Source organism: Ranitomeya imitator, chromosome 4, assembly GCF_032444005.1.
Source record: "Ranitomeya imitator isolate aRanImi1 chromosome 4, aRanImi1.pri, whole genome shotgun sequence".
NCBI classification, from domain to species: domain Eukaryota; kingdom Metazoa; phylum Chordata; class Amphibia; order Anura; family Dendrobatidae; genus Ranitomeya; species Ranitomeya imitator.
In genome coordinates this window covers 157,679,841-157,751,929 of record NC_091285.1, presented here as the reverse complement: position 1 = coordinate 157,751,929, position 72,089 = coordinate 157,679,841, and positions in this window count along the sequence as shown.

The window sequence follows — 72,089 nt, the reverse complement described above, 5'->3', positions numbered from 1 at the left end:
ACACCATCTCTCTACACCCCATACCCAATTTGTAGGCCTAATGCAGTGTAGTTTGCAACAACTACTAAACGAGAGCCTGAAGATCGAAGCTCAGGAAAGGCAACCTGGAGAACACCTTGGAGTGGAACACACCATCTCTCTACACCCCATACCCAATTTGTAGGCCTAATGCAGTGTAGTTTCCAACAACTACTAAATGAGAGCATGAAGATCGAAGCAATGGAGAGGAAACCTGGGGAACACCTTGGAGTGGAACACACCATCTCTCTACACCCCATACCCAATTTGAAGGCCTAATGCAGCGTAGTTTCCAACAACTACTAAACGAGAGCCAGAAGATCGAAGCTCAGGAAAGGCAACCTGGAGAACACCTTGGAGTGGAACACACCATCTCTCTACACCCCATACCCAATTTGTAGGCCTAATGCAGTGTAGTTTCCAACAACTACTAAACGAGAGCCGGAAGATCGAAGCTCAGGAAAGGCAACCTGGAGAACACCTTGGAGTGGAACACACCATCTCTCTACACCCCATACCCAATTTGTAGGCCTAATGCAGTGTAGTTTCCAACAACTACAAAACGAGAGCATGAAGATCGAAGCATTGGCGAGGAAACCTGGGGAACACCTTGGAGTGGAACACACCATCTCTCTACACCCCATACCCAATTTGTAGGCCTAATGCAGTGTAGTTTCCAACAACTACTAAACGAGAGCCAGAAGATCGAAGCAATGGAGAGGAAACCTGGGCAACACCTTGGAGTGTAACACACCGTCTCTCTACACCCCATACCCAATTTGTAGGCCTAATGCAGTGTAGTTTCCAACAACTACTAAACGAGAGCATTAAGATCGCAGCAATGGCGAGGAAATCTGGGGAACACCTTGGAGTGGAACACACCATCTCTCTACACCCCATACCCAATTTGTAGGCCTAATGCAGTGTAGTTTCCAACAACTACTAAACATGATCCGGAAGATCGAAGCTCAGGAAAGGCAACCTGGAGAACACCTTGGAGTGGAACACACCATCTCTCTACACCCCATACCCAATTTGTAGGCCTAATGCAGTGTAGTTTCCAACAACTACAAAACGAGAGCATGAAGATCGAAGCATTGGCGAGGAAACCTGGGGAACACCTTGGAGTGGAACACACCATCTCTCTACATCCCATACCCAATTTGTAGGCCTAATGCAGTGTAGTTTCCAACAACTACTAAACGAGAGCCAGAAGATCGAAGCAATGGAGAGGAAACCTGGGGAACACCTTGGAGTGTAACACACCGTCTCTCTACACCCCATACCCAATTTGTAGGCCTAATGCAGTGTAGTTTCCAACAACTACTAAACGAGAGCATTAAGATCGCAGCAATGGCAAGGAAACCTGGGGAACACCTTGGAGTGGAACACACCATCTCTCTACACCCCATACCCAATTTGTAGGCCTAATGCAGTGTAGTTTCCAACAACTACTAAACGAGAACCGGAAGATCGAAGCTCAGGAAAGGCAACCTGGAGAATACCTTGGAGTGGAACACACCATCTCTCTACACCCCATACCCAATTTGTAGGCCTAATGCAGTGTAGTTTCCAACAACCACTAAACGAGAGCATGAAGATCGAAGCAATGGAGAGGAAACCTGGGGAACACCTTGGAGTGGAACACACCATCTCTCTACACCCCATACCCAATTTGTAGGCCTAATGCAGCGTAGTTTCCAACAACTACTAAACGAGAGCCAGAAGATCGAAGCTCAGGAAAGGCAACCTGGAGAACACCTTGGAGTGGAACACACCATCTCTCTACACCCCATACCCAATTTGTAGGCCTAATGCAGTGTAGTTTCCAACAACTACCAAACGAGAGCATGAAGATCGAAGCATTGGCGAGGAAACCTGGGGAACACCTTGGAGTGGAACACACCATCTCTCTACACCCCATACCCAATTTGTAGGCCTAATGCAGTGTAGTTTCCAACAACTACTAAACGAGAGCCAGAAGATCGAAGCAATGGAGAGGAAACCTGGGGAACACCTTGGAGTGTAACACACTGTCTCTCTACACCCCATACCCAATTTGTAGGCCTAATGCAGTGTAGTTTCCAACAACTACTAAACGAGAGCATTAAGATCGCAGCAATGGCGAGGAAACCTGGGGAACACCTTGGAGTGGAACACACCATCTCTCTACACCCCATACCCAATTTGTAGGCCTAATGCAGTGTAGTTTCCAACAACTACTAAATGAGAGCCGGAAGATCGAAGCTCAGGAAAGGCAACCTGGAGAACACCTTGAAGAGGAACACACCATCTCTCTACACCCCATACCCAATTTGTAGGCCTAATGCAGTGTAGTTTCCAACAACTACTAAACGAGAGCATGAAGATCGAAGCAATGGAGAGGAAACCTGGGGAACACCTTGGAGTGGAACACACCATCTCTCTACACCCCATACCCAATTTGTAGACCTAATGCAGCATAGTTTCCAACAACTACTAAACGAGAGCCAGAAGATCGAAGCTCAGGAAAGGCAACCTGGAGAACACCTTGGATTGGAACACACCATCTCTCTACACCCCATACCCAATTTGTAGGCCTAATGCAGCGTAGTTTCCAACAACTACTAAACGAGAGCATTAAGATCGCAGCAATGGCGAGGAAACCTGGGGAACACCTTGGAGTGGAACACACCATCTCTCTACACCCCATACCCAATTTGTAGGCCTAATGCAGTGTAGTTTCCAACAACTACTAAACGAGAGCCGGAAGATCGAAGCTCAGGAAAGGCAACCTGGAGAACACCTTGGAGTGGAACACACCATCTCTCTACACCCCATACCCAATTTGTAGGCCTAATGCAGTGTAGTTTCCAACAACTTCTAAACGAGAGCATGAAGATCGAAGCAATGGAGAGGAAACCTGGGGAACACCTTGGAGTGGAACACACCATCTCTCTACACCCCATACCCAATTTGTAGGCCTAATGCATCGTAGTTTCCAACAACTACTAAATGAGAGCCAGAAGATCGAAGCTCAGGAAAGGCAACCTGGAGAACACCTTGCAGTGGAACACACCATCTCTCTACACCCCATACCCAATTTGTAGGCCTAATGCAGCGTAGTTTCCAACAACTACTAAACGAGAGCATTAAGATCGCAGCAATGGCGAGGAAACCTGGGGAACACCTTGGAGTGGAACACACCATCTCTCTACACCCCATACCCAATTTGTAGGCCTAATGCAGTGTAGTTTGCAACAACTACTAAACGAGAGCCTGAAGATCGAAGCTCAGGAAAGGCAACCTGGAGAACACCTTGGAGTGGAACACACCATCTCTCTACACCCCATACCCAATTTGTAGGCCTAATGCAGTGTAGTTTCCAACAACTAGTAAACGAGAGCATGAAGATCGAAGCAATGGAGAGGAAACCTGGGGAACACCTTGGAGTGGAACACACCATCTCTCTACACCCCATACCCAATTTGTAGGCCTAATGCAGCGTAGTTTCCAACAACTACTAAACGAGAGCCAGAAGATCGAAGCTCAGGAAAGGCAACCTGGAGAACACCTTGGAGTGGAACACACCATCTCTCTACACCCCATACCCAATTTGTAGGCCTAATGCAGTGTAGTTTCCAACAACTACTAAACGAGAGCCAGAAGATCGAAGCAATGGAGAGGAAACCTGGGCAACACCTTGGAGTGTAACACACCGTCTCTCTACACCCCATACCCAATTTGTAGGCCTAATGCAGTGTAGTTTCCAACAAATACTAAACGAGAGCATTAAGATCGCAGCAATGGCGAGGAAACCTGGGGAACACCTTGGAGTGGAACACACCATCTCTCTACACCCCATACCCAATTTGTAGGCCTAATGCAGTGTAGTTTCCAACAACTACTAAACATGAGCCGGAAGATCGAAGCTCAGGAAAGGCAACCTGGAGAACACCTTGGAGTGGAACACACCATCTCTCTACACCCCATACCCAATTTGTAGGCCTAATGCAGTGTAGTTTCCAACAACTACAAAACGAGGGCATGAAGATCGAAGCATTGGCGAGGAAACCTGGGGGGAACACCTTGGAGCGGAACACACCATCTCTCTACATCCCATACCCAATTTGTAGGCCTAATGCAGTGTAGTTTCCAACAACTACTAAACGAGAGCCAGAAGATCGAAGCAATGGAGAGGAAACCTGGGGAACACCTTGGAGTGTAACACACCGTCTCTCTACACCCCATACCCAATTTGTAGGCCTAATGCAGTGTAGTTTCCAACAACTACTAAACGAGAGCATTAAGATCGCAGCAATGGCAAGGAAACCTGGGGAACACCTTGGAGTGGAACACACCATCTCTCTACACCCCATACCCAATTTGTAGGCCTAATGCAGTGTAGTTTCCAACAACTACTAAACGAGAGCCGGAAGATCGAAGCTCAGGAAAGGCAACCTGGAGAATACCTTGGAGTGGAACACACCATCTCTCTACACCCCATACCCAATTTGTAGGCCTAATGCAGTGTAATTTCCAACAACCACTAAACGAAAGCATGAAGATCGAAGCAATGGAGAGGAAACCTGGGGAACACCTTGGAGTGGAACACACCATCTCTCTACACCCCATACCCAATTTGTAGGCCTAATGCAGCGTAGTTTCCAACAACTACTAAACGAGAGCCAGAAGATCGAAGCTCAGGAAAGGCAACCTGGAGAACACCTTGGAGTGGAACACACCATCTCTCTACACCCCATACCCAATTTGTAGGCCTAATGCAGCGTAGTTTCCAACAACTACTAAACGAGAGCATGAAGATCGAAGCATTGGCGAGGAAACCTGGGGAACACCTTGGAGTGGAACACACCATCTCTCTACACCCCATACCCAATTTGTAGGCCTAATGCAGTGTAGTTTCCAACAACTACTAAACGAGAGCCAGAAGATCGAAGCAATGGAGAGGAAACCTGGGCAACACCTTGGAGTGTAACACACCGTCTCTCTACACCCCATACCCAATTTGTAGGCCTAATGCAGTGTAGTTTCCAACAACTACTAAACGAGAGCATTAAGATCGCAGCAATGGCGAGGAAACCTGGGGAACACCTTGGAGTGGAACACACCATCTCTCTACACCCCATACCCAATTTGTAGGCCTAATGCAGTGTAGTTTCCAACAACTACTAAATGAGAGCCGGAAGATCGAAGCTCAGGAAAGGCAACCTGGAGAACACCTTGAAGTGGAACACACCATCTCTCTACACCCCATACCCAATTTGTAGGCCTAATGCAGTGTAGTTTCCAACAACTACTAAACGAGAGCATGAAGATCGAAGCAATGGAGAGGAAACCTGGGGAACACCTTGGAGTGGAACACACCATCTCTCTACACCCCATACCCAATTTGTAGACCTAATGCAGCATAGTTTCCAACAACTACTAAACGAGAGCTAGAAGATCGAAGCTCAGGAAAGGCAACCTGGAGAACACCTTGGAGTGGAACACACCATCTCTCTACACCCCATACCCAATTTGTAGGCCTAATGCAGCGTAGTTTCCAACAACTACTAAACGAGAGCATTAAGATCGCAGCAATGGCGAGGAAACCTGGGGAACACCTTGGAGTGGAACACACCATCTCTCTACACCCCATACCCAATTTGTAGGCCTAATGCAGTGTAGTTTCCAACAACTACTAATCGAGAGCCGGAAGATCGAAGCTCAGGAAAGGCAACCTGGAGAACACCTTGGAGTGGAACACACCATCTCTCTACACCCCATACCCAATTTGTAGGCCTAATGCAGTGTAGTTTCCAACAACTACTAAACGAGAGCATGAAGATCGAAGCAATGGAGAGGAAACCTGGGGAACACCTTGGAGTGGAACACACCATCTCTCTACACCCCATACCCAATTCGTAGGCCTAATGCATCGTAGTTTCCAACAACTACTAAATGAGAGCCAGAAGATCGAAGCTCAGGAAAGGCAACCTGGAGAACACCTTGGAGTGGAACACACCATCTCTCTACACCCCATACCCAATTTGTAGGCCTAATGCAGTGTAGTTTCCAACAACTACTAAACGAGAGCATGAAGATCGAAGCAATGGAGAGGAAACCTGGGGAACACCTTGGAGTGGAACACACCATCTCTCTACACCCCATACCCAATTTGTAGGCCTAATGCAGCGTAGTTTCCAACAACTACTAAACGAGAGCCAGAAGATCGAAGCTCAGGAAAGGCAACCTGGAGAACACCTTGGAGTGGAACACACCATCTCTCTACACCCCATACCCAATTTGTAGGCCTAATGCAGTGTAGTTTTCTACAACTACTAAACGAGATTCGGAAGACCGAAGCAATGGAGAGGAAACCTGGGGAACACCTTGGAGTGGAACACACCATCTCTCTACACCCCATAGCCAATTTGTAGGCCTAATGCAGCGTAGTTTCCAACAACTACTAAACGAGAGCATGAAGATCGAAGCAATGGAGAGGAAACCTGGGGAACACCTTGGAGTGGAACACACCATCTCTCTACACCCCATACCCAATTTGTAGGCCTAATGCAGTGTAGTTTCCAACAACTACTAAACGAGAGCATTAAGATCGAAGCAATGGCGAGGAAACCTGGGGCACACCTTGGGGAGGCAGACACCGTTAGTAGGCCCTACCAAAGTTGTACCCCCAATGCAGTTTTAAAATTCCTAGAGGCTGAAAACAAGACTATTGACGCTCAGCTTTTTTCAAAGGAACACAGCTGAATTGAGTGGCGCAGACAGACCCAGGTAGTAGGACTTAAACCAAAAATGTGGCTCACTGCAGCTTAAAAAAGTTACAGGGGTACACAAGCAGCAGTGCTCTGGGCAGTGGAGGACAATTTCAATAGTGGACTGCAGACAGACTTTGTACGCCTACTATTAAAAAAAGAATGCTCTATGCAATTAAAAATAGGTTCCAGGGGTCCACGGGCAGCAGTGGTGTGGTCAGTGGACGAGTATTGGAAGGAGGGACCGCAGACAGGCGTAGTAGGCCTAACATAACAAAATTAGGCTGTAGACACTTTAAAATTGGTTCCAGGGGTACACGGGCAGCAGTGGTGTGGTCAGCGGAGGAAAATTGGAATTAGGGACTGCAGACAGACTTTGTAGGCTGTCCCCTGTGGACCATGCATCCAACACATTAACCCAGTGCGCCGTAATGGATACGTAACTTTTTGTGGACATGCCTACTGGTCCATGTGTCTCTTGTCAGTTGCACCTTTCTACTGTTTGATTGCCTGAGTGCTATGACAATGCAGACTTTTTCATGCCGGTGGAGGGCTGGGATGGCTTTTCTCGCAAAAGAAATGTCGACTGGGCAGCTTGAACCGTTGCACAGCGTAGTTCATCTGGGCTTTCTAAATATAAAACAAAGAAAAAAAGGAGGCTACATGCACTTTCAGCTGGGTTCCAGGGGTACACGGCCAGCATTGGTCTGGTCAGTGGAGAACTATTGGAAGGAAGGACCGCAGACAGGCTTCGAAGGCCTAACATAATAACAGATGGCTGTAGGCAATTTTAAATTGGTTCCAGGGGTACACGGGCAGCAGTGGTGTGGTAAGTGGAGGCCTAGTGGAAGGAGTGACCGCAGACAGGCATCGAAGGCCTAACATAATAACACATGGCTGTAGGCAATTTTAAATTGGTTCCAGGGGAACACGGGCAGCAGTGGCCAGGTCAGTGTAGTAGTAGTAGAAAGAACGGACCGCAGACAGGCATCGAAGGCCTAAAATAAAAAAATTGAGCTGGCTGTAGGCAATTTTAAATTGGTTCCAGGGGTACACGGGCAGCAGTGGTGTGGTCAGTGGAGGCCTAGTGGAAGGAGTGACCGCAGACAGGCATCGAAGGCCTAACATAATAACACATGGCTGTAGGCAATTTTAAATTGGTTCCAGGGGAACAAGGGCAGCAGTGGCCTGGTCAGTGTAGTAGTAGTAGAAAGAACGGACCGCAGACAGGCATCGAAGGCCTAAAATAAAAAAATTGGGCTGGCTGTAAGCAATTTTAAATTGGTTCCAGGGGTACACGGGCAGCAGTGGTGTGGTCAGTGGAGGCCTAGAGGAAGGAGTGACCGCAGACAGGCATCGAAGGCCTAACATAATAACACATGGCTGTTGGCAATTTTAAATTGGTTCCATGGGTACACAGGCAGCAGTGGTGTGGTCAGTGGAGGCCTAGTGGAAGGAGTGACCGCAAACAGGCATCGAAGGCCTAACATAATAACACATGGCTGTAGGCAATTTTAAATTGGTTCCAGGGGAACACGGGCAGCAGTGGCCTGGTCAGTGTAGTAGTAGTAGAAAGAACGGACCGCAGACAGGCATCGAAGGCCTAAAATAAAAAAATTGGGCTGGCTGTAGGCAATTTTAAATTGGTTCCAGGGGTACACGGGCAGCAGTGGTGTGGTCAGTGGAGGCCTAGTGGAAGGAGTAACCGCAAACAGGCATCGAAGGCCTAACATAATAACACATGGCTGTAGGCAATTTTAAATTGGTTCCGTGGGTACACGGGCAGCAGTGGTGTGGTCAGTGAAGGCCTAGTGGAAGGAGTGACCGCAAACAGGCATCGAAGGCCTAACATAATAACACATGGCTGTAGGCAATTTTAAATTGGTTCCAGGGGAACACGGGCAGCAGTGGCCTGGTCAGTGTAGTAGTAGTAGAAAGAACGGACCGCAGACAGGCATCGAAGGCCTAAAATAAAAAAAATTGGGCTGGCTGTAGGCAATTTTAAATTGGTTCCAGGGGTACACGGGCAGCAGTGGTGTGGTCAGTGGAGGCCTAGTGGAAGGAGTGACCGCAAACAGGCATCGAAGGCCTAACATAATAACACATGGCTGTAGGCAATTTTAAATTGGTTCCAGGGGAACACGGGCAGCAGTGGCCTGGTCAGTGTAGTAGTAGTAGAAAGAACGGACCGCAGACAGGCTTCGAAGGCCTAACATAATAAAATTGGGCTGGCTGTAGGCAATATTAAATTGGTTCCAGGGGTACACGGGCAGCAGTGGTGTGGTCAGTGGACGCCTAGTGGAAGGAGTGACCGCAGACAGGCATCAAAGGCCTAACATAATAACAGATGGCTGTAGGCAATTTTAAATTGGTTCCAGGGGTACACGGGCAGCAGTGGTGTGGTCAGTGGAGGCTTAGTGGAAGGAGGGACCGCAGACAGGCTTCGAAGGCCTAACATAACAAAATTGGGCTGTTGGCAATTTAAAATTGGTTCCAGGGGTACACGGGCAGCAGTACAATGGTCAGTGGAGGCCTAGTGGAAGGAGGGACCGCAGACAGGCTTCGAAGGCCTAACATAAAAAAATAGGGCTGTTGGCAATTTAAAATTGTTTCCAGTGGTACAAGGGCAGCAGTACAATGGTCAGTGGAGGCCTAGTGGAAGGAGGGACCGCAGACAGGCTTCGAAGGCCTAACATAAAAAAATAGGGCTGTTGGCAATTTAAAATTGGTTCCAGGGGTACACGGGCAGCAGTACAATGGTCAGTGGAGGCCTAGTGGAAGGAGGGACCGCAGACAGGCTTCGAAGGCCTAACATAACAAAAATGTCAATACAATGGTATTGTCAGTGCCAGGCATTGAAGGATGTCAGCGCATAGACTAAACATTGGTGGAGCTGTGAGAGATAATTTTGCAAGTGGTAGAGCACTGTTTGAGCTGGGGGGGAACTGTCTTGTGGCCGGCGGTACAGGCCCAGGGCCCCTCATATTACCACGGTGTGTCTGACGTTGGGTGCGCACCACCACCGCCAGAGACACTTTATTGTACTATGAGGGACCCAGTGGCAGTGCCGTCGACCAAAAGCGGGCACACCCACCTCTTCAGACAAACAGCACTCTCACGGGTGCTGGCGCCAAGTGGCGATACCACGGCCCCGTGTGGGGAGTTTGGCCATTTAGTGAGGTGTAAACATGTCGTATGCTGGACAATCAGGTGCAGAAAATTACGAGATTGGAAAAGTCATTCAGAATAGTCCACAGGCAAGACCTTTTCATAGGAAAGCTAGGTGTCAGCCGGGCAAGGTGGGGCAAAAGATTTTGAAATCCAGTTGTGGTTCATTTTAATGAAGGTTAGATCATCTACATTTTGGGTAGGCAGACGAGTCCTCTTTTCTGTTAGTATTGAACCTGCAGCACTGAATACTCTTTCTGATAGGACACTAGCTGCCGGGCAAGCAAGCTCCTGCAATGCATATTCTGCCAATTCTGGCCAGGTGTCTAATTTGGATGCCCAGTAATCAAATGGGAATGACGGTTGAGGGAGAACGTCGATAAGGGATGAAAAATAGTTTGTAACCATACTGGACAAATGTTGTCTCCTGTCACTTTGAATTGATGCTGCAGTACCTGTCCTGTCTGCGGTCATAGCAAAATCACTCCACAACCTGGTCAGAAAACCCCTCTGGCCAACGCCACTTCTGATTTCTGCCCCTCTAATACCTCTGGTCTGCTGGCCCCTGCAGCTCGTGTGAGAACGATCACGGGCGCTGTGTGCAGGGAATGCCAGAAGCAAACGGTCAACAAGAGTTGATTGTTTGGTTGCTAATATTATTTCCAAGCTGTCATGTGGCATTATATTTTGCAATTTGCCTTTATAGCGAGGATCAAGGAGGCAGGCTAACCAGTAATCGTCATCGTTCATCATTTTAGTAATGCGTGTGTCCCTTTTGAGGATACGTAAGGCATAATCCGCCATGTGGGCCAAAGTTCCAGTTCTCAAATCTGCGGTTGTGCTTGGTTGAGGGGCAGTTTCAGGCAAATCCACGTCACTTGTGTCCCTCCAAAAACCAGAACCCGGCCTTGCCGCGCCAACAATTTCCAGTGGCCCCGGAAAAGCTTCCTCATTAAAAATATAATCATCCCCATCATCCTCCTCGTCCTCCTCCTCCTCTTCGCCCGCTACCTCATCCTGTACACTGCCCTGGCCAGACAATGGCTGACTGTCATCAAGGCTTTCCTCTTCCTCAGCTGCAGACGCCTGATCCTTTATGTGCGTCAAACTTTGCATCAGCAGACGCATTAGGGGGATGCTCATGCTTATTATGGCGTTGTCTGCACTAACCAGCCGTGTGCATTCCTCAAAACACTGAAGGACTTGACACATGTCTTGAATCTTCGACCACTGCACACCTGACAACTCCATGTCTGCCATCCTACTGCCTGCCCGTGTACGTGTATCCTCCCACAAAAACATAACAGCCCGCCTCTGTTCGCACAGTCTCTGAAGCATGTGCAGTGTTGAGTTCCACCTTGTTGCAACGTCTATGATTAGGCGATGCTGGGGAAGGTTCAAAGAACGCTGATAGGTCTGCATACGGCTGGAGTGTACGGGCGAACGGCGGATATGTGAGCAAAGTCCACGCACTTTGAGGAGCAGGTCGGATAACCCCGGATAACTTTTCAGGAAGCACTGCACCACCAGGTTTAAGGTGTGAGCCAGGCAAGGAATGTGTTTCAGTTGGGAAAGGGAGATGGCAGCCATGAAATTCCTTCCGTTATCACTCACTACCTTGCCTGCCTCAAGATCTACAGTGCCCAGCCACGACTGCGTTTCTTTCTGCAAGAACTCGGACAGAACTTCCGCGGTTTGTCTGTTGTCGCCCAAACACTTCATAGCCAATACAGCCTGCTGACGTTTGCCAGTAGCTGCCCCATAATGGGAGACCTGGTGTGCAACAGTGGCAGCTGCGGATGGATTGGTTGTGCGACTGCGGTCTGTGGACGAGCTCTCGCTTCTGCAGGAGGACGAGGAGGAGGAGGAGGGGGTGCGAACGGCTACAGCCAACTGTTTCCTAGACCGTGGGCTAGGCAGAACTGTCCCAAACTTGCTGTCCCCTGTGGACCCTGCATCCACGACATTCACCCAGTGTGCCGTGATGGACACGTAACGTCCCTGGCCATGCCTACTGGTCCATGCATCTGTTGTCAGGTGCACCTTTGTGCTCACAGATTGCCTGAGTGCATGGATGATGCGCTCTTTAACATGCTGGTGGAGGGCTGGGATGGCTTTTCTGGAAAAAAGTGTCGACTGGGTAGCTCGTAGCGTGGTACAGCGTAGTCCATCAGGGCTTTGAAAGCTTCGCTTTCAACTAACCGGTAGGGCATCATCTCTAACAAGATTAGTCTAGCTGTGTGGGCGTTGAAACCCTGTGTACGCGGATGCGAGGCTAAGTACTTCCTTTTTCTAACCATAGTCTCATGTAGGGTGAGCTGGACTGGAGAGCTGGAGATCGTGGAACTAGCGGGGGTGCCGGTGGACATGGCAGACTGAGAGACGGTGGGAGATGGTATTGTTGCCGCCGGTGCCCTAGATGCAGTGTTTCCTACTACGAAACTGGTGATTCCCTGACCCTGACTGCTTTGGCCTGGCAAAGAAACCTGCACAGATACTGCAGGTGGTGCGGAAAATGGTGGCCCTACACTGCCGGAAGGGATGTTGCATTGATGACTAGCTTCATTGGCCGAGGGTGCTACAACCTTAAGGGACGTTTGGTAGTTAGTCCAAGCTTGCAAATGCATGGTGGTTAAATGTCTATGCATGCAACTTGTATTGAGACTTTTCAGATTCTGCCCTCTGCTTAAGGTAGTTGAACATTTTTGACAGATGACTTTGCGCTGATCAATTGGATGTTGTTTAAAAAAATGCCAGACTGCACTCTTTCTAGCATCGGATACCTTTTCAGGCATTGCAGACTGAGCTTTAACCGGATGGCCACGCTGTCCTCCAACAGGTTTTGGCTTTGCCACGCGTTTTGGGCAAGATACGGGCCCGGCAGATGAAACCTGTTGCGATGTTGATGCCTGCTGCGGCCCCTCCTCCTCCGCTTCAGAACTGCTGCCGCCTGCACCCTGTTCCCCCAATGGCTGCCAATCGGGGTCAAGAACTGGGTCATCTATTACCTCTTCTTGTAGCTTGTGTGCAACTTCGTCTGTGTCACCGTGTCGGTCGGCGGTATAGCGTTCGTGATGGGGCAACATAGTCTCATCAGGGTCTGATTCTTGATCATTACCCTGCGAGGGCAATGTTGTGGTCTGAGTCAAAGGACCAGCATAGTAGTCTGGCTGTGGCTGTGCATCAGTGCACTCCATGTCAGATTCAACTTGTAATGGGCATGGACTGTTAACTGCTTCACTTTCTAAGCCAGGGACGGTATGTGTAAAGAGCTCCATGGAGTAACCCGTTGTGTCGCCTGCTGCATTCTTCTCTGTTGTTGTTTTTGCTGAAGAGGACAAGGAAGCGACTTGTCCCTGACCGTGAACATCCACTAACGACGCGCTGCTTTTACATTTACCAGTTTCACGAGAGGAGGCAAAAGAGCTAGAGGCTGAGTCAGCAAGATAAGCCAAAACTTGCTCTTGCTGCTCCGGCTTTAAAAGCGGTTTTCCTACTCCCAGAAAAGGGAGCGTTCGAGGCCTTGTGTAGCCAGACGACGAACCTGGCTCCACAGCTCCAGACTTAGGTGCAATATTTTTTTTCCCACGACCACCTGATGCTCCACCACTACCACTACCCTCATTACCAGCTGACAATGAACGCCCCCGGCCACGACCTCTTCCACCAGACTTCCTCATTGTTTTAAAAACGTAACCAAACTAACGGTATTTGTTGCTGTCACACAACTTACACGGTGAGCTATAACTTCGGTATGATTTAGCTACCCCTTTACAGGTGGGTGAGACCACAACGAAAATCAGGCACAATGTTACACACTCTGTTTTTGGTGGCACCAAATGAGAGAGATGCCACACACGCAGGACTGTCACTGAAGCACAAATGTAAATATTAATCTCCCACTGTTTTTTTTTATTTTTTTTTTTTTTTTTCAGGGAGACTTTAGAAACAAAATAAAATAAAATGATTTTTTCAGGAAGAATTTAGAAACCAAATAACATAAAATGATTTTTCCAATGACAATTTAGAAACCAAATAAAAAAAAAGGCTTTCTATGCCCCACTGAGTGAGAGATGCCACACACAGGAGTCAGGAGTGGCACACAAGCCCAGAGGCCAATATTTTTCTCCCAATGATTGATGTAGTGATTTTTTCAGGTAGATTTTGGAACCCAAATCAAGCAAAAAAAATAATAGGCTTTCTATGGCCCACAATTGGAGAGAGAGAGAGAGATGGCACACCCAGGAGTCAAGACTGGCACACAAGCAGAAAGGGCAATATTAATCTCCCACTGATTTTTTTTTTTTTTCAGGGAGACTTTAGAAAAAAAAAATAATAGAATAAAATGATTTTTTCAGGAAGAATTTAGAAACCAAATAAAATAAAATGATTTCTTCAGGGAGAATTTAGAAAACAAATAAAACAAAAAATAGGCTTTCTATGGCCCACTGAGTGAGAGATGACGCACACAGGAGTCAGGAGTGGCACACAAGCCCAGAGGCCAATATTGTTCTCCCAATGATTGATATAGTGATTTTTTCAGGTAGATTTTGGAACCCAAATCAAGCTAAAAAAATAATAGGCTTTCTATGGCCCACAATTGGAGAGAGAGAGAGAGATGGCACACCCAGGAGTCAAGACTGGCACACAAGCAGAAAGGGCAATATTAATCTCCCACTGATTTGATTTTTTTTTTTTTTCAGGGAGACTTTAGAAAAAAAAAATAATAAAAAAAAATGATTTTTTCAGGAAGAATTTAGAAACCAAATAAAATAAAATGATTTTTTCAGGGAGAATTTAGAAAACAAATAAAACAAAAAATAGGCTTTCTATGGCCCACTGAGTGAGAGATGACGCACACAGGAGTCAGGAGTGGCACACAAGCCCAGAGGCCAATATTTTTCTCTCAATGATTGATGTAGTGATTTTTTCAGGTAGATTTTGGAACCCAAATCAAGCTAAAAAAATAATAGGCTTTCTATGGCCCACAATTGGAGAGAGAGAGAGAGATGGCACACCCAGGAGTCAAGACTGGCACACAAGCAGAAAGGGCAATATTAATCTCCCACTGATTTGATTTTTTTTTTTTTCAGGGAGACTTTAGAAAAAAAAAATAATAAAAAAAAATTATTTTTTCAGGAAGAATTTAGAAACCAAATAAAATAAAATGATTTTTTCAGGGAGAATTTAGAAAACAAATAAAACAAAAAATAGGCTTTCTATGGCCCACTGAGTGAGAGATGACGCACACAGGAGTCAGGAGTGGCACACAAGCCCAGAGGCCAATATTTATCTCCCACTGATAGATTTATTGATTTTTTCAGGTAGAATTTAGAACCCAAATCAACCAAAAAAATAAATAGGCTTTCTATGGCCCACTATTTGTGAGAGAGATGGCACGCTCAGGACTGGCACACAAGCCCAGAGGCCAATATTAATCTCCCACTTTTTTTTTTTTTTTTTCAGGGAAAATTTATAAACCCAATAAAAAAATAATAAATAGGCTTTCTATGGCCCACTATCTGAGAGAGAGAGATGGCACGCTTAGGACTGGCACACAAGCCCACAGGCCAATATTAATCTCCCTTTTTTTTTTCAGGGAGAATTTATAAAACCAAAAAAAAATAAATAAATAGGCTTTCTATGGCCCACTATTTGTGAGAGAGATGGCACGCTTAGGACTGGCACACAAGCCCAAAGGCCAATATTAATCTCCCACTGATTGATTTATTGATTTTTTCAGGTAGAATTTAGAATCCAAATAAAGCAAAAAAAAAAATAGGCTTTCTATGGCCCACTGAGTGAGTGATGATGCACACAGGAGTCAGGAGTGGCACACAAGCCCTGAGGCCAATATTAATCTCCCACTGTTTTTTTTTTCAGGGAGAATTTATAAACCCCCCCCCAAAAAAAAACAGAAAAATAAAAAGGCTTTCTATGGCCCACTATGTGAGAGAGATGGCACACACAGGGATGGCACTCTAGCAGAAATGCCAATCTTACAAGAGGATTTGTGCTTTGAAAAAAGCAGTTGGTTTGCACAGCGGCGTACACACAGCAATGCAGCTATCAGGGAGCCTTCTAGGGCAGCCCAATGAGCTACAGCGCTGAGGAAAAAAAAAAAATTGCAGATTCCACTGTCCCTGCACATTGAAGGTGGTGTTGGACAGTGGAAATCGCTACAGCACAAGCGGTTTGGTGGTTAATGGACCCTGCCTAACGCTATCCCTGCTTCTGACGAAGCGGCAGCAACCTCTCCCTAAGCTCAGATCAGCAGCAGTAACATGGCGGTCGGCGGGAACGCCCCTTTATAGCCCCTGTGATGCCGCAGACTGCAAGCCAATCACTGCAATGCCCTTCTCTAAGATGGTGGGGACCAGGACCTATGTCATCACGCTGCCCACACTCTGCGTTTACCTTCATTGGCTGAGAAATGGCGCTTTTCGCGTCATTGAAACGCGACTTTGGCGCGAAAGTCGCGTACCGCATGGCCGACCCCGCACAGGGGTCGGATCGGGTTTCATGAAACCCGACTTTGCCAAAAGTCGGCGACTTTTGAAAATGAACGACCTGTTTCGCTCAACCCTAATCGCCACCCCAAATGAGGAGTATGTCATCGATGTATCTGCCATATCACTCTACGGATTCCAAAAAGGGAGAGTACATAAATAATAACTCCGTCTGACATCACTAGGTTTGCCAATGAGAGGGAGAATTTAGCCCCCATTTACACTCCACAATGCTGTAAGCAATAAGAACCATCAAATAAAAAATAATTGTGGGACATAAGAAATGAAGTAACTTGAATTATATAATTTTGAAGAGTTGGGCTATGATTACTCTATTTGTTAAGGTAAAAATTTAAAGCCTCTAATGCTATACGTTGTGGAATAGAGGTATACAGGGAAATTACATCACATGTAATCCAAGAAAATGTTGATGACCATTTCATTTTAGAGAAAAAATTAAGAATGCCATTAGAATTTTTAATGCACCCAGGAGAACGTTGTGCTAAAAGTTGCAAAAGGCAATCCAACCAGTCACCCAAAATTTTGTTTGCATCACCAATTCCATTTCTAATGGGTCTCATAGGTGGTGGGTTGGTCGTTTTATGAATTTTGGGCAATGCATGTAAGATTGGGGTGACGGGGATATTTTACAATGAGATACTCAATCGATTTTTTTGGAGAACCCCCAAAGCAAAATCTTCATTAATCAAATCAGGAGTATGTTGTGAGTAATTTAAAGTGGTATCTGATAACAATTTATAGTAAGTAGAACGATCCTCAAACATACCATTGATTTGAGATGGTCTTTATCCATTATGACCACCACACCTCCCTTGTCAGTCATTTTAAATATTATATCTTCCATGAGACACAATTCATATAATGCCGATTTCAGAGACAATTGAAAGTTTGTGTCCTGAATAGTGTTGAGCGATACCGTCCGATACTTGAAAGTATCGGTATCGGATAGTATCGGCCGATACCCGAAAAGTATCGGATATCGCCGATACCAATATCCGATACCAATACAAGTCAATGGGACATCAAGTATCAGAAGGTATCCTGATGGATCCCAGGGTCTGAAGGAGAGGAAACTCTCCTTCAGGCCCTGGGATCCATAGTGAGGTGTAAAATAAAGAATTAAAATAAAAAATATTGTTATATTCACCTCTCCGGCGGCCCCTGGAACATCACCGCGAGGAACCGGCGTCCGGCATGCTACTTTGTTCAAAATGAGCGCCTTTAGGACCTGCGGAATGACGTCGCGGCTTCTGATTGGTCGCGTGGCAGTCGCATGGGCGGCACGCGACCAATCAGAAGCCGCGACGTCATTCCGCAGGTCCTAAAGGCGCTCATTTTGAACAAAGAAGCCTGCCGGACGCCGGTGACTCGCGGTGATGTTCCAGGGGCGGCCGGAGAGGTGAATATAACAATATTTTTTATTTTAATTCTTTATTTTACACCTCCGATACCGATATCCGATACCACAAAAATATCGGATCTCGGTATCGGAATTCCGATACCGCAAGTATCGGCCGATACCCGATACTTGCGGTATCGGAATGCTCAACACTAGTCCTGAATTATTATTGCGGATCACATGATAAAGAGTTTTTAGCTCCCTCTCAACTGTATGCCTGAAATTGTCCATGCAACCTGCACGAGACTGAACTGGGTAAAGGAAAGGATTTTTGGTAGTAAATGCAGGTGCTGTAAAAGTATCATGATTAATTGCATGGTTTTCACCTAACTCCTCTGAATACAATACAGACATTTGTTCATGAAAATTAAAACAATGTTAGTGATTAGGAATAACATTGTTCTCTGGTAATTCATTATTTAAATCATCCAACCAAAAATGTGTCTTGATTGCTAAAGTGCGCACAAAATGATTGATGTCACAAATGGTTTAAAATATGTCCAAATTTTGATCTGGAATAAAGTTAAAACCGTAAGAAAGAAGTCTAATTTGCTCTGGTGTGAATGTTTGTGACGATAAATTTAGCACATTGAGCTCTGGATTTAAAGTTGGAGATTCTTCCGTTGGCGGTTAGTCATACCTTGCGGTTTTCTGATGTTTACGTCCACCTCATCTCATGGGTTTCTTTAAAAAATATTTCTGTCCTTGGAATTAACAAATTGTTTAAATTGTAGTGTGCCCTTATAGAAAGTTAGAAAGTTTCAGAGTCTGAGTCATTAGAAATGTATTCCGAATGATCTTGATCGGAAAAGCTAAAGCTGACATGTTGATTAGATGGTCTATTTTGTTGCCATCTCCTTTCCTTTAGGATGCCTTTAGGTGTAGAAATAAATGATGCCTCTTTGTACCAAGTGTTTACACGACCCATAGAATAGTCGGTGCAATCTCTGTGGAATTTGCGCTTTTTAATTTCAATGATGTTGTCTTGTAGTTTAGAAAAATATTTTTATGAGTCCTCAAATTCCAAAGCAGAGAAGGTGTTTTGCATAGCATAGTCTTTTTTGTCATTTCTATTTCTTTTAAAAATATGACAGCTTAAATTCTTCATATTTGGATATAAGTCGCATGAGATTTATAGAACAGGTGGAAAGGATTTGGTTCCACTGGGAGGTGATTTCCTCATCATAATGTGTGGTTGGGATTTTTTTTAATTCTAAACCCTCTAAGTATCATATCGTTAGAGATATATTTGTTTAGAGTGGTTAGATCCCACCAGATTTTAGTTTCATTATACATTAGTTTTTCCAAAATGTGTTTATTATTGTCCATTAATGAAGTATTAGGCACAGAAGAGTCATAATCATTATCAAACATGCACACAGCTCTCTTTTCTCTACTAGTCGGAGTTGCATTAGTCGTTTTAAAACGTCCAATTTGAACAAAGTATGCACAGCACAAGTCAGTTTTGATGCAGACAAGAATAATAATAATTCACTGGTCAACAGCATTTTTGGTGCCAAAGATATTTCATCGAATTTAGGGTAACTTTGGGGTGCTGATTCTGAATATGTCATCAGTTTTGCCAGATTGGCTCAAGTTTTTGAGATTTTTGGTATCTTATTTATAGCACTTGTTGGTAAATGCGACGCATCATCTCATTAATTTCTTTGGATTAGTACTTGAACTGAGCAGTTCTCAATATAGTTTTGTGTTAGTTAGTGTTCTAAAAGTTTGTTCATAGCTTGATTTTTGCACTAACTTTATGTTGTTGTCTGTTTTCCAGTGAAAAGCATGAACTCATCAAGAAGAAGTTGTCTTAACGATCCAGACTCATTCTGTTACATTTGTGGTGAATACACACTGCCAAAACATAGAAGAAACATAACAGACTTCGTAAAAAAAAGTGTATTTTGCCTATTTTGGGGTTATGCTTGGGGACCAAGACAAGTTTTGGGCACCACACATAGTGTGCAAAGCATGTATCGAATTATTACGAAAATGGAGCAAAGGACAAAGAAAAAGCTTCAAATTTGGTGTTCCAATGGTGTGGAGAGAGCAAAAAAATCATCATGATGACTGTTATTTCTGTGCAGTGCAAGTGCAAGGATTCAATAAGCATAAGAAACGAAAATGGGAGTAACCTAACATGGAATCTGCAAGAAGGCCTGTCCCTCATTGTGAAGATGTGCCTGTACCTGTGTTTACCATGTTACCTGACCTTCCCCCACCTGATGATGATGAAGTGTGTATTCACCACAAATGTAACAGAATGAGTCTGGATCGTTAAGACAACTTCTTCTTGATGAGTTCATGCTTTTCACTGGAAAACAGACAACAACATAAAGTTAGTGCAAAAATCAAGCTATGAACAAACTTTTAGAACACTAATTAACACAAAACTATATTGAGAACTGCTCAGTTCAAGTACTAATCCAAAGAAATTAATGAGATGATGCGTCGCATTTACCAACAAGTGCTATAAATAAGATACCAAAAATCTCAAAAACTTGAGCCAATCTGGCAAAACTGATAGCATATTCAGAATCAGCACCCCAAAAATACCCCAAATTCATTAAAATATTTTGGACACCAGAAAAAAAAATTTTTTTTGTTGACCTGTGTATAATTTTTATTTATATAGCGCCAACATATTCCGCAGCACTTTACAGTTAAGCGGGGACATGTACAGACAATAAATTCAGTACAAGTTAAGACAATTTAAACAGTGATATTAGGGGTGAGGTCCCTGCTCGCAAGCTTACAATCTACAAGGAAATGGGGGGACACAATAGGTGAAAAGTGCTTGTTATTTCAGGTCTGGCAATTATAATAAATAGGGATTTTCATATAAAGTTGCATGATGCGGTCATCAGCCCGTGTGTTTAAGTGCAATAGTCAAGTATCAAGTGCAGTTATCATGTGCATGGAGGGTGTGGAGACAGATGAATAGTAGGGTGCAGATTCACATGCAGATAATATTTGGAAGGAGGGAACAGGACAAAGTTAGTTTACTGAGTAGTTGATGTGGTAGGCTTGTTTGAAGAGATGGGTTTTTAAAGCGCACTTGAATAGGTTGGGGCTAGGTATCAGTCAGATTGTCTGGGGAAGTGCATTCCAGAGAGCTGGCGCAGCACGAGAGAAGTCTTAGAGATGGAGGTGTGAGGTTCGGATTACAGGGGATGTTAGTCTTAGGTCATTTGTAGAATGGAGGGCACGTGTAGGGCGATAGACGGAGATGAGAGTGGAGATAGAAGGCGGTGCAGAACTGTGGAGAGCTTTGTGGGTGAGAGAGAGGAGTTTATACTGGACCCTGTAGCGAATGGGTAGCCAGTGTAATGACTGGCACAAGATGGAGGCATCGGTGAAGCGGCTGGACAGAAATATGACCCTGGCTGCCGCATTCAAGATGGATTGGAGAGGAGAAAGTTTGGAAAGAGGGAGACCGATCAGAAGAGAGTTGCAGTAGTCCAGACGAGAATGAATAAGAGTCTTAGCAGTTTCAAAGGTGAGAAAAGGTCGGATTCTGGAGATGTTTTTAAGATGCAGATGACAGGAGCGAGTGAGTGATCAGATATAGGGAGTCAAGGAAAGTTCGGTGTCGAATATGACCTCAAGACAGCGGGCATGCTGCTTGGGAGTTATGGTTGAACCGTCCAGGGTAATTTCGATGTTGGGTAGAGTGAGGTTAGTGGAAGGGAGAAACACAAGTAGTTCAGTTTTGGAGAGATTTAGTTTCAGATAGAGGGGGGACATGATGTTAGAGACAGCAGACAGACAATCCTTGGTATTTACAATTAGAGTGGGGGTGATGTCAAGGGAAGAGTGGAGCATAGAGAGAAGGATCTGGTGATCCACAGTATCAAATGTGACAGATCCAGGAGAATCAGCAGAGAGCAATGACCTTTGGATTTTGCTGTTATTAGATCATTAGAGAATTTAGTGAGGGCAATTTCAGTGGAGTGTAAAGAGCGGAAACCAGATTGTAAGGGGTCGAGAAAAGAGTTATCTGAGAGCTAGCGGATTAGACGGGAGTGGACCAAGCGTTCCAGGAGTTTAGAGATGAAGGAAAGGTTAGAGACAGGTCTGTAGTTAGCCGTGCAGTTCTGGTCCAGGGATGGCTTTTTAAGTAAAGGGGTAGTGATGGCATGTTTAAATAAGGAGGGAAAAATACCTAAAGAAAGAGAGAGGTTAAATAATTTAGCCAGGTGAGTGGTGACCACTGGTGAGAGAGACTGCAGGAGAGGTGAAGGAATGGGGTCCCTATTGCAGGTTGTAGGCCGAGCAGAAGTGAGGAGCTTGGAAACTTCTTCTTCTGAAACAGGCTCAAAGATGTCTAATGAGCTTGAGGTGCGGCAGGGAAGGGGATCCAGGCACTGAGGATATTGGGCTGAGATATCCTGATGGATGTGGTTGATTTTTTGTAGGAAATAAGTGGCCAGATCCTCACCACTGAGATTGGAGATGGGGGCCTGTACTTTAGGTTTCAGGAGGGAGTTTAAGGTTTCAAAAAGTCGTTTTGGGTTGTTGGAGAAGAAGAAGAAAGGTAATGACAGCTCACCGTTGAAGTACCTTATATACTCGTGTACAAGCCGAATTTTTCAGCACATTTTTTCGTGCTGAAAACACCCCCTCAGCTTATACACAAGTCAATTGTATCAGAAAGCCGGTGGGGGAGTGGGAGCGGCAGGTGACAGAAGCAGGAGCCGGCGGCTGTGGCTAATGCCTGTGCTGCTAAAGAAAAATGAATATTCATTTCTCTCATAGCACGCACAGTGACACCTGCAGCCGCCGGCTTCCAGAAGACATCTTACTCACCCTCTTGTGTGCCCTCACAGTATCTCATTGGTCCTGGCAACCTCACAACATCTCGTTGGTCCTGGTGCCAGCAGCTCTTCCTGTGCTAAGCAATCACGTGGCCCCACTCATTAAGGTAATGAATATGCACGCCTCTCCACTCCCATAGGCATGGAGGGAATATTCACTACCTTAATGAGCAGGGCCACGTGATCACTCACCACAGGAAGAGCTGCTGGCGCTGGGACAAATGAGATGCTGCTAGGGCGTCGGGTTCAACCAGATGCCTGCGAGAGCATGTGAAAGGTGAGTAGGATGGTTTTTGTTTTTTTAGTAGGAACCATTCGTACAAGGATAGGTGATACAGAGCCATACATACCAGGAAGGTGATGGGTGAGCCATGCATACTATGACAGGATGAGGGAGCCATGCATACCATGACAGGGATGAGGGGAAAATGCAGACCCTGCTTATACTCGAGTCAATAAACTTACCCAGTTTTCCATGTCAAAATTAGGTGACTCGGCTTATACTCGTGTCGGCTTATACTCAAGTATATTCGATAAGTGGAGATCCAGCGTGCATGCAACCATGAGCCACCCACTCGTGTTAGCAGGATAGGGAAAGAGGAAAAGTTCCAGCTGTACATTGGATGTATGTCCCGAAATTTCAGATGTCTTTGTAGAAATCTTCTCTCTTTGGATCTTCTTAGACCACATACCTGCTGGGTCTCTGGTGCAAGGAAGCAAGAGGATTACTTTGCCCTCACCACCAATGGCCTGCTGCCATGGTGATTTCACTACATTCCCTGGATAGCAAAAGAACAGACTCTAAAGCGTAATCTGTCCCAGTCCTTTATAACATTAACCCCTTGTCTCTCCAAAGCAATGGGTGAGGGGAGTGCAGGTGTCCATTGTTGAACATAAGATTCCCTTCATCTTCTATTGCTGCAGCTGTTCAGGGCCTCACTTTATATGCCATTTGGATTGTAAGGTAATCAGGCAGAAGCTTCTAGGGTTAGTTCTCCCCTTACTTGTCATCAGCTGGCGGTTATGAGGATTCACCCTGGTGTTGGTTTAGCAGCATTTGGGCTTGGTCTCAGCGCTAATTGGATGTTTGCAGCATATGCACAAATACAGCCTGCACTGTGGGAAAGTGAAATTCAAAATTACACTTGAAAAAGTTCCAAAATCCTATCAGACTTAGTCCAAAACAACAGTACAAGATAGATTAACTTGGTCCAAGATGACTCAGTCCATGATAGATTCACAGTCCTGGTCCTGGTGGCTTGTTTCTCCACCCCTTCATCAAATGAATAAAGCAAAATTATTGTACATTAGGCTTGTTGGTCCAATTTATTGTGCCCAGAGTAACCTTTAAAATTTTCTACTGTAGCAAACAAATATTGCTATTCTAGATGATGTTACACCCAGTTTTGTTTTTGTACCTTTGCGGGGTCCCCATCGGGACTCCCGCTCTGTGCTAGCTCCGCACTGTCAGGATGCAGCCTCTGCCTCTCCCTCCTCTCCTGCTTCCTGGTGTGCTGCCAGCAGGTTCTCAAGCAGAGTGCTTAAGTCACACGCGCGCTCACTCCCGGTCTCTTAAAGAGACAGCGCGCATTTTAAAAAAGATGCTTCTGGCCAATGGCGTGTTGTTCATTGCTATTCATAGCTCCTCCCCATAGGAAGGGCACCGGAGCAACAAGTATCCACTGTTGCTTCTTCCGGTTCAAGTCAGCATGTGCTTCTGTTTCTGAAGTTCTCTGCCAGTACTCTGATTATACTTTATGTCTCCTGTTATGGCTGGCAATCAGGCAACACAGCGTGCAGTAATCAGCGCACATACAGAGATCTGGCAATAACCAAAAACAATAGGACGAGCTCTGAGACGTGGAATCTCTGTAGACTGCAGTACCTGATCTATCCTCACACAACTATAAGCAGCAGTGGATTGCGCCTATCACTACCTATGCAACTCGGCACTGCCTGAGGAGCTGACTAGCCTGAAGATAGAAATACAAGCCTGACTTACCTCAGAGAAATACCCCAAAGGAATAGGCAGCCCCCCACATATAATGACTGTTAGCAAGATGAAAAGACAAACGTAGGAATGAAATAGATTCAGCAAAGTGAGGCCCGATATTCTAGACAGAGCGAGGATAGCAAAGAGAACTATGCAGTCTACGAAAAACCCTAAAACGAAAACCACGCAAAGGGGCAAAAAGACCCACCGTGCCGAACTAACAGCACGGCGGTGCACCCCTTTGCTTCTCAGAGCTTCCAGCAAAAGTTAATAGCAAGCTGGACAGAAAAAACAGAAAACAAACTAGAAGCACTTATCTAGCAGAGCAGCAGGCCCAAGGAAAGATGCAGTAGCTCAGATCCAACACTGGAACATTGACAAGGAGCAAGGAAGACAGACTCAGGTGGAGCTAAATAGCAAGGCAGCCAACGAGCTCACCAAAACACCTGAGGGAGGAAGCCCAGAGACTGCAATACCACTTGTGACCACAGAAGTGAACTCAGCCACAGAATTCACAACAGTACCCCCCCCTTGAGGAGGGGTCACCGAACCCTCACCAGAACCCCCAGGCCGACCAGGATGAGCCACATGAAAGGCACGAACAAGATCTGGGGCATGGACATCAGAGGCAAAAACCCAGGAATTATCTTCCTGAGCATAACCCTTCCATTTGACCAGATACTGGAGTTTCCGTCTAGAGACACGAGAATCCAAAATCTTCTCCACAATATACTCCAATTCCCCCTCCACCAAAACAGGGGCAGGAGGCTCCACAGATGGAACCATAGGTGCCACGTATCTCCTCAACAACGACCTATGGAATACATTATGTATGGAAAAGGAGTCTGGGAGGGTCAGACGAACAGACACCGGATTGAGAATCTCAGAAATCCTATACGGACCAATAAAACGAGGTTTAAATTTAGGAGAGGAAACCTTCATAGGAATATGACGAGAAGATAACCAAACCAGATCCCCAACACGAAGTCGGGGTCCCACACGGCGTCTGCGATTAGCGAAAAGCTGAGCCTTCTCCTGGGACAAGGTCAAATTGTCCACTACCTGAGTCCAGATCTGCTGCAACCTGTCCACCACAAAAGGCTCGCCAGAACCTCGAGACAAACTGGGAACCTCTGTCAGAAACAATATTCTCAGGAATGCCATGTAAACGAACCACATGCTGGAAGAACAAAGGCACCAAATCAGAGGAGGAAGGCAATTTAACCAAGGGCACCAGATGGACCATTTTAGAAAAGCGATCACAGACCACCCAAATGACCGACATTTTTTGAGAAACGGGAAGGTCAGAAATGAAATCCATCGAAATATGTGTCCAAGGCCTCTTCGGGACCGGCAAGGGCAAAAGCAACCCACTGGCACGTGAACAGCAGGGCTTAGCCCTAGCACAAATTCCACAGGACTGCACAAAAGCACGCACATCCCGTGACAGAGATGGCCACCAGAAGGATCTAGCAACCAACTCCCTGGTACCAAAGATTCCTGGATGACCGGCCAGCACCGAACAATGAAGTTCAGAGATAACTTTACTAGTCCACCTATCAGGGACGAACAGTTTCTCGGCCGGACAACGATCAGGTTTATTAGCCTGAAATTTCTGCAACACTCTCCGCAAATCAGGGGAGATGGCAGACACAATGACTCCTTCCTTGAGGATACTCGCCAGCTCAGATAACCCCGGAGAGTCAGGCACAAAACTCCTAGACAGAGCATCCGCCTTCACATTTTTAGAGCCCGGAAGGTATGAAATCACAAAATCAAAACGAGCAAAAAATAACGACCAACGGGCCTGTCTAGGATTCAAGCGCTTGGCAGACTCAAGATAAGTAAGGTTCTTATGATCAGTCAAAACCACCACGCGATGCTTAGCACCCTCAAGCCAATGACGCCACTCCTCGAATGCCCACTTCATGGCCAGCAACTCTCGGTTGCCCACATCATAATTACGCTCAGCAGCAGAAAATTTCCTGGAAAAGAAAGCACATGGTTTGAACACTGAGCAACCAGAACCTCTCTGTGACAAAACCGCCCCTGCACCAATCTCAGAAGCATCAACCTCGACCTGGAACGGAAGAGAAACATCAGGTTGACACAACACAGGGGCACAGCAAAAACGACGCTTCAACTCCTGAAAAGCTTCCACGGCAGCAGAAGACCAACTAACCAAATCAGCACCCTTCTTGGTCAAATCGGTCAATGGTCTGGCAATGCTAGAAAAATTACAGATGAAGCGACGATAAAAATTAGCAAAGCCCAGGAATTTCTGCAGACTTTTTAGAGATGTCGGCTGAGTCCAATCCTGGATGGCCTGAACCTTAACCGGATCCATCTCGATAGTAGAAGGGGAAAAGATGAACCCCAAAAATGAAACTTTCTGCACACCGAAGAGACACTTTGATCCCTTCACGAACAAGGAATTAGCACGCAGTACCTGGAAAACCATTCTGACTTGCTTCACATGAGACTCCCAATCATCTGAGAAGATCAAAATGTCATCCAAGTAAACAATCAAGAATTTATCCAGATACTCACGGAAAATGTCATGCATAAAAGACTGAAAAACAGATGGAGCATTGGCAAGTCCGAACGGCATCACCAGATACTCAAAATGACCCTCGGGCGTATTAAATGCCGTTTTCCATTCATCTCCCTGCCTGATTCTCACCAGATTATACGCACCACGAAGATCAATCTTAGTAAACCAACTAGCCCCCTTAATCCGAGCAAACAAGTCAGAAATCAATGGCAAGGGATACTGAAACTTAACAGTGATCTTATTAAGAAGGCGGTAATCAATACACGGTCTTAGCGAACCATCCTTCTTGGCTACAAAAAAGAACCCTGCTCCCAATGGTGACGACGATGGGCGAATATGTCCCTTCTCCAGGGACTCCTTCACATAACTGCGCATAGCGGTGTGTTCAGGTACGGACAAATTAAGTAAACGACCCTTAGGGAATTTACTACCAGGAATCAAATCGATAGCACAATCACAATTCCTATGCGGAGGTAGGGCATCAGACTTGGACTCTTCAAATACATCCTGAAAGTCCAACAAGAACTCTGGGATGTCAGAAGGAATGGATGACGAAATAGACAAAAATGGAACATCACCATGTACTCCCTGACAACCCCAGCTGGTTACCGACATAGAGTTCCAATCCAATACTGGATTATGGGTTTGTAGCCATGGCAACCCCAACACGACCACATCATGCAAATTATGCAGTACCAGAAAGCGAATAACTTCCTGATGTGCAGGAGCCATGCACATGGTCAGCTGGGCCCAGTACTGAGGCTTATTCTTGGCCAAAGGTGTAGCATCAATTCCTCTCAACGGAATAGGACACCGCAAAGGCTCCAAGAAAAATCCACAACGTTTAGCATAATCCAAATCCATCAGATTCAGGGCAGCGCCTGAATCCACAAACGCCATGACAGAATACGATGACAAAGAGCACATTAAGGTAATGGACAAAAGGAATTTGGACTGTACAGTACCAATAACGGCAGAGCTATCGAACCGCCTAGTGCGTTTAGGACAATTAGAAATAGCATGAGTAGAATCACCACAATAGAAACACAGTCTGTTCAGACGTCTGTGTTCTTGCCGTTCTACTTTAGTCATAGTCCTGTCGCACTGCATAGGCTCAGGTTTACTCTCAGACAATACCGCCAGATGGTGCACAGATTTACGCTCGCGCAAGCGACGACCGATCTGAATGGCCAAGGACATAGACTCATTCAAACCAGCAGGCATAGGAAATCCCACCATTACATCCTTAAGAGCTTCAGAGAGACCCTTTCTGAACAAAGCCGCTAGTGCAGATTCATTCCACAGAGTGAGTACTGACCACTTCCTAAATTTCTGACAATATACTTCTACATCATCCTGACCCTGGCATAAAGCCAGCAGATTTTTCTCAGCCTGATCCACTGAATTAGGCTCATCGTAAAGCAATCCCAGCGCCTGGAAAAATGCATCAACATTACTCAATGCAGAATCTCCTGGTGCAAGAGAAAACGCCCAGTCCTGTGGGTCGCCGCGCAAAAAAGAAATAATAATCAAAACCTGTTGAATAGGATTACCAGAAGAATGAGGTTTCAAGGCCAAAAATAGCTTACAATTATTTCTGAAGCTCAGGAACTTAGTTCTGTCACCAAAAAACAAATCAGGAATCGGAATTCTTGGTTCTAGCATCGATTTCTGATCAATAGTATCTTGAATCTTTTGTACATTTACAACGAGATTATCCATTGAGGAGCACAGAGCCTGAATATCCATGTCCACAGCTGTGTCCTGAAGCACTCTAATGTCTAGGGGAAAAAAAAGACTGAAGACAGAGCTAAGAAAAAAAAATGATGTCAGGATTTCTTTTTTCCCTCTATTGGGAATCATTGGTTTGGCTCCTTGTACTGTTATGGCTGGCAATCAGGCAACACAGCGTGCAGTAATCAGCGCACATACAGAGATCTGGCAATAACCAAAAACAATAGGACGAGCTCTGAGACGTGGAATCTCTGTAGACTGCAGTACCTGATCTATCCTCACACAACTATAAGCAGCAGTGGATTGCGCCTATCACTACCTATGCAACTCGGCACTGCCTGAGGAGCTGACTAGCCTGAAGATAGAAATACAAGCCTGACTTACCTCAGAGAAATACCCCAAAGGAATAGGCAGCCCCCCACATATAATGACTGTTAGCAAGATGAAAAGACAAACGTAGGAATGAAATAGATTCAGCAAAGTGAGGCCCGATATTCTAGACAGAGCGAGGATAGCAAAGAGAACTATGCAGTCTACGAAAAACCCTAAAACGAAAACCACGCAAAGGGGCAAAAAGACCCACCGTGCCGAACTAACAGCACGGCGGTGCACCCCTTTGCTTCTCAGAGCTTCCAGCAAAAGTTAATAGCAAGCTGGACAGAAAAAACAGAAAACAAACTAGAAGCACTTATCTAGCAGAGCAGCAGGCCCAAGGAAAGATGCAGTAGCTCAGATCCAACACTGGAACATTGACAAGGAGCAAGGAAGACAGACTCAGGTGGAGCTAAATAGCAAGGCAGCCAACGAGCTCACCAAAACACCTGAGGGAGGAAGCCCAGAGACTGCAATACCACTTGTGACCACAGAAGTGAACTCAGCCACAGAATTCACAACAGTCTCCACAGATCATCAGCTACCTGTTACCCGGTTATCTTGGACGACGTTCGCTCTGTCTACACCAGATCCATCTCGTCCATCCAATGTGCCATCCTCATCTCCGGACAACGCTAGTACCGCTGACACCTGCTTCTTCCTGTCCACCCGGTATCACTTGGCTAGCTCCACATCTCCGGCTAACCCTGTTTGTTCGGGGTTTAACTCGAGATAGCACCCGTGTCCCCCAGGCATTCCATTCTGACCCTGTTCAAGGGGTCTTACCATGGGTGTCTGGGGCTCACTTAGTCCTTCAGAGCCCCGCGGACCGTTGTTCCGAGGTTCCATGTTAAATCCTAATAAAAACGAATGTGAACTTCGTTTCCATTTGTTACAGATGATAGCTGCTAAATAATATATATATCATACATGTATGGATTTATACACTGAAATAAATCATAATTCCAGAATATCAAACACCAGTTATCAAACACTTTAAATCCATGTCAATCACATTTGCATAATAATGCTGATCATAATTACAGTACAATCATGTCAATCAAGACTACAAAATAATGTTACTACTAATCAACGTCAGTAAATATTTCCACATTTTTCAGAAAAAAACAGAATCTAAACCAATATACTATTAATCTAATTCTAGCAAATTAATTTTTTTGCATCATAACAAACACATTACATCAACACACATTGTCCCTGGCTTCATCAATGCATTCATTCAGTAAGCAGGAAAGTTTATCATTTACATATAAAGAAAGAAAAACACACTGTGAGTAAACCACACATTTGTATTGCATGCTAATACTCAAGTGTAGGTGCAAATCAAGAACAAAAGACAAGCATTAACAAACAAACATTCACTAAAACCATTTCTTTAACATATACATTCTTCAAAACCCAATATGTATGGGAGCTCCCAAAAAATAAAAATGTGAAAAACAATAAAAAAAAAAAAAGTTAAGCAAAATATCTTCTAAATTTAGGTATGTTTGTTAAAAATTGTCATCTTGGTGCAAAGGCAGATAACACATTTGAACAATTATGTCAAATATACAGTACTCACTGCTGTTGCTGTCTCAGCTACTTGTTATAGACCTACCTTAGCACTGGCATAGATGGGAAAGCATAGGATCTAAAGGAGCAAAAGCTCCTTGTCTGACATGTGATTGGCAAACATCTGCTTGGCAAGAGGTTCTCCAAGCATAGATCACAGTTTAGCCACGTAATATGCCAATTTTAATTCCCTTTTGAAATATGGAATTAATTCCCCTCATTTTATTTTTATAGTAAGAGTCTAAAAGCATGGCTATTTAATAGTCATACCTTTGATTGATGCTATCAATAAGTATATTCTACACAAGCAATCAATTCTGCGATGGTTGGTCATCATGGCTAGCATAGTTGTCATTGTCATCATCAATTTCACACTTATTGTCACATGCCTGTAATAACTCAATGTCCCACTATATTCACCAACTTCTCCTCCTCCTCCATCTGCCACGTCCTTTTGCATGTAACATTGACCTTGCGGTTAACCACCTGCTCAGTGGAGGCGATAAATATGTATAAATTGCTGTACTTCCTCCATTTCTTGCTGCATCCTTTTGAGTATTTTTAAAGCAAAAATGAGGTGGAGGTTATGGTTGATATCAGAGCTTCTTCTAAGTCAGATGTCCCCAACCTTTCTGACCTTTAGAGCCATAGAGCTGAATGTGGCTCATAACCCTCTTTCATGGTTGACAGAGAGGCTGTTGCCCCCCTCATAGTAGTGGCAACTAGAACCGATATAATGGCAGCAAAAGCTATTCCAATGAAATCACACCAAAACAGTATGCTAAGATCCAGGGTATCCTATCTTACCCCTATTCAGATCTGCTCTTCTGTGCAGGACTACACACAAAAAGTTACCATCTAGAGATCTGCTCTTAATAGCTGTTTGATAATCCACCAAGCTGGCAGACAGCCGTGAGTGACACATTACAAGCCCACGAGTCACATATGTTCTCGAGCTACAGGTTGTGTACCACTGTTCTAAGGGCTTCAGTAGGTGACATACATCCTACATGAGCTGGCAGTAGTGGATTTCAATGTTAACCAAGATCCTGCTTATAAGCCACATGATATAATCAGTTATAACTTTACACTGCTAGTACAAACACTCCATCATACTATTGATAGTGATGAGTTCCAGAGCACTGTAAAGATGCAAAGGCCATGCAGAGGAAGACCTGTCTGTTGTTGCAAAGCCTGAAATGCATGCATTGCCATATAAGAAAGACTGAACTGCAGGTAGGTAACCTATGACACCTGAAACGCGTCAGATACGAGGCCTCGCCTTTTAATGTTTTAACTATGTTTGAATAAAGAATCCATTTTTTCCCTGGATGGTTGTGCTGGAATCTTTCCAACACCAACACCAACACAATGAACCCAAACACACCTCCAGGCTGTGTAAGGGCTATTTGACCAAGAAGGAGAGTGATGGGGTGCTACACCAGATGACCTGGCCTCCACAGTCACCAGACCTGAACCCAATCGAGATGGTTTCTGGTGAGCTGGACCGCAGAGTAAAGGCAAAAGGGCCAACAAGATCTAAGCATCTCTGGGAACTCTTTCAAGATTTTTGGAAGACCATTCCCAGTGACTACCTCTTGAAGCTCATCAAGAAAATGCCAAGAGTGTGCAAAGCAGTCATCAAAGCAAAAGGTGGCCACTTTGAAGAAGCTAGAATATAAGACATAATTTCAGTTGTGTCACACTGTTTTGTTAAGTATATAACTCCACTTGTGTTAATTCATAGTTTTGATGCCTTCAGTGTGAATGTAGAATTTTCATAGTCATGAAAATACCGAAAAATCTTTAAATGAGAAGGTGTGTCCAAACTTTTGGTCTGTACTGTATATGTATATATATATAGTATATATATATATATATATATATATATATATACTGTATATATGTTTGCACGAATATTTGAGCCCATGGATCCATTCTATGTCCATTTTGCAAGCCGGCGAGAAAATCTCACCGTACGGATGCCATACAGAGGTTTACATGCCCAACATACGCTGCCACACCCTGCCTATGGATGACATATGGACAACTGTTTTGGGATAATTTCATGCGTATTATGCATGTAAAATACGGACCATATTTTCCTACGCTGAGTTTGACGCCGGCCTGAGTCTTGCTGGCATCATGAGGAAACACACACTACCACGTCTGAGGTCATATGAGCGTTTTGAGGCAATCTTCAACAATGTGTAAAATGGGGACAAACTTTTTTTGGCAATTCAGAAATATCAAGTCACAAAATGTTCAAATTTGACGGGACTTATGTGAATTTCCTACTATTCTATATAAATTTAATTTGCTCATCCATAGTTCCATGCTTATTTTACACATAGCATGATGTGAAATAATTTTTGCACATCACCTAAATAAACAATGTATTCTCACTAGAGATGAGAATATAGTTTGAAATTCAAATTCGATGGCTTAGCCAAAATTTCCCAAAGAATTCAATTTTGTCGGTCAAATAAATTCATCTTGAATTGTGATTATAGTTCAGATGGTGTTTTTTTGAGATTTTTTGAGCTTGTCCACTTCATTATTAAAAATTGATTAAAAAATACTTAAAGAATTTATCTTTTTACTTCAATTGTTAATCTACTTTTCTCTTTAAATGCATATTTTTGAGAGTTTCTAACTAGTTCAGGTTTTTAAAATATCCTTGTGAGAAAAAAAAATATGTGGTCGTCACTTCTTTGAGGAATATTCTTAATGGAATAAATTACAACTTTGACACATCAAATTGAAATTTTGCAAAAATGTTTCAAAAATAATAAAAAAAATGCTTCAAAATTAAAAAAAAGACTTTATGAAAAAAAATTAACGGGAAAAAACAGAATATTTCCTTAACCCCTTAACGACCGCTGATACGCCTTTTAATGGAGGTAGTTAAGGGTACCTAAACCACAGCACTGTTAATTAACGGCACTGTGGAAAAAGTGTATAGCGCCCCCCAGAGTCTGATTTTTTCCAGGATCTCAGCTGCCGGGGGTAGCCGAGACCCCAGAGAAAATGATTCCGATCATCTTTTACCGACCCCAGGTTGTGATCGCCGGTATTAACCATTTACCGGCGATTGCAAAAAAAGTCCTCTGTGCCATTTAATTTCTCTGTCCTCCGATGTGATCGGAAAATCAGAGGACAGAGAAATAGGATCCTCGATTCCTCCCCGGTACCTCCCAGTGCTTCTCCCCATGGGCGCCGCCATCTTCCTCCAGGAATATCTCTAGTTCTCGACTGCCGGGGGCAGCCGAGACCCCTAAGAATATGATCAGGGTCAGTTTCTACCAACCCCTGGGTTGCGATCGCTGGTATTAACCATTTACCGGTGACCGCAAAAAAAAAAATTAGCTGTGCCATTTAATTTCTCTGTCCTTCGATGTGATCACACATCAGAAAGCTGAGAAATAGGGTCCTCAATCACTCCCCAATACTTACCAGAGTCTTCCAGTCCTCCTTCGCCCTCCTGCTTCCCCTCATGGGCAACACCATCTTTTTCTGGTAAGAAAATGGCAGGCACATGCACAGTGCACTTTCCGAGATCTGCCAGCTGGCACCTGGCAACAATAGGAAGATTTTTCCTATTAGTTAATTTTGGTCACTGTAACAGACCCGATCACAGTGATCAAAAGAAAAATAAATAGTAAATAAACCCCCCATTTATCACCCCCTTCATTAGGAAAAAATAAAATAAAGAAAATGTATTTATTTCCATTTTCCAATTAGGGTTAGAGTTGGGCTAAAGTGAGTTGGGTTAAAGTTAGGGTTGTGGCTAAAGTTAGGGTTAGGGTTGGGGCTAAAGATAGGGTTAGATTTGGTATTAGGGTTAGGGTTGGGTTAGGTTTTGGATTAGGGTTAGGGTTGAGCTTAGGGCTAGGGTTGGGATTAGGGTTAGGTTTGGGATTAGGGTTAGGTTTAGATTCGGATTAGGGTTGTGATTAGGATTATTGATAGGGTTGGGATTAGGGTTGGGGTGTGTTGGGGTTAGAATTTTCATTAAGGTTATGGTTAGAATTGAGATTAGGGATAGGGGTGTTTTGGGATTAGGGTTGTGATTAGGGTTATGGTTAGGGTTGGATTAGGGTTAGGGGTGTGTTGGGGTTAGGGTTGTGATTAGGATTATTGATAGGGTTGGGATTAGGGTTAGGGGTTTGTTGGGGTTAGGGCTGGAGTTAGAATTGGGGGGTTTCCACTGTTTAAGTACATCAGGGGGTCTCCAAATGCGACATGGCGCCACCATTGATTCCAGCCAATTTTGCGTTCAAAAAGTCAAATAGTGCTCTGTCCCTTCTGAGCTCTGTCGTGCGCCCAAACAGTGGTTTACCCACACATATGGGGCATCAGGTTACTCAGGACAAATTGGACAACAACTTTTGGGGTCCAGTTTCTCCTATTACCATGGAGAAAATAAAAAAAATTGGGGGCTAAAAAAATCATTTTTGTTATTATTATTTTCACAGCTCTGCGTTATAAACTTCTGTGAAGGACTTGGGAGTTTAAAGTGCTCACCACACATCTAGATAAGTTCCTTGGGGGATCTAATTTCCAAATGGGGTCACTTGTGGGGGTTTCTACTGTTTAGGCGCATCAAGGGCTTTGCAAATGCAACATGATTCCAGAAGACCATTCCATCAAAGTCTGGATTCCAAAACATCACTACTTCCCTTTTGAGCCCCGATGTGTGCCCAAACAGTAGTTTTCTCCCACATATGGGGCATCAGCGTACTCAGGACAAATTGACATAAACTTTGGGTCCAATTTCTCCTGTTACTCTTGGGAAAATCAAAAATTGGGGGCTAAAATATAATTTTGGGGAAAAAAATGATTTTTTATTTTGACTGCTATACAGTATTAACTTCTGTGAAGCAATAAGTTCCTTTGGGGATCTAGTTTCCAAAATGGCATCACTTGTGGGGGGTTTCTACTGTTTAGGCACATCAGGGGCTCTGCAAATGCAGCATAACGCCCATAGACCACTTTATTAAAGTTTGCATTCCACAAACGCACTCCTTCCCTTTTGAGCTCTGCTATGGGCCCAAACAGTGCCCCCCTACATATGGGGTATCAGTGTACTCAGGACAAATTGCACAACAACTTTCATGGTCCAATTTCTCCTGTTGCCCTTATGAAAGTGAACATTTTGGGGTGAAAAGATCATTTTTTGGAAAAAAAATGATTTTTTTATTTTCACGGCTCTGCATTATAAACTGTGAAGCACTTGGGGGTTCATAGCGCTCACCACACATCTAGATAAGCTCCTTGGGCGGTCTTGTTTCCAAAATGGGGTCACTTGTAGGGGTTTTTAATGTTTAGGCACATCAGATGCTCTGCATATGCAACATGATGCCCGCAGACCATTCCATCAAAGTCTGCATTTTAAAATGTCACTACTTCCCTTCCGAGTCCCGATGTGTACCCAAACAGTGATCCTCCCATATATGGGGTATCAGCGTATTCAGGACAAACTAGACAAAAACTTTTGGGGTCAAATTTCTCCTGTTACCCTTGTGAAAATAAAAAAAATTGAGCTAAAATATCTTTTTTGAGGAAAATAAAAAGATTTTTTATTTTCATGTCTCTGCATTATAAACTTCTGTGAAGCACTTGGGGGTTCAAAGTGCACACCACACAAGTAGATAAGTTCCTTTAGGGGTCTAGTTTACAAAATTGTGTCACTTGTGGGGCTTTCCACTGATTAGGCACATCAGGGGCTCCCCAAAAGCGACATGGCGTCCAATCTCAATTCCAGCCAAATCTGGATTGAAAATGTCAAATGCGCCCAAACAGTGGTTTACCCCCACATATGGGATATCGGTGTATTCAGAAGAAATTGTTCAACAAATTTTTTCATTCATTTTCTCTTTTTACACTTGTGAAAATAAAAAAAATTGGTTGTGAAGTAAAATGTTTGTAAAAAAAAGTTAAATGTTAATTTTTTTCTTCCATATTGCTTCAGTTCCTATGAAGCACATAAAGGGTTAATAAACTTCTTGAATGTGGTTTTGAGCACCTTGTGAGGTGTAGTTTTTAGAATGGTGTCAGTTTTGAGTATTTTCTGTCTTGTACACCCCTAAAAGTGACTTTAAATGTGAGATGGTCCCTAAATAAAATGGTTTTGTAAATTTTGTTGTAAAAATGAGAAATCACTTGTCAACTTTTAACCCTTATAACTTCCTAACAGCAAAAAAAGTTGCATCCAAAATTGTTCCGATGTAAAGGAGACATGTGGAAAATGTTAATTATTAACTATTTTGTATGACATAGCTCTCTGATATGAGGGCATAAAAATTCAATTTTTGCAAAATTTTTAAAATATTCACCATATTTCTATTTTTTTCATAAACAAAAGCAAGTAATATAGAATTTTTTTTCCCACTAGTATGATGTACAATATGTCTTGAAAAAGCACACTCAGAATCAGTGGGATCCGTTAAAGCGTTCTAGAGTTATAACCTCATAAAGTGACAGTGGTCAGAATTGTAAAAATTGGCCCGGTCATTAAGCTGCAAATTGGAAATTGAAATTGTTGCACATTTTTTGTGGAACTAAATGCTGATTAAAAATGTTGTGACTTTTTGTTGTTTTATGAAAGGCCAGGCCAGCTCTGCAAAAGTGTACCTAGCTTGGGAATAATGAGATGTGGCAAGGCCAGCCTAGCATATTCATCAAACTGTATGCTACTTTTGTTGCACTAATCTCGCCAGAAATATATTCTAGCATCTGACTGGTGTAACATTGCTGGTAGAGATATATGTTAGCTGCAATTTATTAAGTGAACTCTTAATTAATTAGACACATTGTATTCCAGTTCACCTTAATAAAACACCAGTCTTAATAAATTGGACTCTTAAAGGTATGCTGTCAACAGGTTTTTGCTAATCAATCTGAGAGCACCATTATGTATGATCAATGAGTCTGATTACAGTCATGTGCCACTCACTGGGCTGTGTCTTGCAGTTTCAATACAATACATTTTTCTCAGAGTGAGATTACTACTACAGGACAAGTTTCATGCTGCTTCACAGTCCAAACAGGCCCCCAGCACAGGTTATTATTGTAGCACCATTTATTCCATGGCGCTTCTCATGCAAAAAGGGTTATACATAACAAAAAGCAAGTACAATAATCTTGAACAAAATGAGTCACCGACAGGAGGAGAGAGGACTCTGCCCGCAAGGGCTCGCAATCTGCAAGGGATGGGTGAGGATACAGTGGGCGAGGATAGAGATGGTCATGCAGCGGTTTGGTGGATCGGTGGTTACTGTAGGTTGTAGGCTTGTTGGAAGAGGTAGGTCTTCAGACCCAGAGAAGAGTAGGGGTCTTAGAACTGAACTTTGGGGGACACCGACAGATAGTGGGCATGGTCAAGAGGTGATGTGTTAGTGAGAGATGCTGAACTTGTTGTCTGTTATATATAAGGAGATCCAAGATAGGGCCAAGTCTGTGATGCCAAGAGATGAGAAAATCTGTAGTAAGAGGTAATGTCGAAGGCAGATCAGAGGAGGAGGACAGAGTAGTGTCGCTTGGATTTGGCAGTTACTAGGTCATTGGTGACTCTAGTCAAGGCAGTTTTAGTCAACTTTTAGTGAAGTTGGTCTTCTGTAGTAGTGGAGAAGTAGGTGTTTGAGATTTCTGAAAGGGTGTGCAAGTTTATGAAGTGGGGATTGTGCACCTGGAGAGGAGAGGGAAGATAATGTAAGTAGGTTGTGGTCAGAAAGAGGGAGAGGTTAGATAGGGAATAGAGGCAGGTGAAGATGAGGTCCAGTGTGTGGCCATCTTTGTGAGTGGCTAAGGAAGACCTTTGACCAAGCCCAAAGGATGAAGTACCATATAAAAGTGCAGCTGGAGAAGCTGTGCCAAAGTGGGTGAGCCAGGCTTCGGTGATGGCGAGGAAGGAAAGTTTGTTAGTAATGAAAAGATCATGGATGTATGAAGGTGTGTTGCAAACAGAAAGAGCTCCTGTTAGAGGGCCAGGTGAATCAGGGGCTGGTCAAATGGGTAAAATATTAAAAAGGTTGGGGAAATTTGTGATATAACGTGGATGAGAGGTAGAAATAATTGTGGGATGTGGTGATGAGGGCCCGGATTGGAGTGGGTGGGGTTATACACAGCTCAAAATCTGAATTCTGCTCAGTCTGCAACAGAGAAATCTATGTTTCTATCTTAACTGCTGTTCCCAGTAAACTAAGTGATACATTGCTGGAATCAGGGTCTCTATCCTTGCCTCATGGTGCTGTCAGAATACATAGCAAAAGCATGCTGGCAGATTCCCTTTAACATACTTCATATGTGATTCACCATTCCAGCCCTGACATGGCAGGCAAGGACTAGAAGAGGTAGAGATGAATGAGGTGTCAGAGTCCAAAAATAAACTTTTTTACTTAACAAATTGGTGAAAAGTATATATCGGATAGCAGGCACAACACAAACTCTTCCTGACCTTGGACATATCCATATGTCAAGGTTGGTTGGTACTTACTGACATAAGGCATAAGGAAGTGTCATATCTTTAATACCCGGATATTGACTGGGAAACAGAAACCTGTGAAACCCATAAAGGCAACAGGTTTCTGCTAATAACCAAGAAAAATTATCTTTCACAATTGGTGCAGAATCCAACCAGAGGAGCAGCACTTTTAGACCTAATACTATCTAATAGACCTGACAGAATAACAAATCTGCAGGTGGTCGGGCATCTAGGAAATAGCGACCACAATATTGTACAGTTTCACCTGTCTTTCACTAGGGGGACTTGTCAGGGAGTCACAAAAACACTGAACTTTAGGAAGGCAAAGTTTGACCAGCTTAGAGATGCCCTTAATCTGGTAGACTGGGACAATATCCTCAGAAATAAGAATACAGATAATAAATGGGAAATGTTTAAGAACATCCTAAATAGGCAGTGTAAGCGGTTTATACCTTGTGGGAATAAAAGGACTAGAAATAGGAAAAACCCAATGTGGCTAAACAAAGAAGTAAGACAGGCAATTAACAGTAAAAAGAAAGCATTTGCACTACTAAAGCAGGATGGCACCATTGAAGCTCTAAAAAACTATAGGGAGAAAAATACTTTATCTAAAAAACTAATTAAAGCTGCCAAAAAGGAAACAGAGAAGCACATTGCTAAGGAGAGTAAAACTAATCCCAAACTGTTCTTCAACTATATCAATAGTAAAAGAATAAAAACTGAAAATGTAGGCCCCTTAAGAAATAGTGAGGAAAGAATGGTTGTAGATGACGAGGAAAAAGCTAACATATTAAACACCTTCTTCTCCACAGTATTCACGGTGGAAAATGAAATGCTAGGTGAAATCCTAAGAAACAATGAAAACCCTATATTAAGGGTCACCAATCTAACCCAAGAAGAGGTGCGAAACCGGCTAAATAAGATTAAAATAGATAAATCTCCGGGTCCGGATGGCATACACCCACGAGCACTAAGAGAACTAAGTAATGTAATAGATAAACCATTATTTCTTATTTTTAGGGACTCTATAGCGACATGGTCTGTTCCGCAGGACTGGCGCATAGCAAATGTGGTGCCAATATTCAAAAAGGGCTCTAAAAGTGAACCTGGAAATTATAGGCCAGTAAGTCTAACCTCTATTGTTGGTAAAATATTTGAAGGGTTTCTGAGGGATGTTATTCTGGATTATCTCAATGAGAATAACTGTTTAACTCCATATCAGCATGGGTTTATGAGAAATCGCTCCTGTCAAACCAATCTAATCAGTTTTTATGAAGAGGTAAGCTATAGGCTGGACCACGGTGAGTCATTGGACGTGGTATATCTCGATTTTTCCAAAGCGTTTGATACCGTGCCGCACAAGAGGTTGGTACACAAAATGAGAATGCTTGGTCTGGGGGAAATTGTGTGTAAATGGGTTAGTAACTGGCTTAGTGATAGAAAGCAGAGGGTGGTTATAAATGGTATAGTCTCTAACTGGGTCGCTGTGACCAGTGGGGTACCGCAGGGGTCAGTATTGGGACCTGTTCTCTTCAACATATTCATTAATGATCTGGTAGAAGGTTTACACAGTAAAATATCGATATTTGCAGATGATACAAAACTATGTAAAGCAGTTAATACAAGAGAAGATAGTATTCTGCTACAGATGGATCTGGATAAGTTGGAAACTTGGGCTGAAAGGTGGCAGATGAGGTTTAACAATGATAAATGTAAGGTTATACACATGGGAAGAAGGAATCAATATCACCATTACACACTGAATGGGAAACCACTGGGTAAATCTGACAGGGAGAAGGACTTGGGGATCCTAGTTAATGATAAACTTACCTGGAGCAGCCAGTGCCAGGCAGCAGCTGCCAAGGCAAACAGGATCATGGGGTGCATTAAAAGAGGTCTGGATACACATGATGAGAGCATTATACTGCCTCTGTACAAATCCCTAGTTAGACCGCACATGGAGTACTGTTTTGGGCACCGGTGCTCAGGAAGGATATAATGGAACTAGAGAGAGTACAAAGGAGGGCAACAAAATTAATAAAGGGGATGGGAGAACTACAATACCCAGATAGATTAGCGAAATTAGGATTATTTAGTCTAGAAAAAAGACGACTGAGGGGCGATCTAATAACCATGTATAAGTATATAAAGGGACAATACAAATATCTCGCTGAGGATCTGTTTATACCAAGGAAGGTGACGGGCACAAGGGGGCATTCTTTGCGTCTGGAGGAGAGAAGGTTTTTCCACCAACATAGAAGAGGATTCTTTACTGTTAGGGCAGTGAGAATCTGGAATTGCTTGCCTGAGGAGGTGGTGTGTTGTGAGTTCTGTTTTTGGGCTCCCTCTGGTGGTTACTGATGGTACTGGGTGACTTGTCTTTCCTGGGTTTCTGGGTTCCACCTGTTCCATCAGCATATGGGAGTTTCCTATTTAACCTGGCTTTGCTGGCATTTCCTCGCCAGTTATCAATGTATCCAGTGTGTCTTGTTACCTCTGCTCCCTGCTCCTAGAACCTTCTGGACAAGCTAAGTTTGGATTTTCCTGTTTTGTGTTTTGCTTAATTTGGTTTTTAGTCCAGCCTGCAGATATGTGATTCTCTGCTGCTGGTTGCTCTAGTGGGCTGAAATTGCTTTTCATGTACCATGAGTTGGCACATGAGTTCAAGTAATTTCAGGATGGTTTTTTGAAGGGTTTTTCGCTGACCGCGCAGTTCACTTTTGTATCCTCTGCTATCTAGCTTTAGCGGGCCTCATTTTGCTGAAACTGTTTTCATACTACGTATGTGCTTTCCTCTCATTTCACCGTCATTATATGTGGGGGGCTGCTATTTGCTGTGGGGTATTTCTCTGGAGGCAAGAGAGGTCTGTGTTTCTTCTGATAGGGGAAGTTAGATCTTCGGCTGGAGCGAGACGTCTAGGATCATCGTAGGCACGTTCCCCGGCTACTTTTATTTGTGTGTTAGGTTCAGGGTCGCGGTCAGCTCAGGTTCCATCGCCCTAGAGCTTGTTTGTATCTGTGCTTGTCCTTTTTGTGATCCCCTGCCATTGGGATCATGACAGTATAACCGGCCCACAAAGTGTTAATTGTATTGGCTGAAGTAGGAGGATAAGTAGTCTGAGGAAGTTTTTTTTTTTTTTTTTTTCCCCTCAGAGTTTGCTGCCTAGCCTTATTGCAGCCTGGCTACTTCCTCCTCCTCTTAATCTTTTAATGGCTCTGATCTCAGCTGTTTATCATGGACGTCCAGAGTTTGGCTTCCAGCCTGAATAATCTTGCCACTAAGGTTCAAAATATACAGGATTTTGTTGTACATGCTCCTATGTCTGAACCTAGAATTCCTGTCCCAGAGTTTTTTTCTGGAGATAGATCTCGTTTTCTGAATTTTAGGAACAATTGCAAGTTGTTTCTTTCTTTGAAATCTCGCTCCTCTGGAGACCCTGCTCAGCAAGTCAAGATAATTATATCTTTCCTGCGGGGTGACCCTCAGGATTGGGCATTTGCATTGGCACCAGGGGACCCTGCGTTGCTTAATGCAGATGCGTTTTTTCTGGCATTGGGTTTGCTCTATGAGGAACCTAACCAAGAGATTCAGGCTGAAAAAGCTTTGTTGGCCCTCTCTCAGGGGCAAGATGAAGCAGAAATTTATTGTCAAAAATTTCGGAAGTGGTCGGTACTTACTCAGTGGAATGAGTGCGCTCTGGCTGCAAAGTTTAGAGATGGCCTTTCTGAGGCCATTAAAGATGTTATGGTGGGGTTCTTTGCGCCTGCTGGTCTGAATGAGTCTATGACTATGGCTGTTCAGATTGATCGGCGTTTACGGGAGCGCAAACCTGTGCATCATTTGGCGGTGTCGTCTGAACCGTCACCTGAGATAATGCAATGTGATAGAATTCAGTCCAGAAGTGAACGGCAAAAGTATAGGCGGAAAAAAGGGTTGTGCTTTTATTGTGGTGATTCAGCTCATGTTATATCAGCATGCTCTAAACGCACAAAAAAGGTTGATAAGTCTGTTGCCATTAGTACTTTACAGTCTAAGTTCATTCTGTCTGTGACTCTGATTTGTTCATTATCATCCATTTCCGTCGATGCCTATGTGGATTCAGGCGCTGCCCTGAGTCTTATGGATTGGTCATTTGCCAATCGCTGTGGGTTTAGTCTGGAGCCTCTGGAAGTCCCTATTCCTTTGAAGGGAATTGACTCTACACCTTTAGCTATGAATAAACCTCAGTACTGGACACAAGTGACCATGCGTATCACTCCCGTTCATCAGGAGGTGATTCGCTTCCTGGTACTGTATAATTTGCATGATGTTCTAGTACTTGGTCTGCCATGGTTACAAACTCATAATCCAGTCCTTGACTGGAAATCAGTGTCTGTGTTAAGCTGGGGTTGTCAGGGGGTTCATGATGATGCACCTCCGATTTCTATCGCTTCATCTACTCCTTCTGAGATTCCTGTGTTTTTGTCTGACTATCGGGATGTTTTTGAGGAGCCTAAGCTCAGTTCGCTTCCTCCTCACAGGGATTGCGATTGTGCTATAAATTTAATTCCGGGCAGTAAATTTCCTAAAGGTCGTTTGTTCAATCTGTCAGTGCCAGAGCATACTGCTATGCGGGATTATGTTAAGGAGTCCTTGGAAAAGGGACATATCCGTCCATCTTTGTCCCCTTTGGGAGCAGGTTTTTTTTTCGTGGCCAAGAAAGATGGTTCCTTGAGGCCTTGTATAGATTATCGTCTTTTGAATAAGATTACCGTAAAATATCAGTATCCTTTGCCATTGTTGACTGATTTGTTTGCTCGCATTAAGGGGGCTAAATGGTTCACTAAGATTGATCTTCGGGGTGCGTATAATCTTATACGAATAAAGCAAGGTGATGAGTGGAAAACCGCATTTAATACGCCTGAGGGCCATTTTGAGTATTTGGTAATGCCTTTTGGACTTTCTAACGCTCCTTCAGTCTTCCAGTCCTTTATGCACGATATTTTCCGTGAATATCTGGATAAATTTATGATTGTGTATTTGGATGATATTTTGGTTTTTTCTGATGACTGGGAGTCTCATGTTCAGCAGGTCAGGAAGGTGTTTCAGGTCCTGCGGGCCAATTCCTTGTTTGTAAAAGGCTCAAAGTGTCTCTTTGGAGTCCAGAAGATTTCTTTCTTGGGGTATATTTTTTCCCCTTCTACTATTGAGATGGATCCCGTCAAGGTTCAGGCTATTTGTGACTGGACGCAGCCTACATCTCTTAAGAGTCTACAGAAGTTCTTGGGCTTTGCTAATTTCTATCGTCGTTTTATAACTAATTTTTCTAGTGTTGTTAAGCCTTTGACGGATTTGACTAAGAAGGGTGCTGATGTTGCTAATTGGTCTCCTGCGGCTGTGGAGGCCTTTCAGGAACTTAAGCGCCGGTTTTCTTCTGCTCCTGTGTTGCGTCAGCCAGATGTTTCGCTCCCTTTTCAGGTTGAGGTTGATGCTTCCGAGATTGGAGCAGGGGCGGTTTTGTCACAGAGAAGCTCCGATGGCTCAGTGATGAAGCCATGCGCGTTTTTTTCTAGAAAGTTTTCGCCGGCTGAGCGGAATTATGATGTTGGTAATCGGGAACTTTTGGCCATGAAGTGGGCATTTGAGGAGTGGCGTCATTGGCTAGAGGGTGCTAGACATCGTGTGGTGGTCTTGACTGATCACAAAAATTTGATTTACCTTGAGTCTGCCAGGCGTCTGAATCCTAGACAGGCTCGTTGGTCACTGTTTTTCTCTTGTTTCAATTTTGTGGTTTCATACCTGCCAGGTTCAAAGAATGTGAAGGCGGATGCTCTTTCTAGGAGTTTTGTGCCTGACTCCATTGGAAATTCTGAGCCCTCTGGTATCCTTAGGGATGGGGTGATTTTGTCTGCTGTCTCCCCAGACTTGCGACGTGCTTTGCAGGAGTTTCAGGCGGGTAAACCTGATCGTTGTCCGCCTGAGAGACTGTTTGTTCCGGATAATTGGACCAGCAGAGTCATCTCCGAGGTCCATTCTTCTGCGTTGGCAGGTCATCCTGGAATATTTGGTACTAGAGACTTGGTGGCCAGGTCTTTTTGGTGGCCTTCCTTGTCGAGGGATGTGCGTTCTTTTGTGCAGTCTTGTGAGGTTTGTGCTCGGGCTAAGCCTTGCTGTTCTCGGGCCAGTGGATTGTTGTCACCTTTGCCTATCCCGAAGAGGCCTTGGACGCACATTTCCATGGACTTTATTTCGGATCTCCCTGTCTCTCAAAAAATGTCCGTCATCTGGGTTGTGTGTGATCGCTTTTCTAAAATGGTTCATCTGGTACCCTTGCCTAAGTTGCCTTCCTCCTCTGAGTTGGTCCCTCTGTTTTTTCAGAATGTGGTTCGTTTGCATTGGATTCCTGAGAACATCGTTTCTGACAGGGGATCCCAGTTTGTGTCTAGATTTTGGCGGACTTTCTGTGCTAAGATGGGCATTGATTTGTCCTTTTCGTCTGCATTCCATCCTCAGACGAATGGCCAGACTGAACGAACTAATCAGACCTTGGAAACTTATTTAAGGTGTTTTGTTTCTGCTGATCAGGATGACTGGGTTACCTTTTTGCCGCTGGCCGAGTTTGCGCTTAATAATCGGGCTAGTTCTGCTACCTTGGTTTCTCCTTTCTTTTGTAATTCGGGGTTTCATCCTCGTTTTTCCTCTGGTCAGGTGGAACCTTCTGATTGTCCTGGAGTGGACATGGTGGTGGATAGGTTGCATCGGATTTGGAGTCATGTGGTGGACAATTTGAAGTTGTCCCAGGAGAAGGCTCAGCAGTTTGCTAATCGCCGTCGCCGCGTGGGTCCTCGACTTCTTGTTGGTGACTTGGTGTGGTTGTCTTCTCGTTTTGTTCCTATGAAGGTCTCTTCTCCTAAGTTCAAGCCTCGGTTCATCGGTCCCTATAGGATCTTGGAAATTCTTAACCCTGTGTCGTTTCGTTTGGATCTCCCGGCATCGTTTGCTATTCATAATGTGTTTCATCGGTCGTTGTTGCGGAAGTATGAGGTACCTGTTGTTCCTTCTCTTGAGCCTCCTGCTCCAGTGCTGGTGGAGGGAGAATTGGAGTATGTTGTGGAGAAGATCTTGGATTCTCGTGTTTCCAGATGGAAACTCCAGTATTTGGTCAAGTGGAAGGGTTATGGTCAGGAGGATAATTCTTGGGTGGTTGCCTCGGATGTTCATGCTGATGATTTGGTTCGCGCTTTTCATAGGGCTCATCCTGGTCGCCCTGGTGGTTCTCGTGAGGGTTCGGTGACCCCTCCTCAAAGGGGGGGTACTGTTGTGAGTTCTGTTTTTGGGCTCCCTCTGGTGGTTACTGATGGTACTGGGTGACTTGTCTTTCCTGGGTTTCTGGGTTCCACCTGTTCCATCAGCATATGGGAGTTTCCTATTTAACCTGGCTTTGCTGGCATTTCCTCGCCGGTTATCAATGTATCCAGTGTGTCTTGTTACCTCTGCTCCCTGCTCCTAGAACCTTCTGGACAAGCTAAGTTTGGATTTTCCTGTTTTGTGTTTTGCTTAATTTGGTTTTTAGTCCAGCCTGCAGATATGTGATTCTCTGCTGCTGGTTGCTCTAGTGGGCTGAAATTGCTTTTCATGTACCATGAGTTGGCACATGAGTTCAAGTAATTTCAGGATGGTTTTTTGAAGGGTTTTTCGCTGACCGCGCAGTTCACTTTTGTATCCTCTGCTATCTAGCTTTAGCGGGCCTCATTTTGCTGAAACTGTTTTCATACTACGTATGTGCTTTCCTCTCATTTCACCGTCATTATATGTGGGGGGCTGCTATTTGCTGTGGCGTATTTCTCTGGAGGCAAGAGAGGTCTGTGTTTCTTCTGATAGGGGAAGTTAGATCTTCGGCTGGAGCGAGACGTCTAGGATCATCGTAGGCACGTTCCCCGGCTACTTTTATTTGTGTGTTAGGTTCAGGGTCGCGGTCAGCTCAGGTTCCATCGCCCTAGAGCTTGTTTGTATCTGTGCTTGTCCTTTTTGTGATCCCCTGCCATTGGGATCATGACAGTATAACCGGCCCACAAAGTGTTAATTGTATTGGCTGAAGTAGGAGGATAAGTAGTCTGAGGAAGTTTTTTTTTTTTTTTTTTTTCCCCTCAGAGTTTGCTGCCTAGCCTTATTGCAGCCTGGCTACTTCCTCCTCCTCTTAATCTTTTAATGGCTCTGATCTCAGCTGTTTATCATGGACGTCCAGAGTTTGGCTTCCAGCCTGAATAATCTTGCCACTAAGGTTCAAAATATACAGGATTTTGTTGTACATGCTCCTATGTCTGAACCTAGAATTCCTGTCCCAGAGTTTTTTTCTGGAGATAGATCTCGTTTTCTGAATTTTAGGAACAATTGCAAGTTGTTTCTTTCTTTGAAATCTCGCTCCTCTGGAGACCCTGCTCAGCAAGTCAAGATAATTATATCTTTCCTGCGGGGTGACCCTCAGGATTGGGCATTTGCATTGGCACCAGGGGACCCTGCGTTGCTTAATGCAGATGCGTTTTTTCTGACATTGGGTTTGCTCTATGAGGAACCTAACCAAGAGATTCAGGCTGAAAAAGCTTTGTTGGCCCTCTCTCAGGGGCAAGATGAAGCAGAAATTTATTGTCAAAAATTTCGGAAGTGGTCGGTACTTACTCAGTGGAATGAGTGCGCTCTGGCTGCAAAGTTTAGAGATGGCCTTTCTGAGGCCATTAAAGATGTTATGGTGGGGTTCCCTGCGCCTGCTGGTCTGAATGAGTCTATGACTATGGCTGTTCAGATTGATCGGCGTTTACGGGAGCGCAAACCTGTGCATCATTTGGCGGTGTCGTCTGAACCGTCACCTGAGATAATGCAATGTGATAGAATTCAGTCCAGAAGTGAACGGCAAAAGTATAGGCGGAAAAAAGGGTTGTGCTTTTATTGTGGTGATTCAGCTCATGTTATATCAGCATGCTCTAAACGCACAAAAAAGGTTGATAAGTCTGTTGCCATTAGTACTTTACAGTCTAAGTTCATTCTGTCTGTGACTCTGATTTGTTCATTATCATCCATTTCCGTCGATGCCTATGTGGATTCAGGCGCTGCCCTGAGTCTTATGGATTGGTCATTTGCCAATCGCTGTGGGTTTAGTCTGGAGCCTCTGGAAGTCCCTATTCCTTTGAAGGGAATTGACTCTACACCTTTAGCTATGAATAAACCTCAGTACTGGACACAAGTGACCATGCGTATCACTCCCGTTCATCAGGAGGTGATTCGCTTCCTGGTACTGTATAATTTGCATGATGTTCTAGTACTTGGTCTGCCATGGTTACAAACTCATAATCCAGTCCTTGACTGGAAATCAGTGTCTGTGTTAAGCTGGGGTTGTCAGGGGGTTCATGATGATGCACCTCCGATTTCTATCGCTTCATCTACTCCTTCTGAGATTCCTGTGTTTTTGTCTATCGGGATGTTTTTGAGGAGCCTAAGCTCAGTTCGCTTCCTCCTCACAGGGATTGCGATTGTGCTATAAATTTAATTCCGGGCAGTAAATTTCCTAAAGGTCGTTTGTTCAATCTGTCAGTGCCAGAGCATACTGCTATGCGGGATTATGTTAAGGAGTCCTTGGAAAAGGGACATATCCGTCCATCTTTGTCCCCTTTGGGAGCAGGTTTTTTTTTCGTGGCCAAGAAAGATGGTTCCTTGAGGCCTTGTATAGATTATCGTCTTTTGAATAAGATTACCGTAAAATATCAGTATCCTTTGCCATTGTTGACTGATTTGTTTGCTCGCATTAAGGGGGCTAAATGGTTCACTAAGATTGATCTTCGGGGTGCGTATAATCTTATACGAATAAAGCAAGGTGATGAGTGGAAAACCGCATTTAATATGCCTGAGGGCCATTTTGAGTATTTGGTAATGCCTTTTGGACTTTCTAACGCTCCTTCAGTCTTCCAGTCCTTTATGCACGATATTTTCCGTGAATATCTGGATAAATTTATGATTGTGTATTTGGATGATATTTTGGTTTTTTCTGATGACTGGGAGTCTCATGTTCAGCAGGTCAGGAAGGTGTTTCAGGTCCTGCGGGCCAATTCCTTGTTTGTAAAAGGCTCAAAGTGTCTCTTTGGAGTCCAGAAGATTTCTTTCTTGGGGTATATTTTTTCCCCTTCTACTATTGAGATGGATCCCGTCAAGGTTCAGGCTATTTGTGACTGGACGCAGCCTACATCTCTTAAGAGTCTACAGAAGTTCTTGGGCTTTGCTAATTTCTATCGTCGTTTTATAACTAATTTTTCTAGTGTTGTTAAGCCTTTGACGGATTTGACTAAGAAGGGTGCTGATGTTGCTAATTGGTCTCCTGCGGCTGTGGAGGCCTTTCAGGAACTTAAGCGCCGGTTTTCTTCTGCTCCTGTGTTGCGTCAGCCAGATGTTTCGCTCCCTTTTCAGGTTGAGGTTGATGCTTCCGAGATTGGAGCAGGGGCGGTTTTGTCACAGAGAAGCTCCGATGGCTCAGTGATGAAGCCATGCGCGTTTTTTTCTAGAAAGTTTTCGCCGGCTGAGCGGAATTATGATGTTGGTAATCGGGAACTTTTGGCCATGAAGTGGGCATTTGAGGAGTGGCGTCATTGGCTAGAGGGTGCTAGACATCGTGTGGTGGTCTTGACTGATCACAAAAATTTGATTTACCTTGAGTCTGCCAGGCGTCTGAATCCTAGACAGGCTCGTTGGTCACCGTTTTTCTCTCGTTTCAATTTTGTGGTTTCATACCTGCCAGGTTCAAAGAATGTGAAGGCGGATGCTCTTTCTAGGAGTTTTGTGCCTGACTCCCTTGGAAATTCTGAGCCCTCTGGTATCCTTAGGGATGGGGTGATTTTGTCTGCTGTCTCCCCAGACTTGCGACGTGCTTTGCAGGAGTTTCAGGCGGGTAAACCTGATCGTTGTCCGCCTGAGAGACTGTTTGTTCCGGATAATTGGACCAGTAGAGTCATCTCCGAGGTCCATTCTTCTGCGTTGGCAGGTCATCCTGGAATATTTGGTACTAGAGACTTGGTGGCCAGGTCTTTTTGGTGGCCTTCCTTGTCGAGGGATGTGCGTTCTTTTGTGCAGTCTTGTGAGGTTTGTGCTCGGGCTAAGCCTTGCTGTTCTCGGGCCAGTGGATTGTTGTCACCTTTGCCTATCCCGAAGAGGCCTTGGACGCACATTTCCATGGACTTTATTTCGGATCTCCCTGTCTCTCAAAAAATGTCCGTCATCTGGGTTGTGTGTGATCGCTTTTCTAAAATGGTTCATCTGGTACCCTTGCCTAAGTTGCCTTCCTCCTCTGAGTTGGTCCCTCTGTTTTTTCAGAATGTGGTTCGTTTGCATGGGATTCCTGAGAACATCGTTTCTGACAGGGGATCCCAGTTTGTGTCTAGATTTTGGCGGACTTTCTGTGCTAAGATGGGCATTGATTTGTCCTTTTCGTCTGCATTCCATCCTCAGACGAATGGCCAGACTGAACGAACTAATCAGACCTTGGAAACTTATTTAAGGTGTTTTGTTTCTGCTGATCAGGATGACTGGGTTACCTTTTTGCCGCTGGCCGAGTTTGCGCTTAATAATCGGGCTAGTTCTGCTACCTTGGTTTCTCCTTTCTTTTGTAATTCGGGGTTTCATCCTCGTTTTTCCTCTGGTCAGGTGGAACCTTCTGATTGTCCTGGAGTGGACATGGTGGTGGATAGGTTGCATCGGATTTGGAGTCATGTGGTGGACAATTTGAAGTTGTCCCAGGAGAAGGCTCAGCAGTTTGCTAATCGCCGTCGCCGCGTGGGTCCTCGACTTCTTGTTGGTGACTTGGTGTGGTTGTCTTCTCGTTTTGTTCCTATGAAGGTCTCTTCTCCTAAGTTCAAGCCTCGGTTCATCGGTCCCTATAGGATCTTGGAAATTCTTAACCCTGTGTCGTTTCGTTTGGATCTCCCGGCATCGTTTGCTATTCATAATGCGTTTCATCGGTCGTTGTTGCGGAAGTATGAGGTACCTGTTGTTCCTTCTCTTGAGCCTCCTGCTCCAGTGCTGGTGGAGGGAGAATTGGAGTATGTTGTGGAGAAGATCTTGGATTCTCGTGTTTCCAGACGGAAACTCCAGTATTTGGTCAAGTGGAAGGGTTATGGTCAGGAGGATAATTCTTGGGTGGTTGCCTCGGATGTTCATGCTGATGATTTGGTTCGCGCTTTTCATAGGGCTCATCCTGGTCGCCCTGGTGGTTCTCGTGAGGGTTCGGTGACCCCTCCTCAAAGGGGGGGTACTGTTGTGAGTTCTGTTTTTGGGCTCCCTCTGGTGGTTACTGATGGTACTGGGTGACTTGTCTTTCCTGGGTTTCTGGGTTCCACCTGTTCCATCAGCATATGGGAGTTTCCTATTTAACCTGGCTTTGCTGGCATTTCCTCGCCGGTTATCAATGTATCCAGTGTGTCTTGTTACCTCTGCTCCCTGCTCCTAGAACCTTCTGGACAAGCTAAGTTTGGATTTTCCTGTTTTGTGTTTTGCTTAATTTGGTTTTTAGTCCAGCCTGCAGATATGTGATTCTCTGCTGCTGGTTGCTCTAGTGGGCTGAAATTGCTTTTCATGTACCATGAGTTGGCACATGAGTTCAAGTAATTTCAGGATGGTTTTTTGAAGGGTTTTTCGCTGACCGCGCAGTTCACTTTTGTATCCTCTGCTATCTAGCTTTAGCGGGCCTCATTTTGCTGAAACTGTTTTCATACTACGTATGTGCTTTCCTCTCATTTCACCGTCATTATATGTGGGGGGCTGCTATTTGCTGTGGGGTATTTCTCTGGAGGCAAGAGAGGTCTGTGTTTCTTCTGATAGGGGAAGTTAGATCTTCGGCTGGAGCGAGACGTCTAGGATCATCGTAGGCACGTTCCCCGGCTACTTTTATTTGTGTGTTAGGTTCAGGGTCGCGGTCAGCTCAGGTTCCATCGCCCTAGAGCTTGTTTGTATCTGTGCTTGTCCTTTTTGTGATCCCCTGCCATTGGGATCATGACAGTGGTGATGGCGAACTCAGTCGAGGGGTTCAAGAGAGGCCTAGATGTTTTCCTGGAGCAGAACAATATTGTATCATACAATTATTAGGTCCTGTAGAAGGACGTAGATCTGGGGATTTATTATGATGGAATATAGGCTGAACTGGATGGACAAATGTCTTTTTTCGGCCTTACTAACTATGTTACTATGTTACTATGTTACTAATGCAACACCACAACCACAGCCACAGTGATCTCATTAAAATTCCAGCGCCATCTTACAGCAGGGCACATAGAGTTGTTGTACCTGGGACTGACTCCATCCACCCATTACTACAATCGCTGTGATTCTGATCAGCCAATCACAGCGCTTCTCAGTGTTTTAGGCAATCAGCTTGCCAGGTGCAACACTGATGTTCAGCCAATGATTGGTGCTATAAGAGCATCAATCATTGGCTGGAGCGTAGCAATGTCAGGGTCACCAGGGCCAGCTCTGATTGGTGGAATGCGACAATGAAGAATATCACAGCAATCAGTGTACAAAGCTGCTGAAGAAGAGTTCCTGATCCCTCACTGATCATTTCCTGATCTTTCCTAATCCACCTCATTGCCCCTCTCCCTCTTTCCTCCCCTTTTCTCCCTTTTGTCCCCTCTCACCCTGCAAACTACCTCCTTTTTGCCACTGAGTGCTGACTAGTACTTTATTGCTGTTCAGTACTTAGGCGCTCAATTTTTGGCAGTTTTTTCTTTTTCATCCATCCTGCAGCTGCCAAGTGTTAATTAGTGATGTAAGTCACTGATCAACATCCATGCTCGCTGTATTGTACAATTCCTTTCGTCCCTTTTTCCTCCCCTTGCACCACCTCCTTGCGTGCATCCTGCATTCACCGAGAGTTGATCAGTGACACAAATTGCTGATCAATGTCCGTGCTCACTGTTTTCCATTACTTTTTTTTATCTCTGTCTATTTCCTTCCCCCACCTTTGCACTACTCCGTGTGTGCGTCCTAGAGCTGATGAGCCACTGATCAGACGCACACAACTAATTAACACCAGTACTCGCTTTTGGCAAGGACTTTTTTTTCCTGTATTTTATATCCTCTTTTTGCATCACATCCATGCGTGCATCCTACAGCTGTAGAGTGCTCATTGGTGACAAACATCACTGACCTGACCGGCCTACAGTTGTTTTTTGCTTTTTTGTGACAAAAGAATTGAGTAAAAAAAGTTAGTTGATAGGAGTAGATTAGGGACAGTAAAATATACTGTAGTAATCGATGACTTCTATAGTATTTTTTACTGAAATGAGTTAGTGTCAAACAATAAAGTGAAAAAAAATTATCTTAGGGACAGTAAAAATGTATCTTAGTAATGGTCATCCACTACTGTGATTAGCCACCTCCTGCTGTTGCTTTGTTTTTTTTTAGTGTGAAAAAAATAATTAAAACAATTAGCATAGTTGATAGGATTACATTAGCAACAGTAAAAATATGTTGTACCGATCGCCGTCTACTACAGTATTTTTTACTGAATTGAGTTAGGGTTAGTGTCAGAGCAGAAAAAAAGAACCACATCCGTGCATCCTACAGCTGTCAAGCGCTGATCGCTGATGTGCCTCAGTGATCAGCCTCCAGTTTTTGCTTTTTTGTTGGACTCTGACTAATTTGTTTTATTGACATCTGGTTAGCAATTTTGTAAATTTTAACATATTTTTACATTTTTTTTTTAAATATAAAAAAGGTTTACACCAAACACCTGAATAAAATTTGATACACATATAAACATTGAATATGTGAAAAAATGTCATCCCACTAGTCCCAAACATGGTATATAGTGGAGGAGGCATATGCTTTTCTTGCCATCGGCAATAACAGTGAGCGAGAGGATGCCACTTTCCTTTATTCTCTGTCCTTCTCCTCTTCCTCAAGTGATGCAAAACTGCCACGCATATGCCCGAGGAAAGAAAACGAACCTGCAGCCACTGTTATTGACCCCGCAAGGACCTCTTCCCCCACGCAGATAAGGAGCCATTGATTCCTGATTTTGTCGTGCAATCAGGAATCCAATTTTACACCACCTGCCTTACACAAATAGACTTTTCAAACTCTTTTTCTCTGAGGATTTTGTAAACCTCATGTTGGCTTAGACAAATTTGTATGCCCAGCATTTTTTAGCCAAAAACCGCCCTTCATAACTTTTTTAACTGTACCCCTGTAGACATGGTAGAAATTATGACAGTTTGGGGCTTGGTCCTTCACATGGGGTCAGTGATGAAGCCAGAGCTTTGACAATATTGAAGTATTGATATTTTATATAACACTCCAGTGTCCCTCATGGCTTTGACCCATAAATGATTTGAGGCAATTCACAAATTTTTGCATTACAATGAAAATGCACAATGTATTCCTCGAGATGACCCCAGCTTTGGCTAACTTTTCAAAGTTTGGCCTGTCAGTCATCACTTCAGCAACAAGTTTATTGAGGTGTACATGCACCAAAAGGACATTTGCATGGATGAATCCCTAATCCAGTTCATGATGAGACTCAATTTCCAGCAGTACCTGCCCAGTAAGAGGGTCAGGTATGAAATTAAGCTCTATAAACGATGTGAGAGTACCACAGCATCCTCCCACAGGTGTAGAATTTATGAAGGGAAGGACATCCAAATTGAATCCTCTGAATGCCTCCCTGTCCTGGGAGTGAGTGGGAAAATTGTGTGGCATTTGGTGCACCCACTGCTGGATCAAGATTAGCACTTATGTAGATAATTTTTATACCAGCAACTCACTCTTCAAGTCCCTCTCTGTGTGAGCTATCAAAGCCTGCAGCACGGCCTGCAAAAGTCAGTGAGTCTTTACTAAGATGCTAATTGGGCAGCTGTTAAAGGTACCGTCACACTTAGCGACGCTGCAGCGATACCGACAACGATCCGGATCGCTGCAGCGTCGCTGTTTGGTCGCTGGGGAGCTGTCACACAGACCGCTCTCCAGCGACCAACGATCCCGAGGTCCCCGGTAACCAGGGTAAACATCGGGTAACTAAGCGCAGGGCCGCGCTTAGTAACCCGATGTTTACCCTGGTTACCATCGTAAAAAAACAAACAGTACATACTTACATTCAGCTGTCTGTCCCTTGCCGTCTGTTTGCTGCACTGACTGCTGGCCGCAAAGTGAAAGCAGAGCACAGCCACAGCGGTGAGTCACCGCTGTGTGACTCACCGCTGTGGCTGTGCTTTCACTTTCACTTTGCGGCCAGCAGTCAGTGCAGGAAATAGACGGCAAGGGACAGACAGCTGAATGTAAGTATGTACTGTTTGTTTTTTTACGATGGTAACCAGGGTAAACATCGGGTTACTAAGCGCGGCCCTGCGCTTAGTTACCCGATGTTTACCCTGGTTACCAGTGAAGACATCGCTGAATCGGTGTCACACACACCGATTCAGCGATGTCTGCGGGGAGTCCAGCGACGAAATAAAGTTCTGGACTTTCTTCCCCGACCAGCGACAGCACAGCAGGGGCCTGATCGCTGCTGCCTGTCACACTGGACGATATCGCTAGCGAGGACGCTGCAACGTCACGGATCGCTAGCGATATCGTCTAGTGTGACGGTACCTTAAGAAAAGATGAGGGCAGAGACCATTGTAGCGACAACAACCTGGTAGTCAAGTACAAGGACAATGAGGAATGTCCTTTTCTTGACCACTCTACATGGTGATGGCAGCACCCCCACCACTGTACGTGGTACATCTACACAGATCACCAAACCAGACTGTCTACTGGGGTGCAACAAGAACATGAGGGGAATTGATCTATCTGATAAAGTCCTCCAGCCATAAAGTGACATGACAAAAATCAAGGTGTGGAACAAGAAGTTAGCTGTGCATATAATACAAATGGCAATGGACAGTGCTTTCATGCTATCACAATATGCAGGCCTGACCTGTATGTGTCTTCAGTTCCAGGAGGTAGTAATCTTTGGAAATCAGGAAGGAGCTGGCCCCATTGCTTCCACATCTGAAGGTGCTCATATCGTACCAGGCCAACATTTCCCCAGTAAGGTCCCTCAAAGGCACAAAGAATGATAGGTCGCAAAAGAGGAGCCGAGTGTGTTACAGAAAGGAGATACGCAAGGACACCTCTTATCAATGTGACACCTGTCCCAACAAACCTGGTCTGTGTATAAAAGAATGCTTCAAACTGTACCACACATCCATGAACTACTAAATTCATTTCTGACTTATACAACTCATTTATGCCAACCTGATGTACACTACACAGCTAACATATGCCAGCCTCAAGTGCAGTACACAACTCACGTTTGCTGACCAGATGTATACTACACAACTCCCGTGTGCCAACCTGATGCACTCTACACAATTTACATATGCCACGACATTGTAAAATTCACATACCATGACAAACAAGATCAATTCCAATGTAGGGTCATTGTTTCAGCACATCAGAGGCTCTCCAAACAGAACAGACCATTCCTTCAAAGTCTGCATTCTAAAATGCTACTCCTTCCGTTCTAAGCCACGTAGTGCACCTAAACAGTAGTTTACATCCAAATCTGCATATCACATTACTCAGGAGAAACTGCACAGCATATTTTGGGGTCCATTTTCTCCTGTTACCACTGTGAAAATAAAACTATTGGGGTTTAAATAACATTTTTATTGAAAAAAAATGTGATTTTTTTTTATTTTCACAAATCAATGTTATAATTTTCTGTGAATCACCTTAAGGTTCAAGATGCTCACCACACATCTAGATAAGTTCCCTGAGGGGTTTAGTTTTCAAAGTGGGGTCACTTGTAGGGGATTTCCACTGTTTAGGCACATCAGGGGCTCTCCAAATGCGACATGGTGTCCGCTTTCAATTCCAGCCAATTTTGCATTCAAAAAGTAAAATGGTGCTTCTTCTCTTCCAAGCCCTGACGTACATCAAAACAGTAGTTTTCTCTCACATATGACATATCTGCATACTCGGGTGATATTTCTCACAATTTTTTGAGTCCATTTTCTCCCGATACACTTGTGAAAATTTTTTTTAGGCTAAATCATTATTTTTGTGGAAAAATGTGAATGTTTACTTTCACAGCTCTGTGTTATAAACTTCTGTGAAGCACCTGGAGGTTTAAGGTGCTCACCACACATCTAGATAAGTTTCTTAAGGGGTCTAGTTTCCAAAATGGGGTCACTTGTTGGAGTTTTCCACCATTTAGGCACATAAGGGCTCTCCAAATTTGACATGGTGTCTGCTATCAATTCCACTCAGTTTTGCGTTCAAAAAGTCAAACAGTCCCTTCAGAGCACCTTCCCTTCAGAGCTCTGCCGTGCACCCAAACAGTGGTTTTCCTCCACACATAGGGTATCGGCGTACTCAGGAGACATTGAATAACAATTTAGTTGTTCATTTTTTTCCTGTTACACTTGTGAAAACAAAGCATTTTGGACAGAAAGGTCATTTTTGTAGAAAAAAAAATGATTTTTATGTTTACGGATCTTTTAATCTTCTGTGAAGCACCTGGGCATTCAAGGTACACACCACACATCTAGATATGTTCACTAACAGTTCTAGTTTCCAAAATGGGGTAAATTGTTGGGGATTTCTACTGTTTAGGCACATCGATGGCTTTCCACAACAATTTTGGGGTCCATTTTCTCCTGTTACCCTAGTGAAAATAGAAAGAAAAAATTGTGTCTAAATTAAAATTTTTGTAAAAAAAATGCAAATGTTAATTTTTCCCTTCCACATTCCATTTATTCCCGTGAATAAAAATGAATGGTTTGTAAAATTCATGAATGTGTTTTTTTCAGCACATCAAGAATAAACTTTTTGAATGGTTTTTGCACCTTGAGTATTGCAGTTTTTTGAATGGTGTCACTTTTGGGTATTTTCTGTCATATAGGCCCCTCAAAGTCACTTCAAATTTGATGTGGTCCTTAAAAAAATGGTTTTGTAAACCTTGTTGGAAAAATGAGAAATTGCTAGTTAACTTTCAACCCCTATAACTGTCTAACAAAAAAAAAATCCAAAATTGTGCTGATGTAAAGTAGACATTAGGAAATGGTATTTATTGATAATTTTGTGTGACATATCTCTCTGTTTTAACGGGATGAAAAGTAAAAGTTTATTAATTGTAAAATTTTCGAAGTTTTTGCCAATTTTCAGATTTTTTCTGCAAATAAACTCAAGCTATATTAAAGAAATGTTACCACTTTCATAAATATGTCACTTAAAACAGCCTCAGAATCAGTAAGATCCATTGAAGCATTCCAGAATTATTATCTCATAAATTAACACTGGTCTGAATTGTAAAATTTGGCCTGGTCTTGAAGGTGAAAAAAAGGCTTGTGGGCTGAAGGGGTTAAAACAAACATCTTATGCATAATCCAAAAGCAGGAACTTCACCGTTACATGGATACATTACTTGTGTTACTTGTTCCATTAATCAGCAAACCACCATTGGTCTTCCCCTCATCTCATATGAGGGTATCACTTGCTGAGGTGTGTCACTACGGCTGCCCACTACTATTCTCAAAGTCCATTTTGTTAGGGCCACCTGCTCCTTAATGTACCACTGCATCTTCAGTTCCCTATTGGAGAACATGTGCCCCAGCCAGGCCATCTTCTCTCCCATGACCTTCAAATCGGGCTAAACTTTTGCTTCTTATCTAGTATCAATGTTTGCTGTAAACCCCATTTGCCTGAAATAAGGATTAATTTTGCCACTTAATCCTTGCTTCCTTCAGAACTTGCTATCTGAGTACGGTGGTCTCCCCTCTTCACAAACAAACCCCATTTTATATGGAGGTCTTCTAACATTAGGACCAAAGGTCCTTTCCTACTGAATATTTTTACTTATCTGCCTAACAACAGGAACCAATTTCCTTCTGTCCAGGCAACTCCTCCCATCATGACCTGGCCCCAACCCTTCATGAGGTGGCCCTAACCAACCTAGATTGAACAACATTTACAACATTTAAAACAGTACAATACATTATATAACCAAAAGATCTTAACTGAAAGAGGTCGACAGCTTCTCCATTCTTTATATATCTGTTTGATAATGGAACATTTTGCTGAAAACTATCTCACACATGGTGTTTATGTGCTTTCAAACTGATTTTTATCTGCTCTGAAATCATCTGTTGTAGGGGAGTTTGGAGGCCTCCATGCACATTAGAAGTGGAGCTGTTCCTGCCAATATTGTCAGGTTCCGCTACCTTAAATTTAATGTGTTTGGGGTACTCTATGCTTCAAAATCTCAAGAACCTCTGCCTCACACTGTGAACAAAGTCTAATGTTATGGTGTACATATTGTGTTTGTATTAATGAAGTGTAGGTCTTTAAATTGTTTGTTTATTGCGTGTGCACCTGCGTTGAAAAATCATTATGTTTCTACGTATATAGTATATAGTACTAGTATTACTGAGCACCTTTCCTGAAGTTCTCAATATGAAGCTAAGTACACTATTTGGCAAACAAGCAATATAGTTCTGCACCTGTCACGTAGAAAGTATATGGCAGAAAAGCCTGTCCTTGAGCACACTGCTTAGAATAACAGCATGAACTCCAATAAAGCGTTTACTGTATGCTGCTTGTTAATATAACTTTCAGTGTAGCAGAAATTGAGTTAATATTTACAAAGAAAATCCAACGAGGATTGACAAAGACAGTTATTGTCTTTCTTCATTTTCAGATAATTGAATTCAGTAAAAAAAAAAAAAAGAAAGAAGCAGTGGTTACATTCACAATTAAAAAATTCAGATAACTTGGTTAAGTCATTTTTGTTTCTTATTAGCAACTATACTCCCAAATGGCAAATTTAGAATGTGTGAACAAAGCATGCTCACTAATTATATGAAGGCTGTGCTGTAGAAAGATTCATCTTGTTATCTGCAGTGACAGTAAGAAGATTAAATTAATGTTATCCATTATATGTCAGGGCAATCTGAAGCTGGTCTCTGTATGTGAGCCAACCATAACAACATTGTTGCAATGATTCTGGTCATCTAAACTGCATTGAATTTTGCTATTTAATATCCTATTCCATATTTGGGTTACAACTGGAGATGAGCGAATATGTTCAGAAAATGATCACTGAACATAAATTCCGGGTTGAGCTGTGAGCACAAATCCCATCTGTGGACGTCGGGCACTCAGACCATCTTTACGGAGTCAGTATGCAGATGCATGCACATTTGTGGCCTGCGTGAGGTCATTTTGCAGGGCTCTGGCAGTGCTCCTCCTGTTCATCCTTGCACAAAGGCTGAGGTAGCGGTCTTGCTGCTGGGTTGTTGCCCTCCTACGCCCCCCTCCATGTCTCCTGGTGTACTTCCATGTCTCCTAATAGCACCTCCAGCCTCTGGACACTATGCTGACAGACACAGCAAACATTCTTGCCACAGCACACATTGATGTGCCATCCTGGATGAGCTGCCCTACCTGAGCCACTTGTGCGGGTTGTAGAGTCCGTCTCATGCTACCAGGAGTGTGAAGGCACAACCAACATTCAAAAGTGACCAAAACATCAGCCAGAAAGCATTGGCACTGAGATGTAGTCTGTGGTCCCCACCTGCAGAATCACTCCTTTATTGAGTGTGTCTTGATAATTGCCAATAATTTCCTTCTGTTGTCTATTCCATTTTGCACAACAGCCTGTGAAATTGATTGTTACCATATTCGGTCCTATGCAAAGAGACAGCTGAAATGAAGAGATCCAGAATGAGGTAAAATCAACAAAGCTTTATTAAGAGGCAAGTAAAATGTACAGTAGTGCAGTATAGTGCACAAATGCCCTAACACAAGATGGGAAGCTGAATAGTATTATATAATGTAAAGACCTATATCAACAATAAGATCTACTGCAAACGGTAACCATTCCTACATTCCTGGTTCAACACAAACTACCTCAGAATGCATAAAGTATATCCAATATATATATATATATAAATATATATATATACCTGTGCGACCAAAAGCAATAATAATAGCTACCTTCCAGCAGACACAGCTTCCCTCCTCACCCCAAAGCGCGTTTCGCAAGTAGCTTCTTCCGGGGGGGGGGGGGGGGGGTCTGGGGTGGGCAAGTGCGAGGTTTTTATTGTAAGCTGGCACCAATGAATAGAGAAAACAGGAGTCATGCGACCAAACAGATTGCGGAATAAGTACCTGGCATCATCGGCGCATGAAGCGCTTCTCCCCACTTCCTGATGTAAATGTCCCTCCCGGACATGCGCTCATTGGAACGCATGCTGGAGCGCAAGCGATCTAAGACAGAGCGCATCCGAAAGTAAACAGGGCAGGGAGCCCTGTGGCACATGTCCACTGCCAAGGAACAAGAACGGCCGCATGTGAAATGAAATAGTGCCTACCACGAGAAGGGCCATCACCAACTAGTGGGGATATGTAGTGAAAGGAGCCTTTCTTACATCAACTAAGGAACTTGCCCCTCAGACCATGAAGGGTCATTACAACAGAGACCCTAATCACAGGACAATAAAACAATCCTTATCTAAGAACTGACCCAATATTTATGGACGTAACTGATTATCACCCATGGTAATTCTGCTTAATGTCACCTGGCTTATCCATGGTTTTTTTTCCCCTCTTTTTTTTTTCTTTTTTTCCTATACTATGTTGTGCATAAATATGTGATTCTCCAGAATTTGTTTTAGTCTTTGCCTGATGAAGAGACCTGTGTAGTCTCGAAAGCTTGCAATTTGTTACCATCTTTTCAGTTAGCCATTAAAAGGTATCAACCACTGACGACTCTCAATTCTAAATATTTTTCCATCTTGTGTTAGGGCGCTTGTGCACTATACTGCACTACCATACATTTTAGTTACCTCTTAATAAAGCTTTGTTGATTTTACCTCATTCTGGATCTCTTCGTTTCAGCTGTCTCTGTGCGTAGGACCGAATATGGTAACAATGTATTATCAAGTGCCAGCTATATGGTTTGGACATTGGTGAAAACTAATGTGAAATTGATTGTCAAACAGTGTTGCTTCTTAAGTGGACAGTTTGATTTCACAGAAATTTGATTTACTTGAAGTTATATTCTGTTGATTGACTATTCCCATTATTTTTTTGAGCAGTATATATATATATATATATATATATATATATATATTCTAGATGGTGGCCCGATTCTAACGCATCGGGTATTCTAGAATATGCATGTCCACGTAGTATATTGTCCAGCCACATAGTATATTGCCCAGTCATGTAGTATATTGCCCAGCTACGTAGTATATTGCCCAGCCACGTAATATATTGCCCATCGACGTAGAATATTGCACAGCGACATAGTATATTGCCCAGCCACATAGTATATTGCCCAGTCACGTAGTATATTGCCCAGTGACGTAGTATATTGCCCAGCCACGTAGTATATTGCACAGCGACGTAGTATATTGCCCAGCTACGTAGTATACAGCACAGAGCCACGTAGTATATTGCCCAGTCACGTAGTATATTGCCCAGCCACGTAGTATATTGCCCAGCCACGTAGTATATTGCCCAGCCACGTAGTATATTGCCCAGCGACGTAGTATATTGCCCAGCCACGTAGTATATTGCCCAGTTGTGTAGTATATTGCCCAGCCACGTAGTATACAGCACAGAGCCACGTAGTTTATTGCCCAGCCAGGTAGTATACAGCACAGAGCCATGTAGTATATTGCACAGCGACGTAGTATATTGCCCAGCCACGTAGTATATTGCCCAGCCACGTAGTATATTGCCCAGCCACGTAGTATATTGCCCAGCCACGTAGTATATTGCCCAGCGACGTAGTATATTGCCCAGCCACGTAGTATATTGCCCAGTTACGTAGTATATTGCCCAGCCACGTAGTATACAGCACAGAGCCACGTAGTATATTGTCCAGCCATGTAGTATACAGCACAGAGCCATGTAGTATATTGCACAGCGACGTAGTATATTGCCCAGCCACGTAGTATATTGCCCAGCCACGTAGTACACAGCACAGAGTCATGTAGTATATTGCCCAGCCAGGTAGTATACAGCACAGAGCCACGTAGTATATTGTCCAGCCACGTAGTATACAGCACAGAGCCACGTAGTATACAGCACAGAGCCACGTAGTATATTGCCCAGCCACGTAGTATACAGCACAGAGCCACGTAGTATATTGCCCAGCCACGTAGTATACAGCACAGAGCCACGTAGTATATTGTCCAGCCATGTAGTAAACAGCACAGAGCCACGTAATATATTGCACAGCTGCGTAGTATATTACCGAGCCACGTATGTCACAGTTTAAAAAAATAAACATACTCACCTAACGATCCGAGGGCCCCTTGTAGTTTAACATGCTCACCATTCTGGTCCCTGCTCCTCAGCGTCCCGTCTCTCTGCCTCCTGGGATCTAACGGCGCTGTGCAGATGGGCGCGCGGCTGCCGCCATCTTGCATTCCCAGGATGCTTTCTGAGACCGCTAGGTCTTCTGGGTAATTTCACAAAGCATCGCTGGGAAAAGAAGATGGCGGCAGGCGCGAGCGCCTCAGCGGACAACGGAGGGTGAGTATAGCAGGTTTTTTGTTTTTTTGCTATTTTTAACATTACTTTTTTTTACTATTGATGCCGCATAGGCAGCATCATTAGTAAAAGGTTGGGGATACACAGGGTTAATAGCGGCGGTAACAGAATGAGTTACCCATGGCATAACACGGTCCGTTACCGCCGGCATTAACCCTGTGTTAACGGTGACCAGAGGGGAGTATGGAGCGGGCGCCGGGGACACTGACTGCGGGGAGTAAGCAGCAGAGCGCTGGGGACACTGACTGCAGGGAGCAGAGTGCCGGGGGCACTGACTGCGGGGAGCGGAGCGCCAGGGACACTGACTGTGGGGAGCGGAGCGCCAGGGACACTGACTGCGGGGAGCGGAGCGCCAGGGACACTGACTGTGGGGAGCGGGGAGTATAGAGCGGGTGCCGGCCACTGACTGCAGGGAGTATGGAGCGGCCATTTTCTTCCGTACTGTGCCAGTCGCTGATTGGTCAGCAACTTGGATTTCCATGATAGACAGAGGCCACAACCAATGAATATCCGTGACAGACAGACAGACAGAAGGACAGACAGAAGTACCCCTTAGACAATTATATATATATATATATATATGATAGATAGATAGATAGATAGATAGATAGATAGATAGATAGGAGCATAGGACCCGTTGAAGTGCAGCAAGTGCGAAACGACCGTTGTCCACAGAAGGTATCCACTCCTCTCCCGCTGTACCCATGTTATGAACTAAATAAAGAAATGTTTTAACAGATTATGAGTGCCACCCCTTTTTTTCTGTTTTTGAACTATAAGTGATTTTATTTTGGTGTGCACCCGGATTGCCTCAGTTGTCTGGTGTCCAGCCTGCACCCAGGTAGATTTCAATCTCAGCTGAGACAACCACAGAAGTTAGTGCTGGCAATACACCTCTTTTCCGATAGATAGATAGATAGATAGATAGATAGATAGATAGATAGATAGATAGATAGATAGATAGATAGATAAAAAGCCAGCAATTTACCTGCAGCTTACTGTAAAATCACAGCGTCAAAGGTTAGAATAGAATAGATATATTAGATATACAGTGTGTTAGGGTTGGCGGCACGCGCCAAGTATGTATATATATATATATATGTATTATTAGGTGTGTTCGCAGAGGAACCTGCTGCTGGCAAATGGCAGCTCTATATGGCGGTATAAACTAACTCTGTTAACTCCACAGAGTCACTAGGAACAAGATGCTGTGCCCTGTTAACCTCACAGAGGTACACAGCTACCAACCAGTGAAAACTGTGGTCATGCAGTCAAAGAAAACAGAAAAACAACTCCTCACCGGAGGTGCTGGTATTCTAGGGGCTTATTTCAGCCAAACCCTAACCACATCCAAACATGACCACACTGGCACTGAGCTAATAGACATTGGTTTGATACTAGTGCGGCCATGCAAACCTTCTATAGCTGAAGCAACTTCAGGACCTTCCTAGAGGACCAATGGGAGCTGCTACAGTACCTGAGCAACTTCAGGACCTTCCTAGAAGACCAATGGGAGCTGCTACAGTATCTGAGAATGTGACCCCCGACCTCCAATGAGAGGTCTTACCCTGGGCATGGTCAGAAGGGGAAAAGCAGAGATGTCTGCTCACCACTGACCAGTACTGGCTACAAAGACAGAGCCTGGAAAAACAGTAGTAACCAGTCGCCCAGTATCAGCCTGAGTCAGACACTGGGACCGACGTCTCCATTGAGCAGGCTCCACTGTGGCAGGAGAAGAATGGGAGACCACAGCGGAGGTGGTTCGAGATTCCCCCTATGCAGAGGCGGGAACTCGACACCTTACACAGTGGGTACAGAAAGTACTCAAACCTGTTTTCACTCTTTGTTTCATTGCAGCCATTTGGGAAGCTCAAAAAAGGTCATTTCTTTCTCATTAATGTACACTCTGCACTTCATCTTGACTGAAAAAAACAGAAATGTAGTAATTTTTGCAAATTTATTAAAAACGAAAAACTAAAATTCACATGGTCATAAGTATTCAGACCCTTTGCTCAGACACTCATATTTAATTCACATGCTGTTCCTTAATTTATGATCCTCCTTGAGATTATTCTTTCCCTTCATTGTAGTCCAGCTGTGTTTAATTAAACTGATAAGAATAGATTAGGAAAGGCACACACCTGTATATATAAGACCTCTCAGCTCATTGAGCAAGTCAGACTAAATGAGAATCATGAGGTCAAAGGAACTGGCCAAGGAGCTCAGAGACAGAATTGTGACAAGGCACATATCTGGTCAAGGTTGCAACAGTATTTCAGCAGTATTCAAGGTTCCTGAGAGCACAGTGGCCTCCATAATCCTTAACTTGAAGATGTTTGGGACCACCAGAAGTCTAAATAGACCTGGCCATCCAGCCAAACTGAGCAATCGTGGGAGAAGAGCCTTGGTGAGAGAGGTAAAGAAGAACCCCAAGATCACTGTGTCTGAGCTCCAGACATGCAGTAGGGAGATTAGAGAAGGTTCCACAAAGTCAACTATCACTGCAGACCTCCACCAGTTAGGCCTTTATGGCAGAGTGGCCTGACAAAAGCCACTCCTCAGTGCAAGACATGTGATAGTTCACATAGAATTTGCTATAAAACACATAGACTTCCAGACTATGATAAATAAGATTCTCTGGTCTGATGAGACAAAGATAGACATTTTTGGTGATAATTCTAAGCGGTATGTGTGGAAAAAAACAGGCACTGCTCATCACTTGCCCAATACAATCCCAACAGTGAAACATGGTGGTGGCAGCATAATGCTATGGGGGTGTTTTCAGCTGCAGGGACAGGACGACTGGTTGTCATTGAAGGAAACATGAATGCGGCCAAGTACAAAGATATCATGGATGAAAACCTCTTCCAGAGTGCTTTGGACCTCAGACTTGGCCAAAGGTTCACCTTCCAACAAGACAATGACCCTAAGCACACAGCTAAAATAACAAAGGAGTCGCTTCAGAATAACTTTGTGACCATTCTTGACTGGCCCAGCCAGAGCCCTGACCTAAAACCAAATTGAGCATCTCTGGAGAGACCTGAAAATGGCTGTCCACCAATGTTCACTCTCAAACCTGACAGAACTGGAGAGGATCTGAAAGGAAGAATGGCAGAAGATCCCCAAATCAAGGTGTGAAAAACTTGTTGCATCATTCCAAAGAAGACTCATGGCTGTACCATCTCAAAAAGGTACTTCTACTCAATACTGAGCCAAGGGCCTGAATACTTATAACCATGTGATATTTCAGTTTTTGTTTTTTAATAAATTTGAAAAATTACTACATTTCATTTTTTTTTCAGTCAAGCTGGGGTGCAGAGTGTACATTAATGAGAAAAAATAACTTTTTTTGAATTTACCAAATGGCTGCAATGAAACAAAGAGTGAAAATGTTAAAGGGGTATGAATACTTTCCATACCCACTGTATTATCTATACTGCTATTTAAGTCATAGCAGTTAAATTGTAATCTTCCACAGTAAAAGCTATTGTTTACCAATTGCCTTTTACCACTCAGAGAAGAAGTTTAACCCCTCTCTGACCTTAGACGTACTATCCCGTTGAGGTGCCCTGGGCCTATCTGACCCTCGACGAGATAGTATGTCATAGCGATCGGCCGCGCTCATGGGGGGAGCGCGGCCGATCGCGGCCGGGTGTCAGCTGCCTATCGCAGCTGACATCCGCCACAATGTGCCAGGAGCGGTCACCGACCGCCACCGGCACATTAACCCCCGGCACACCGCGGTATAGGGAAGCGTCGCGCAGGGAGGGGGCTCCCTGTGGGCTTCCCTGAGCCCCCCGCAGCAACACGATGTGATCGCCTTGCTGCGAGGGTCTCCCTACCTCCCTCCCTGCTCCAGGCCCGGATCCAAGATGGCCGCGGCATCCGGGTCCTGCAGGGAGGGAGGTGACTTACCAAGTGCCTGCTCAGAGCAGGCGCTTGGTAAGCCTGCAGCATTGTAAGTCAGATCGGTGATCTGACAGAGTGCTGGGCAAACTGTCAGATCACCGATCTGTGATGTCCCCCCTGGGACAAAGTAAAAAAGTTAAAAAAAAAATTTCCAAATGTGTAAGAAAAAAAAAAAATTCCTAAATAATGAAAAAAAATATATATATTATTCCCATAAATACATTTCTTTATCTAAATAAAAAAAACAATAAAAGTACACACATTTAGTATTGCCGCGTCCGTAACGACCCCACCTATAAAACTATATCAAAAGTTAACCCCTTCAGTGAACACCGTAAAAAAAAAAAACGAGGCAAAAAACAACGCTTTATTATCATACCGCCGAACAAAAAGTGGAAAAACACACGATCGAAAATACGGATGTAAATAACCATGGTACCGCTGAAAACTTCATCTTGTCCCGCAAAAAATGAGCCACCACACAGCATCATAAGCGAAAAAATAAAAAAGTTATAGTCCTCAGAATAAAGCGATGCAAAAAAAAATATTTTTTCTGTAAAATAGTTATTATCGTATAAAAGCGCCAAAACATAAAAAAATGATATAAATGAAGTATCGCTGTAATCGTACTGACTAGGGTTGAGCGAAACGGGTCGGTCATTTTCATAAGTCGCCGACTTTTGGCAAAGTCGGGTTTCATGAAACCCGACCCGATCCCTGTGTTGGGTCGGCCATGCGGTACGCGACTTTCGCGCCAAAGTCGCGTTTCAATGACGCGAAAAGTGCCATTTCTCAGCCAATGAAGGTGGACGCAGAGTGTGGGCAGCGTGATGACATAGGTCCTGGTCCCCACCATCTTAGAGAAGGGCATTGCAGTGATTGGCTTGCTTTCTGCGGCGTCACAGGGGCTATAAAGGGGCGTTCCCGCCGACCGCCATCTTACTGCTGCTGATCTGAGCATAGGGAGAGGTTGCTGCCGCTTCGTCAGAAGCAGGGATAGCATTAGGCAGGGTACATTTACCCTAAAACCGCTTGTGCTGTAGCAATTTCCACTGTCCAACACCACCTTTTGTTTGCAGGGACAGTGGAGGCTACATTTTTTTTCCTCAGCGCTGTAGCTCATTGGGCTGCCCTAGAAGGCTCCCTGATAGCTGCATTGTTGTTTGTACACCGCCGTGCAAACCAACTGCTTTTTTCAAAGCACAAATCCTGTTGCTCCTTCCTTTCTGCACAGCTATCTTGTTTGTTTGTCCACACTTTTGACTTTTTTTGTGCAGCAGTCCACTCCTTGTTATTGCTGCCTGCCATACTTTGCTGAGATTACTGCAGGGAGATAGTAATTGTAGGACAGTCTCTTTTTTTTTGTTTCTTTATATCTCTTCAAGCCATCTTCTGCCACAGAAAATATACTCTAATAAAGTGGCCAAGATTTATTCACTAGTCTCCCTGAAGAAAAAAAAAAAAAAGGGTGCAGATTAAAATTGGCAAATCTGTATCAGTGGCAGTCCTGTGTGTGGCATCTGTGTCTCATTTTCTGGCACAGAAAACATACAGTCTAACAGTGGGCCTGATTTCTTGCCAATTCTCCCATAAATAAATAAAAAATAGTGGGAGATTAAGATTGGCAATTTTGCCTCAGTGCCAGTGCTGTGTGTGGCATCTGTCTCTAATTTTGTGCCACATTAAACCTAGTGTGTAATACTGGGCCAAATTTCTTTTAAATTCTCCCTGAAAAAAAAATAGTGGGAGATTAAGATTGGCATTTCTGCTTCAGTGCCACTCCTGTGTGTGCCACCTGTCTCAAATGTTGTGCCAAATTAAACCTAGTGTGTAATACTATCAACCACTATCAACCACAGTCGGATCCTTCAGATGGAACCTGAAAACTCATCTCTTCAGGAAAGCCTACAGCCTGCACTGACACCGCTGCTGCCTCATCACTATCGAAGCTACCGCCTCACCAACACCGGAGCTACTGCATCACCAACACCGGAGCTACCACCTCACCAACACCGGAGCTACCGCCTCACCAACACCGGAGCTCCTGCAACCCTTGACCTACTGTCTCCTTCCCCATAATCCTGTAGAATGTAAGCCCGCAAGGGCAGGGTCCTCGCCCCTCTGTATCAGTCCGTCATTGTTAGTTTGTTTACTGTATGTGATATTTGTAACTTGTATGTAACCCCTTCTCATGTACAGCACCATGGAATCAATGGTGCTATATAAATAAATAATATTAATAATAATAATAATAATAATACTGGGCCAGATTTCTTTTAAATTCTCCCTGAAAAAATAAAAATAGTGGGAGATTAAGATTGGCAATTCTGCCTCATTACCAGTGCTGTGTGTGCCACCTGTCTCAAATTTTGTGCCACATTAAACCTAGTGTGTAATACTGGGCCCGATTTCTTTTAAATTCTCCCTGAAAAAAAAATAGTGGGAGATTAAGATTGGCGTTTCTGCTTCAGTGCCACTCCTGTGTGTGCCACCTGTCTCAAATTTTGTGCCACATTAAACCTAGTGTGTAATACTGGGCCAGATTTCTTTTCAATTCTCCCTGAAAAAATAAAAATATTGGGAGATTAAGATTGGCATTTCTGCTTCAGTGCCAGTCCTGTGTGTGCCACCTGTCTCAAATTTTGTGCCACATTAAACCTAATGTGTAATACTAGGCCAGATTTCTTTTCAATTCTCCCTGAAAAAAAAATGTGGGAGATTAAGATTGGCATTTCTGCTTCAGTGCCACTCCTGTGTGTGCCACCTGTCTCAAATTTTGTGCCACATTAAACCTAGTGTGTAATACTGGGCCAGATTTCTTTTAAATTCTCCCTGAAAAAAAAAAAGTGGGAGATTAAGATTGGCATTTCTGCTTCAGTGCCAGTCCTGTGTGTTGTGTGTGCCACCTGTCTCAAATTTTGTGCCACATTAAACCTAGTGTGTAATACTGGGCCAGATTTCTTTTCAATTCTCCCTGAAAAAAATTGTGGGAGATTAAGATTGGCATTTCTGCTTCAGTGCCACTCCTGTGTGTGCCACCTGTCTCAAATTTTGTGCCACATTAAACCTAGTGTGTAATACTGGGCCAGATTTCTTTTAAATTCTCCCTGAAAAAAAAATAGTGGGAGATTAAGATTGGCATTTCTGCTTCAGTGCCAGTCCTGTGTGTGCCACCTGTCTCAAATTTTGTGCCACATTAAACCTAGTGTGTAATACTGGGCCAGATTTCTTTTAAATTCTCCCTGAAAAAAAATAGTGGGAGATTAAGATTGGCATTTCTGCTTCAGTGCCACTCCTGTGTGTGCCACCTGTCTCAAATTTTGTGCCACAGAACATATACTGTATAAGAGTGGGCCACATTTCTTCAATATTCTCCCAGAAAAAATAAAAAGGGGGAGATTTTTATTGGTAGTGTCTGCATCAGTGTCAGTCCTGTTAGTGGCATATCTGTCTGCCACTGAAGCTGTGTACTGTTATACATTGGGCCTGATTTTCCCTGCAGTCTCACCCACCTATAAAGGGATATACAGTATAAATCCAACAGAAGTTTGAGTTCACCTTGTAACTGGTTTACAGTAACAAATACCATTAGTTTGGTTACATTTTTCAAACAATGAGGAAGTCTGGTGGAAGAGGTCGTGGCTGTGGGCAGTCATTGCCAGCTGGTAATGATGGTATTGGTGGTGGAGCATCAGTTGGTCGTGGGAAAAGCAATATAGCACCTAAGTCTCGAGTTGTTGAGCCAGGTTCGTCGTCTGGCTACACAAGGCCTCGAACACTCCCTTTTCTGGGAGTAGGAAAACCGCTTTTAAAGCCGGAGCAGCAAGAACAAGTTTTGGCTTTCCTTGCTGACTCTAGCTCTTTCGCCTCCTCTTCTGAAACTGCTAAATGTAAAAGCAGCGCGTTGTTAGTGGATGTTCATGGTCAGGGACAAGTCGCTTCCTTGTCTTCTTCACCAAGAACAACAGAGAAGGATGCGTCAGGCGACACAACGGGTTACTCCATGGAGCTCTTTACACATACCGTTCCTGGGTTAGAAAGTGAAACAGTTAACAGGCCATGCCCATTACAAGTTGAATCAGACATGGAGTGCACAGATGCACAGCCACAGCCAGATTATTATGCTGTTCCTTTGACTCAGACCAGAACATTTCCCTATCAGTGTACTAATCCAGAATCAGACCCTGATGAGACTATGGTGCCCCGTCACGAACG